Source organism: Herpailurus yagouaroundi, unplaced genomic scaffold, assembly GCF_014898765.1.
Source record: "Herpailurus yagouaroundi ecotype Mexico unplaced genomic scaffold, PumYag 142, whole genome shotgun sequence".
In the NCBI taxonomy this organism is placed as follows: Eukaryota; Metazoa; Chordata; class Mammalia; order Carnivora; family Felidae; genus Herpailurus; species Herpailurus yagouaroundi.
Genome location: NW_024412397.1, coordinates 4,788,011 through 4,847,942, shown reverse-complemented (window position 1 = coordinate 4,847,942; position 59,932 = coordinate 4,788,011). Strand labels below are relative to the sequence as shown.

Genomic DNA, 59,932 nt, shown 5'->3' with positions numbered 1-59,932 from the left:
GTCTCCCTCTCTCTGACCCTCCCCCATTCATGTTCTGTCTCTCTCTGTCTCAAAAATAAATAAACATTAAAAAAAAATTTAAAAAAAAGATCACGAATTAAGGAGTGCCTGGGTGGCTCAGTCGGTTAAGCATCTGACTCCGCCTCAGGTCATGATCTCGCGGTTCATGGGTTCCAGCCCTGCACTGGGCTCTGTGCTGACGGCTCGGAGCCTGGAGCCTGCTCCGGATTCCGTGTCTCCCTCTCTCTCTCTCTGCCCCTCCCCCCCGCTCCTGCTCTGTCTCTGTCTCTCAAAACTGAATAAATGTTTAAAAAAAATTTAAGTTAATTAAAAAATGGGTCCTGGGCCACATTTGCCCTAAAATTCTGCTCCAGTATGAGGTTTCCTGACTATTAGGGGTTGAATTTTTCCTCCCAAATTCATATGTGGGAAGTCCTGAACCCCAGCGCCTCAGAGCAGAGCTTTATTTGGAAACAGGGTCATTGCAGATGTAATGCGTCAAGAGGAAGTCACACTGGAGTGGGGTGGACCCTAATCCAATATGACCGGGGTCCTTACAAAATGTGAAGACAGAGACACAGAAGGGGAACAAAGGCAAAGATTGGTGGCACAGAGCAGCAGCCAAGGGACACCACAGATGGCCAGCAAAGCACCAGAAGCCAGGAGACAGGCCTGAAGCACGTTCTTCCTCCCAGCCTCAGGCGAAGCCAGTCCTGCTGACTCCTTGACCTTGGCCTTCCAGCTCCAGAACGGAGACAAATTCCTACCTAAGCTGCCCACCTGTGGTATTTTGTTAAGGCAGCCCTAGCACACGAACACGTTTATTGACATTGGTTTTTGAATGTAAATACTGGCCATCTAACAAATTAGAACCAATTATTCGTATGTAACATGTAAAATCCATAAGGAGAGTCATTTCTCATCACCATAGTTAACTGTTTTTACTTAAAAGGACTAGAAATGCTTGGTCTCTCAGAAACTGCACCTATGGGCCCGGCTCATCCAAACCGGACTCTTTCTCAGGAATATCCCTGGCATTCCCAGTGGGCCCATCTGGTGTGTTTTGAGCAGAAATGATGAAGACGTGGCCAGTAGAAGTCGTACTGGAAGTCACACGGACCTCCAGCTCTGAACCAGTCAAACCAATGGAACAGAATATTTGCCAACTAACTGGTGTCCAAATCAAACAGGTACAATGTCAGGGGCTTCCCTCCCACTCCTCCTCATTTCTTGGCCTCTTCCATAAAAGTTGACTATAAGGTGGGTCAGCCTTGAATCTGCCCCAGAATAACCTGCCTCTGAACTTCTGGTTTGTAGCAGAGGTTTTGTTATCTACTAGTTGTTGGATTATTGTATGTTTTATTGTACTAGTGACTCATGGTGATTAGGAAATTCGCTTCCACTTTGCCCTTCTCGCTTGCATGATCTTAGAAAAGGTTTCCAGAAAGACCTTCCTGGCCTGTTTCCTCAAAGGAGAGCGCAATTATTTCCTGAAAAGTAAAAGCTGAAAGGTTTATGTCTCCTGAAATTATATAATTATAATTCAATGGTATCATATGCAAAACTGTAATATAAATCCTATTTATCAGTTAATTGTTTGCCTATACTTAAGACCCACTCTTAATGGCAGGCATACATACAAGATATGAAACATTATCTTCGTTCTTTTCTCCTGCCCACACAAGAGTTAAAGGCAGCTAGAGCAGTGCAAGGCAGGGCACTGATTCAGACTTTAGCCTCTAAGGGGAAGTGGTTACAATGACAATACTTTCCTCATCCAAATATCGAACACTGCCACAATTCTGGGGACTCAAATCCCCATATCAGAAGGGCAAATGACAAGAGATGCTTGGAATCTGATTCTCACTATTCAAATCTCATGCATGGGGCACCTAGGTGGCTCAGTCAGTTGAGCATCTGACTTGATTCGGCTCAGGTCATGATCCCAGGGTCATGGGATCAAGCCCCGCATCAGGTTCCATGCTGAGTGTGGAGTCTGCTTGAGATTCTCTCCCTTCCTTCCTCCCTCCCTCTACCCTTCTCCCCTGCTCATGCTCTCTCTCTAAAATAGAACAAACTAATGAATTAATTAAAATAAAATCTCATGCAATTCTTCATTTCAACCCCTTAGAAAGAAGGTGTATGGATTGTAATAGCTGCTTGAACTTCAGCCCTGGCAGTGGACGTGATGACCTCACTGGGTGTACCAACGGTTGAGCTGTCCTGCATACACTTGGGCTCAATAAGGAGCGTGTCCTCCTCTCTCTGGGGACAGGGTTTGAAAATGACAAATCGGGGGGACCGTGTTTCACGAATAAACAAAGCTCAGTTAAATCTCCCTGCCTTAAGAGAAGAACTGGGCCTTTGATTTGACAGGTTTGGGCAATGTGTGCCTCCAGATCGCAGTGCTGAACTTCTCTGATGGCTGGGAAACCAGGACGTGCCGGACGCATTTCCTTTGGTGAGCTGGGAAAAGCCAGCTCTGCCTTCTTTGGCTTATGAAGCAAGTATTGTCCCTCCTGGGGACTAGCTCCTATCCCAGTAGGGGCCACCAGGGTGGCGGTGAGATGGGGGGGCAAAGGGCCCCTCCCCAAGCACATCCCCAAATGCCCAGGAGCTCCTGGGGCTCTGTCCCCCATTCCGCACAATAAAGGAGCAGTTAGACACATTTGGTAGAGGACAACTCACATACCATCTGACTTAGGGTTTGTCTTCTCCCAAATAAGGAAATGCCCATTACCTGATGAAACATAATGACTGTATGCTAATTAATTATGGCTTCTCATTAAGCCTGCAGTTCATCAGAGCAACATCAACATTAACAGGAAACTCTCTGGTCTACAGAGGACACAGTCTAACCTAGAAACTCTTCCTTCAGCTGCCAAAGGGGCTTGGGTTTGACTTAACCCCACCTCACACAAATCCCTCCAGCTATTCCCGGATATTCACTCAAAGTTAAAAAACTCAAGCATCTTTGTGCACCTTGAGAACCCCTTGTTTTGGGCCATGCTAATGTTTGAGGGACCATCCATGACAGAGACAGCAGATGCCCCCCAAAGAAATGTGTCCACCCCCCACCCCCTGAATGTGGATGGTCCCCACATGAAGGGGGATCCTGAGTGCTAACCTGAGCTGCGATTTGCTCTGAATGGTAACTCTTCCAGGCTGGGACTGACAGATGTGAGGTTCAGAGAAGCCAAGAGCGCCCACACCTGTCTCCTGTGGGCTCACCACCACAGGTGCAAACCTTTGCATCAGTGGCACCACCCAGGCACCAGCAGCAGCAGCAGCACAGAGAGGGTTTTGAGCAATCAGCTTAGTGGGGAGCCTCCTCTTCCTTAGGCCACAGTTCTAAGCTCCATACATGTCTTTTGAGTAGCAAGTGATAAAAAACTCAGCTAAAACTTAGAAAATCAAGGGGATTTATGAATTTCAACTCTCAGGTTGACTCGAAAGAAACTGCCATTCTTGTAGGTCAACATTTGTCAAATTACCAACAGTATTATATGCTTCCAAGCTTTATAAAAAGCCCCATGATCAATCATGGTAGCTTCAGGAAAGGCATGATCCAGCAGCTTAGCAAGAGCCTTCAAGGGCACAGATTTCCCATTCTTTCCAGTCTGCCTTCTACAGGGATAGGCTTGTCTCAGACCTCATGAGTCCTCACCCCAGCAGGACCCAAGGTACCTCACGGTGTCAAAAGAGCTGCAACACTCCAAACACACAACATCTTTACACCCTATCATCCAGGAGGGGAGAAATGGTCTCTTTGGAAGCACACACAGAAGGAAGGAGTCCACCTTCCCACAAACACCTTCCCACTTGATTCTCACAGAGTGAAATATTTTTTCGCTACGGCCAGGAGACAGGAATTTTTTTTTTAGCTCAAGCTAATCAGGGCTCATCCTGGGGTTAGGAGTAAGGTCAATCCCACCCATATCACAGAGCTGAGAGTAAGGGAGGCTGGTCTCCTGCCAGTCAAATCTGGGTGCTGTGACCAGATGGGAATGGACGCTTGGTGGCAGAGGACATGTCCAGGGCAGGTGGCTAGCACTTTGGTGAGCGTGACCAGGACAGGCCCTTATGCTGAGTAAGCACCCCAGGGCGTCAGCAGCCGCCTCAGGGGAGAAAGGCTGTGGGGTCAGACGAACTTCCTTCCTGCCAATGGAGGCATGCGGGGCCTCAAGCAGACGTCTGAGCGGACCCTGGACAGTGGCTTTTGTTCCTCGCTGGGGACACCAAGCCCCCCACATGCGTGGTCCAGCAGGCATCTTGCCACTGCCCAGGCACCTCTCCTCCCCTACCTTCCCCTCACACAAGACTCGTGGATTCCACTTTCCCTTTCTCCTCTTTCCGGCTCTTCGGGAACATTCTGGCTTCCTCGGTCCTTTCAGCCCAGGGACCTGTGGTCCCCAGTCAGCCCCTTCTGCCAAGCCCTCCAGCCCCTGCCCACCGCTAACCTAGGGCAAGTTTCCAGTCTCAACCCGAGCACGTGAGTTCGGAGCACAGACTTCACAGCCGGCCCGATGGGAGTCGAGCCCCAGCTGTCATTGTTGGTGACCTTGGATGGGTTCTCTGTGCCTCTCTCTGCGTCTGTTGTTTCATCTTTAACACGGAGATTATAGCACGTTCCTACCTCCTGTCTGTGAGGAGGATTAGATGAGGTCATAAATGTAACACCCATCAAAGCGTGCCTGGTGCCCGCAAACCCCACCAGTGCTCCTGAGGCAGCACCTGCTGCTATCCGTGACCGCCCCCCCCCCCCACCCAGGGACACTGCTCCCTGTGGCTCAGAGCCCTGCACGCCCCTGGCCTCGCCCCTACCTCAATGCTCAGCCTCCCTCCCAGGTGTCCTCGTCCAGGGGGCTGATGCCTCCACACCTGTGTCTCCAACCCGGATGGCAGGGCATCGCCACCTCCCAGATGCCCAAGCCAGCCTCCCGGAACTTATCCCACTTGCTCTATGCCTTGACTGGCTTTTCCTCCAGGGCTTTCTACAAAAACTGACCTATGGAAGCTTCTCGGTAGGCTGAATGGATGGATGAAAGGTCTCTGGTTAAGGGAGTCAGACTGAGAATATGGAGTCACAAGGTGATGCCTGAGGTCGTAACAACTGACTTCCTCCAAGTGGCATCAGTAGGGGAGAGCAGATGGCACAGGACGGAGCCTGAGGGACAAGCGCGGGGGGCTGCTCTTCCAAGGGCCCCTGAGGGACACTGCCGAGGCCAGGGCTTCAAAATCTTCGGGGTGGGGCCTGAGACCCTTCACCGTGTAATAAACTCTCGGACACTGCTGGTCTGAGGACACACGCTGAGTAGCCAGGGTGCAGGCCTCGCCAGTTTCCTTTGAAAGTGATTTCGCAAATATTTTACTACAATAAAAACAGAAAGCGTTCCTAATGGATTACATTCAGCAGTGACGCAGCCTTGTGTTTTTTGATAGAGACAGATCTCTGCTATTTATTGTGACGTGAAAACCAATCTCTCCATGTGATTGCACTTTTCTAAAGGAATACGAGACTTCTGGGAGGATATATATTGAAATGCTAATTGTAGTTATTTTTAAGTGGCCACCACTGTAAATTTTCTTTTCATAGATTACTGATTTTATATGTCGTATTTCCTTTTTTCTATAAATATGTGTAAAATAAGAACTCTATAGTAATTTAAAAATTGCCACTTTGAAAAGTCTTAATATAGAAAAACATATTTATAAATACATGTATTATTTCTAGGCCTAGGCACCTGCTCTTGGTCACCCATAGTCTATAATCTGCAAATAGATCCCTCAAAATGCAAATCAGATCACGGCTGCGAGGCCAGGCTGGCCTCCTGGTTCTTCTTCAGATATGCCAGGCACACGGCTGCCGGAGGGCCTTTGCACTTGCTGTCCTGCTCGGAAAATGCTTTCTAACAGACACCTGTATGACTCATTCCCTCACTTCACGCACATCCGCACCCAGATGTCTCCAACTCACAGCAGATTTCCCGATCCCCTTAGAATCACACCCCTCTTCCCTCCACCCTGCCTACCCCACTTGATCCTTTTCAGAACACTGTTCACTGACTGGTGCCCCACACAGGTCTCTTATTTTCCCGTGGGTGCAGCTTCCTGAGCGTGGAGACTGTGGCTTCGTGTTCAGGGCTGTGTCTCCAGGCCAAGAGGGCTCCTGGCTCAAAGCAGGCACTCAATGCACAATCGGAGGATAAATTCTAGGGACAGTTGTGACCTGAAAAGGGATGACTTTTCCTTCATTCTTACACTTACAGCTACACTTGATCTTCAGGGAAGAACAGGCCCCCTAAGAATTTAAGGACAGTTACTAATACCTTTCTGAGAAAAATATGCATATGAGCCAAACGTTTCATGTAATTCTAATGACCTCCTGGAGCTACTTTCTAATCTGGGATCTGCTGCCCAAGCTATAGATGTCACTCATTTAAGCCCAATTTGCTACTCAGCTGTAGTGAAAGTTACCAGAAAGATCTTTCTTTGGGGTTTCTCCTACTGGGAGAGAGGTCACGACTGCTGTCAGAGAGAGCCCAAACACCAGCACGAATTGTAGGTTTCCATTTACAATCTGAAAAGCTTGAGACGGGTGAGAACAAATCAGTCGAGTCAGCAGAATAAATTATAGCAGCTCTACGGTCCATCTCCACCTGGTCTAATCACCGGATTAGCTGTCTCTCTCCATGTCCCCTGAAATATATCACACCCAATGCCCACGACACACTGATATGCTCAATTAAGAGCCGGCCTTCCTGAGTGCCTACACGCCTCCCTCTAACTAGCAGGGTGTTTCTCGGCTGTATCTGTTTCTAGTCTATTTATATTAGTGTATCTGTATCTGCAATCACACTATGTAATTCAATACAAAGTAACTTGAAAAAAAATACAGTACAAAAGAAGAGATGTTCCTATAAAGACTGCAAAGACTAAGTTGAATGCATTGGAAAGCTTTTTTTTTTTTTAATGTTTATTTATTTTTGAGGGGGGAGGGGCAGAGAGAGAGGGAGACACAGAATCCGAGGCAGGCTCCAGGTTCTGAACTGTCAGCACAGAGCCCTATGAGGGTCTCGAACTCACCAACTGCAAGGTCATGACCTGAGCCAAAGTCGGAGGCTTAACCAACTCAGCCACCCACGTGCCCCTTTGACTGAGGGATTGTTAAAAGGGCTGGTTAGGGGTGGACAAGACACTATAAAGACCAGGTAGAAAATTCTAAAACTCTAAGGAATGCTATGGTACCACAAGAGTGATGGAAGCTGCCTTGGCAAGGTAAGGGAAATTTAAATGATGCATTATTGATACAATTAGTAGACCCACACTCAAAGAAAAGCTCTTGACAAATAAATAAACCACTTGAATAAACTTAAAATAAGTTAAAATAAAATGATTTTCCACTTTACCTGACTTTGAGTAATCAACCACCCAAATGTAGTTAAAGGGGCTTCAACTATGTTCTAATAGGGAGGTGGCCAACCTGAAATCCTTCAGAAACCCTATAAGCATAATGGAATTAATTTCTATAAAGATGCAATGCATCGGAACAGTTTTGTTCTTCCCCTGGCCTGACTCCACAAACTGACAAAGAATAGGTCTTCAGGAACACTTGAGGAGAGCGAGTATGACACTGAAGAGGGCCCTAGATGAGAGCCACGGGCTAAGCATTTGCTCTGGTGACAAGAGCTTCCAGAGGACGCGGAGGAAAGGGCTGTGGAATCCAGTTTGAACTTGAAAAATGCAGGAACCAGGCAAGAATGGGCATAGTGCTCAGCAGGGATGATTCTGGAAAATAATTAACAGTGACAAGCAGTGGAGACAAGAGCAAAGATCTACTCCGTGATTTCCCTGAAAGGATTTTGTTGTCTCTAATTTATGAAGACTTCAACCAAAAACACAGAGTTGCTTTAAATCCTATCCACTGAATTATTCAGTATCTCCTTCGAGTTATTCAGTGTCTGGGGATAAACCAGTGACCAGGCTCACACCCAGAGGAAAGAGAAACAGTAGTAAGTCTTGAATGCTGGAATAATCAGTTCTCCGAGGAGGAGAGCGTCACTCAAAGCCCTGCCAACCAACAGGTTCTAGTTAAAAGGAAGGCTTTTAGGTACTGGGTTTGCCATCAAGTAAACTTTACCAGCCTGGAAGAGTCCACAGACTCAGGTCTGGGGCAGGTTTGCTGAAGTCATGAGATACTGCAGCTGGCAGCGATAAGTGTACTTTAGCATAAGCTAATCAAATTCAGGTCCCGGAGCACTGAACTTCCCTGACCCTTGGGTACACAGGCAGCCTTGCCCTCGCTCCTGTTTGCGACTGATAACCTTCCGCCCTCCCTCGTCCTCCATCTTTTGGACAGGCTCCAAGATCTAGGCCATCTGTTGGGTTTCACCAGCCAACAGGATCCGTCCAGCAAGTTAAGGATATCAGAGCTTTGTCGGCTGACATCTTCCTCTGCCCCGTGCCATGCTGAGAAACTACTGGAGTCTAAATGCACCTGTGCTCCAATAGACAACATTCAGCCTTCTGGCTGCAGTTCTGAAAAATCACTACCTTTAAAGGCTGAGGAGGAGTTGGTCAAGTGCCTTCTGCACTGCCTTGGACTTGGTGACATTGCCAAGGCTTTGGGGCAAGAGTGGTTATCAAAGTAGTGACTTTGTAAGAATCATCTGATGGGGACGGGGACAAGAAATGAGAAAGAGAGAGGGGGATGGGGTAGCAGCCAAGGGACTTCACTCATTAACTCAGTCATTCAGTCAACACCTCCTTTGTTCCAGGAATTGGAAGAGGCTCTAAGGACACAGCATGGAACAAAATAATAGCATGTGATAGCAGGGCCAGAGCCATGTGGGAGAAGCCAGGGAGCACTTACAGCAACAAATCGGAAGAGCTGAAGGCTGAAACTAAGGTGGTGACATGTGAGGTAGAGAAGGGAAATGCGTTATTCGAACAGATCAATCATGGCAGCTATTTCTTACTATCAATTGCAAAAGTCAAGCATTTTCTTATTTATTTATTTATTTTGAAAGAGAGAGAGAGCACATGCACATCAGTGGAGGGGCAGAGAGGCAGAGAGAGAGAATCCTAAGCGGGCTCTGTGCAGAGCCCAATGCAGGGCTTGAACTCAGAAACCGTGAGATCATGACCCGAGCCAAAACCAAGAGTCGGTCGCTTAACTGACTGAGCTACGCAGGTGCCCCCCAAAGTCAAACATTTTCATTCAAACTGTGTAACAGGACAACATATAATGAGCCCCTCCTGTAGGTTCACATCCCATAGGTCACAGGAGGCCACTTTTAACAGATGGCTGGTTTTAGGAAGCAACACTGAGGGGGAGCAGGATGTGACTTCCCATTTAGGACATGACCTGGATAGATGCTTCTGAGATAACAAACAAGAGGACAACTACTTCTTAAGAGAATGAGTCTACTGGGACCATGGTGAATTTCTTACATAACAGCTTTACTGAAATGTAATTCCCATACCATACAGTTCACCCATTTAAACTGGATTACAACTCCACGGTTTTTTAGGGCATTCATGGATACATACCATCACCGCAATCAACTTTAGGACATTTTCATCGCCCCAAAGAGAAACGCTGCACAAAGTGGCTGCCTCTCCCCATTTCCCTCTAACCCTCTTCCCCAGACCTAGGCAACCACGTTCTGTCTCTATAGATTTGTAACACTGCCTATAAATGGGATTGTACAACATGTGGTCTTTTGTGACTGGCTTCTCTCACTCACCATCCTGTTTTCAAGGGTCAGCCATGTTGTAATGTATGTCACACTTTTGGGGGTTAAACAATATTCCATCGCATGGATACAACACACCTTGTTTATCCATTCATTTGGTAATGGATGTCTGGGTTTTTTCCACTTTTTGGCTATTATAAATACTGCTAGGAACATTCATGCACCAGTTTTTGAGCGCCTGTTTTCAATTTTCTTAAGCACGTATCTATCCATGGAATTGTTGGGTCAAGTGTAATTCCATGTTTAACTTTTTAAGGACCCGCCATGCTGTTTTCCATAGTAGCTACACCATCTTGCACTCCCACCAGGAGTGCAGCTTCTCTACGTCTTTGTAAACAATTATCATCTGACTTTTTGACCACAGCCTTCCTAGTGGATGTGAACTGGTCTTTTACTGTGATTTTGATTTGCATTTCCCTGACCACCAGTAATACTGAACATCAACTCATGTGCTCGATGGACATTTGTATACCTTCTTTGGAGAATGTATATAATCACATTTTTTACCCATTTTTCAATTGAGTTATACTCTATTGAGCTGTAAGAGTTCTTTAAGGATCCCTTATTGAATTTATCATTTGCAAGTATTTTCTCCCATTCTGTGTCACCGCTCACTTACTCGATGGTGTCCTTTGAAGTACAAAAGTGGTTAATTTTGGTGAAGATCAATTTACCTATCCTTTTGTAGCTTGGGTTTTTGGAAACCACTGCCTAATCCAAAATGAAACATTTAGGTCTATGTTTTCTTCCATTATGGATCTCGGACTGTGTTCTTGAACTGGTGAACTAAGAAATGAATGGGAAGGTAATGCTACTTCCCTTTGAAACAATATTAATTTTTTCTGACAATTCTCACCTGAGATCTTCCTAAAGAGCTACTGACATGACAGGCACTATCATGAACCGAAACTCGGTTCAGAGAAGTATTAGGATGATGAAACAAGAGCTTTCAAAATTACTGAGTGTTCACCACAGGACAAACATCACTCAAAATTAGGTGAATGTCATATTCTTTCTCCTAGAACTTCTAACTGTTCAGTTATTTCCAGAATTCTCCATGGATCCAAGAACATGAAAATAAACCAGATTTCCTCACCTAAAAGCGACAGTGTATGATTCCCATGGTTCCTTACGTTACTTGGTCTGGAGGGAAAACATTTGCAATCACATGCTTTGGTTTCTCTTGGGGGGGCCTCAGCTGTGGGCACAAGCACACTTGTTTCACTTGCTTCTTTAAGGAGAACAGTGCTGATGGGGTGCGCAGCACCCTCACCCCAGGATGTACGAGTGCTTCTAGCAAACTTCAGCCTGGTCCTAGAGACTCCCAATACCACCAGATGCAGAAGCCACCTATGGAATTGGAAAGACCAACTGCCCTCGATTGTCAGTTCTACTTCTAAACCTTATGTAGACTTGGGTTCATTCCAAATTTCATGACTGAGCAGGTTCTTTGGGTCATCAGCCTCAGCAGGAAAAAGGACGTGGCCAAGAAGACACCTGGCCAAGGCAAGAGTAGAGAGAAGCAGGGAAAGAAGCAGTGCCTGGTTCTCCATTTGTAGACTTTCCCGGCCAGATGCATCATCCCCCACGAGCAGGGATCTGTTTTTGATCTCGATGGAAATATTCACATTTGACAAAACATAAGACTCACTTATGTTTCAGAATTTATGTAATGATTTCATCGCTCTCAAATTCTTAAACATTTGTCCATTGCAGAATATGCCTCCTGATAGAACCCTCTCCTCTTCATCCATCACGATGGAAATACCCAGTATCCCTGCCTACAGTTCCGGGGACTGACATCCATGTTTCCTGTGTGAGACGCCATCCTCGCTTGTTGCCCCTCCCCCAGGGTGTCCCTGCTAAACACTGAGGGACTGAACACAGCTGATACAGAAGCCTAGCCTTGTCTGCCCCCATGTCTTCACTCCTCCCAGGAAGACCGCAGGGCTTGCTGAGGGCAAGGACCATCTCGCTGCCCCTTCAGCTTATAGGAAAGTTTGTGTTGCAAATGTTGATGGCACAGGAGTGGACCCTGATCACTCTAGGGGGGCCCTGTGCTATCCCAAGTCCCAGAGCTCCCCACGCTGACGTGGGGCCAGAGCAAACTGTACCTCCAGATAAGGTAACAGTGAACACAGTGTCGTCAGAGAGGAGCAGAAAGAGAAGTTTAGAGCCTGGGTCGGTCGGCCCAGCCTCACAGATTCTGTACATGGACACGATGTGGCTGTTGGCCGTGAACATCACAATTACGATTTGTTTCGCTCAGGTTTCATACAGCAAATGCCTCATCCTAATTTAAAGTGATCATTTCTCTAAAAGATCCAGACGGGGGAAGTGCAAACATTCACAGTGCGCATGCACCAGGGAGAGGAGTGCAAACGTGGTCATTTCATCGCGATCCTCACAATATCAGAGGGTCTGCTCACATCCGTGGGGCAGGGGAAGTAGGTCTGAGTGTTTTCATGTTACAAATTCTAACATCTGCCAATGGCCTAAAAGGCTAGGTTTGAATTTAGGATTTTCAGAGTCCTCAAAGTTCTATGGCAGAAGGTGGCAGCCCCAGGAGAACCAGATCCAGCCCTGGTTATGCGCCTGCCACATCCACATTCACAGGCCCAAGGAGAATGATGGTCACCCAGAGATAAATCCAGTTGGGGCACAAGCCATTAACCACAAAGGTGGCACCGATAATGGATTCAGTCACAAAGATCGTCACATTTGCCCATTCAAACCAGGGGGCATTTCAGCACAGCTGCAAAGCATATCTCCTAACCTGAAATGAAGAGTCGTTCTAAATTCCTTGCAAAGATGGACACTGCTGGTGAGATCTTTTCCTGACTGGAGGCAGATCAGATGAGATAATCATAAGAATGTGGGATGCATGGGTATTTGGCGAGTAGAGTTACAACTGGAGAAAGGCAAAAACAAGGCACTGGATGCTCTGGCCATAAAAGTCAGAGTCTGTGACTTCTAAGGCAGCGGGGGTGGGGGTGGGGGTGGGAGGGGGGCGACTGTAGTTTATGGAGGCATTGGGAACAGAAGAGAGACTGGTCCAGGGAAGACCAGGGGTCTCCAGCATCACGACAGATCAGAGTTTTAGATGACAAATCCAGCAGTCTGAAAGGTCACCTTCCCCATTCCCACCCCCGCCGTGGCAACGGCCTGAGGGACACAGATGGTGGGTATTACCTTTCCAAGCCAATGCCAGAGTGAAGGAAAGAAAGGGGAGAGGCCTTCATGTTTAGGTGAAGTATGAAGTCTCGATCTGGCATCTGGTGTGGAAGCAGCCCACGTCAATGTCGACTATTTCTTCTATCAATTTGACTTTGCAGTCTCTGGATTCACATAGGACCAGGGGTCTGGTGGAGCCTTCTTCAGCTGTGACATACTCACCCAAGTATCACACTCGGTCGTTTGGCAGCAGTGACAGTGACCAAAGAGTCCTTAGGGGGTCCTCTCCATCCGTCTCATTTTTGTAAAAGCAACAGAACAAAACAGTAACTGTGCATACATGACAAGACTGTAAGATCCCCATTGTTAAATCTGATGAGAGTTCACTTAAAAGGGAAATGTAGTTATTCTGTGATATACAACGTTTTAAGATAATAACTGAAATGATGACTGAGAACATAGCAGGACATACCAGATTTCTAGGAATCTTACACAATTTTCTAGAATACGTACAACATACGCCTACATAACACAACGAACACCCAGTATTACTTTTTGACAGAACTACTTCCTATGTAACTAACATATCAAATAAGACTAATTCGTGTAACACCTCTCTAAGAGGTGTATGGAGAAAGAAAAAATCTTCAGAGATGCTACAGGGACTCTAGAAAATCCCAAAGTTGGGGCGCCTGGGTGGCGCAGTCGGTTGAGCGTCCGACTTCAGCCAGGTCATGATCTCGCGGTCCATGAGTTCGAGCCCCGCGTCAGGCTCTGGGCTGATGGCTCAGAGCCTGGAGCCTGTTTCCGATTCTGTGTCTCCCTCTCTCTCTGCCCCTCCCCCGTTCATGCTCTGTCTCTCTCTGTCCCAAAAATAAATAAACGTTGAAAAAAAAAAAATTAAAAAAAAAAAAAAAGAAAATCCCAAAGTTATCTCCAGGTCAAAAAGACATCAATTACAATTTGGCTTGGGGGAAGGTTGTCAAAAGTATCAAAAGGCCTTAAAACACTTGGTCAAAAAGGTTCACAGGTCACCGTGAAACGCTTAGTTACCCATTTAATCATAATGACAAAGACTGCAGGCAAATACGGAAAGTTAAACATTTGTGTACAAAAACCTTAGCTCTTTGAACAGACAAGATTCAGTTCTCTTTAGTAAACAAAGACCTGATAAACACATCAAGAAACACAGGAAATTATTTTGATAAAATATAATCTTTTGTTTTCTAGGCAGATTACTTAAAAAGATAAAAAAAACTCTTTTACACCTCTTACCAAGAGTAGACCAAAAGTCTAAGCAAACTTTGTCCTTTTAACAGAAAGAACACCAAACATTAATTTTGCAGATTAATTTTGATATTAAATGCATTTATTTATAAACTTGAATCTATTCGAATCTTAGCCAGCTTGACCACACATAAAATTGTTCTGCAAAGATTCCTTTTCCACAAGCTTCTACAACTTTTTAAACACCCCTTCAGATGTTGTCCTGTTTTTCCTCTCCCATTCCGAAATAACCAACCTCACTTTAGGAAAAAATCATGCTCTTTTGCCTCAAAAAAATAATTCATCTTTATTCCTTGTACCTTCTCTTACCAAAAACACACATCTTACTTTCCTTGCATACAGAAATGTGTCCCTTATTACTTCTAGTACCTTACATATGTTAAAAATTTTAATGCTTAATATATTTTAATTTCTAAATGATTTTTTACAAGTTTATTATTGGAGAGAGTACATGTGTGAGCATGGGGGAGAGGCAGAAAGAGTGCAAGAGAGAGAGAGACAGAGAGAGAGAGGGACAGAGAGAGAGAGAGAGAGAGAGAGAGAGAGAGAGAGAGAGAATTCCAAGCAGGCTCCACCCTGTCAACGCAGAGCCCGATGAGGGGCTTGATCTCACGAACTGTTGAGATCATGACCTGAGCGAAGATCAAGAGTCAGACGCTTATGCGACTGAGCCACCCAGGCGTCCCTAAAATGCCTTAATTTCTGATGAAAATAAGAAGTTGACAATTGTGAGCTGTTTTTTACTTTAGTATTCTACAGCTTGGCAAATGTATAAATACATTTTATATTTTCTAGAAACACATGCTTTCTCCATGTGGCACAAAACACGTTCACTCATAGCCTCAAATAGCTTTAACTGCTCTGTACAAATAAGTCAGAAAGTAGATAAACCTATCCATCTTCAGTAATTAACGTTTTGGTATTTTATTTAGAGAAGATCTAGACAGTCAAGTACTAATTTAACTTAATAAAACTTTAAGTGTTCAGGTTACCAAAAAGATTTGGGGTAACTATTTAAAAAGCTCACCGAGGGGCGACTGGGTGGCTCAGTCGGTTAAGCATCCGACTTCGGCTCAGGTCATGATATTGCAGTTTGTGGGTTTGAGCCCGTTGGGCTCTGTGCTGACAGCTCAGAGCCTGGAGCCTGCTTCAGATTTTGTGTCTCCCCCTCTCTCTGCCTCTCCCCTGTTCATGCTCTATCTCACACTGTCTCTCAATAATAAATAAACATTTTTTTTTAATTTTTTAAAGTTCACCGAAAAATTTCTGTCCCCACTTACATGTATTCAGTTCACTTGTTCCCAGCATGAGGGATGAAAATTTCATCAAACCAAGTTATTTTCTGTGCTGACAAATTTTGTAACAGTGATAACATGAATTTATTTGATTAATAAATCCAGGTAGAATAAAAGACGTATGTGTGCATTATATTTAATGTTGATAATTCTATAGACATGTCTGTCTTGACTAAACCAACGAACTTTCATCAGCTTTAATATGAATATTTTCCCAGATCACGTGAACCTGAAAAGCATTTAGGTCTCTATTACATTTTTGAGAATTTTATGAACACTTTATTCATAGAAGTGCTTTTCTTTAAGCCAACTGAATAGAGCTTTTTAAAAAAATTAATTTTGGCAACACAATCTGGAGGTGGAAAATACCACACATGTACAATACACATATATAAACATACATATAGACAGAAGTAAACAAAGACCTTACAGCTTTTGTTTCAAAATTTTAGCGATGCGACGGTAGGATAATGCAAAACTCACTGGTTTATGAAAGATGCTGGATCCAAATCATGTGTCTGGAAGATGAAATAAGTAAAGGTCACCTGCTCAGGTGACTAAAGCTTTTTACTAATATTTGTTTATTTGCCTAAGTTTCAAATAACCTTTTCCCCTTTTGTTTTCCTTCTGATAAGGATTACCTCCCTGAAGTTTTTATTTCAAAGACATGGCCTAGCTAAGTCTTGGGAGACCAGGTAGAACATTTACATGCCAAAGGCACAGGGGAAAAAATGCAAGTTCCTCCCAGAAGAAACTTCATGTTCTTCTAAGGTCAGAAGTTTTACAATACTGGGGCATCTGGGTGGCTCAGTTGGTTAAGCATCCAACTTTGGCTCAGGTCATGATCTTGTGGTCCATGAGTTCGAGCCCCGTATCCAGCTCTGTGCTGACAGCTCAGAGCCTGGAGCCTGCTTTGGATTCTGTGTCTCCCTCTCCCTCTTTGCCCCTTTCCGCTCACACTCTGCCTCTCTCTCTCAAAAATAAATAAACATTGAAAAAAGAATAATTTTTACAATACTTACACGTTTTGAGATAAATAGAGGTGGTTTTAGGATTGCTAACTATAGGTGAACTGTGACTTGTGACTTGTTCCTAGAGCCACATTTCTAGTTTTGCTAAGATGTGTAAGATAAAAACAGTTGTTTTTAATTCCTCAAAGAATTAGATTACAGCCTAATGATACCAAGGGGCTGATCTGTCCATCTAACCAAATTACCTTCAATTTACATCAGGGAGTGGATTTCCAACTAAGATGAAAATCCAAGATTTCTATGTTCTGGATTTAGACCTGTTTGTCTTTGGGATGTTTTACAAAATCCTTTCACAGACATCAGAAGGTTGTTCTTTCCTTCTGGATGTGTGGTTTTATTTTAGCTTAGGGAAAAATGTCTATGTCAGGCACTGAATATCAGCTTCCAATTTCACCAACTTTTGACCACCGAGCTACTTTACAAAAATCCTTTAAATATTTTGCCCGTTTTCAGCTGAGATGAACAATAAATTATTTTTGGTGGTATTGAACAACCCTTGTTGCGTTTAAGAGGAGGCAAAGAATACTACTTTCTCAAGATTCAGAGTCACTCTGAAATATGGCCAAAAGGAAGAACTGACAACTTTTGTGTTCAAGGCAGGCAGAAACCCAAGCCAAGTTCTTAGGACACAAAACAAGACAAGCAAGAAGTCAAGAACTCTCCCTGGAGGAGACAGAAAGAGTCGAGAATCAGTGGGTTGGGTTTGGAAAGGAAGAGACAACTCAAGAAATTTTATTTTCTCCTCTTGACTGGGCATGCAGAGATCCAGGAGAGCTGACTCTGGTAGGAACCCTCACCTTTCACCGACTTCTGTCAGTCTTCCCCAAACCCCATCTGTAGGTTCCAAGAGGGCTTAAAGAGTGTAGCTTCAGTATCTACCAGAATCTGGCAAAGTGTTTCATTCATTTGTAGTTTCCCTTGTTTGTTTAAGGGAGTGACAGCCATTTACCAGAAAATTCCTCAGAGTCCCAACAACTCTAGGAGGGGCCCATATGGGAGCTCTCCTTTAAGGGTAGACATGGAGGCATCTATAAGGCCACTCAGTTGGCAAATTTTGTTTTCAGTCTTATTCCAAAGTCCTTTCAAAGTACTTGGCTGCAGTCATGAGTTCCATCAGACTGATGGGGGCTCAGTTCCAACCTGTTTTTGTTGTTGTGTTTGTTGGTGTTGTTGTTGTTGAATTTTTAATCAGTCTACTAATCTCAGGGACTGATCCATTTACAAACAGCGCAGCTAGAGCAGGTTGGGTGACCTCATTTTTTGCATGGAACCTGAATGCCACAGGAAGAGTGCTTCCACACAGGCTTTAACGTCTGCCACAGATTCATCTTTTTTGTTTGCATGTTTCAGTAATAAACCAAATGGTGCATGCAGGGAAAACTCCTCCAAAGGATGTCTTTTAAGAGATCGATCACTATTTTATGAACTTTTTCTGGTCCACGAGGGAAGTGTGTTTCAGATCGAGGATCCTGAGCATCTTTGGGTTTACACTGATCTGTTTCCTGACTCCATGTTTGGGCTTCCTCAGGGCCAACCTGCATGTGCATAAGCTCATAGAGATCTGGAAGCCTGTGGTCCTTGGCCCTGGTAATGATGAAATTCTTCAGGAAACTTCTGGGGATCCTCCCTAGGTTTAGGAAATTCTGTTACTATGGTAGTTCACTCTTTGACCAAGGAGTTTAAGATATCTTTAAAAAATTTTTTTCATGTTTATTTTTGAGAGAGAGAGCGAGCACAAGCAGGGGAGGGGCAGAGAGAGGGGGGGGGGACACCAAATCCGAAGCAGGCTCCAGGCTCTGAGCTGTCAGCACAGAACCCAACGCGGGGCTTGAACTCACGAACCATGCGATCATGACGTGAGCCAAAGTTGGACACTTAACTGACCTACCCCGGCGCCTCAGGAGTTTAAGGCATCTGAGGAGGATCTCCTGCAACCTGGGGTGACCCATTCTGTTTGTTTGGTGTGGGAGCCCTTGCTTTCAAAATCTTGTCTAACAGGAATGTTTCTCATAATGGCCATTGTAATTCTAGGTTGTTTTTAGTAAGACTTGGTCATTGTAAATATCTACAGCTTCTGGGACCACAGTTCTTAGACACCAGATAAGTAGTTGTGCCGAAAGGTGGTATGTTCAACTCTCTGAGCTAAGGCTTTGGGTCTTTTGGAGCCGAACTAACACCTAAGGGGACGTGTGGCTGGGCTGGGGATCGTGTGATGTTTGGACCTCACCACACGGAGACTTTCTTGAGGTTGGCAGGTGATCTAGCATCAGTGTAACCTGTTCTGTGACCAACTTATGGATGAAGTTAGGTGGCAAGCATTCTAACAGTTTTTCAGTGCTCAACGCATGCAAGTCAATTATGCAGCTTTTGGCTTCCAAGATTTCCACTGCCTTTACCTCCACAAAACACACTGGTTCCAGGCCAGCTTAAGCCACACCTAGCTTGACTCCAGTTGGCAACTGCCAGCAATGGGACTGGGGACAGGACTAAGCCAGCAGACCCCAAACAAATGGAGAACTCTGGAATGAGCCACCACCAACATGGAATCTGAGATTCAAGCAAGGGTAAGGATTCTGACCAGACGGGGAACTGCAGTCCCGACTCCCAGCACTTCTCAACATGGAATCAGGGACCGGAAGCAAACGACAGCTTAGAGAGCCAACAAGGTCAGGAGCTTGACACAGAGAGAGCAGAGCTCGGAACCAAGAGGAACTTACCCACGGCCCTCCGAAAGGGCTAGAAAGACAAGAGGGTTTGTGGGTACCCTGCCTGTGTTTCTCGCCCCCAAAGCCGTGAGAGGCCTCCTTCAGATCCCATCCTTGCCACCAAATCTGTTAAAAGCCAAAATTCATCTCAATAAAATTTAAAGATCTTATGAGTTTTATTCAACAATTCACGAATGGGGTGGTACCCCACCTGGCACACAGAAAGAAGTGCCCAGGAGCTGCAGAAAACGTTCGAGTTACAGGCAGAAAGAGGTGGGACAGGGAAGTTATTTTAGCAGAGCCATCTTCCTTTGAGGGGACCGCAGCGGGGAAGAGGGATCCATCTCGGATTATCCCATTAGTGCTGGCCAGGTAATTCCAGACTGCCCAGCTTAAGATTCTACTCCTGGGAGAGGCTGAAACTGCAATCCATTTAGGTATTAAGCCTTTGTTTGGTGATGTGGGCTTAGCACAATTTGGGGCCTGTTGCCTCTATGTAAATAATACTCTGTAATTTACAAAGTCCTTTCCAATGTGTTTTAGTTATTTCTGAAGAACTCCATTGCTTTTCAGTTGACCAGCATGCCAATGGAAACTTGCAGTCACACATAACTACAAAGCACTTAGAATCTAATTCGTCCTTCCAGTTTCCACATTCGGAAGAAAAATAGCATGGGGCCGAGGATAATAAACAAAGACGACAGAATTAATCTCCTGGAACTCCAATGAGAAAATGAACAGAGCCATACCAGAATTCCTCATGGCTCATCAGCACCAGCTAACTTTCTTCAAAACTCAGGTTCCAAATGTCCCATATCTCTTTCAAATCTCGTTTTTGCAAAGGAGGGAATGAACATTTTCTTACGTGAGCACATTAACATTTTTGGCCTCTGAATGAGTAGTTTTTTTAAACTTTAGAACCTATACGACTGTGAACCTCTTCGGAATATTTTCAGTCTGTGAGAAGGGAGGGCTAAAATGTCCTCTCATGGTTCACAGGTTTTATTCTTTATAGTTCACAGGTTTCTTTCTTTTAATCAAAGACGAGATGGTCTCTTTTTTATAGGTCCTATAGGCTACCTTCTCTTTATCATCTGTTTCAAGTAGAATAATTAGAAATCTTACATTTTGGGAGTGCCTGGGTGGTTCAGTCGCTCAGTTAGGCGTCTGGCTTCAGCTCAGGTCACGATCTCACAGTCCCTGAGTTCAAGCCCCGCATGGGGCTCTGTGCTGAGAGCTCAGAGGTTAGAGCCTGCTTTGAATTCTATGTCTCCCTCTGTCTGCCCCTCCCCCGCTTGCACTCTCTCCTCTCTCTCTCTCTCTCAAAAATAAACATTAAAAAAATTAAAAGAAAAAAGAAATCTTTCATTTTTTAGACCTTCCTAATTCCCTCGAAAGGGAAACTCTGCTGGAAGAGGCAGAACTGGTTGTTCAGTGAGATAAGGAGGAGTACAAGGAGAGAGCCAAGGACATTCCCTTCCTCACACCATAGGGACAACTTGGGTCTGAATGATCAGTGCATTAAATGACTCTGCTGAATAATCAGATTCTAAACATTAAAGACAATTATGTACCAAATAGACAGACAAACATGGTGGTATATTTTAAAAGCCAGATATATTTTAAACGATCATGCCTACAATAAGTAAATTATGTAGTGATGGAACATCAAAAAAAAGTTGATGAACAAAAAGGCACATTCTAAGAGTTCAAGAGTAGAAAGAACAGAAGAGTTCCTTTTGGTTTGGTTCTAGGGTAAGAGAAAAGAGAAACAGGTGTACTAAAATTATATCTCGGGTGAAGGTTTCTGTCAGCTGAAGCAGTTAACATTGGCGTCTTTCTCCCTGGTCCAAAGCAGTCTTTTCTTTCATTGACTTCTGAGAGTGTGTTTAATCTTCCTTTGTGTAGAGATGATACATCAGGGCTACCACCAGTGCTGAGATGGCGGGGATCACCCAGTTGGTCCACCAGCTGGAAAGAAATGGCAATGATGCTTGTATGGTGCTCGATACACAGGACTCAAAACCTCTGCTCTTCCGATTACCATGAAAACCACTGTGGCATGTTTTTATTACGTCTCTAACGTACCTGGATGAAAAGCCAACTAACTCGTTAAAAGTGACATGAGCACATCACATGCCCTAATATACCAGCACCTGCTCGGCTTTATAAGAAAATGAACGGCCCCACCCCTGTTCCACTTAAATCTATTTCTATAAACTTATACAAAGAGCTATGAACCACTCACTCCCCCAATAGATGCTACCGATAACCAGTGACTTATCTAAGGACACGAACTCTGAGTTACGGATCACAAGTTCATAAAAGCAAATATTCCTTACAGGTTTTATTCCACTCACATACACTAAGAATTTAAAATAGTACTAAACCGAGAACCAGAAAATCAAGTTTCTCATTTTGGCAGAGGCATCAACAGGTCTATAACCGGGAGAACAGCACATCTCCTCGACTGTGAAGTTAAGGACTTTGAACCACAGGATGATTAAGGTTGCTATGTCCACCACAACTTTACATTCTCCGACTCTGTTCTGAAAATCTAATCTGTACAAATGCACAATAGATTTATCGCGGGAAGAAACAGCATGCCCAAACGACTTCATCTGTGGTCCACAGGTGTAAACCCAGAAAACTCCCTAACTTACACACTGTTTCAGTCCTGGTGCAAAGAACTTCTGATCTACTATAAATGGCAGATGACAGATCAAATCAGGGACAAAGCTAGGATGATCTTCAATTTAGATATGAACCTTTAATTACTTAGAAAACAAAATATACAGCTTGTAGAATGTGAATTAAGCCAGACAATCACCTATGAAGACATATATTTTCTGGCATAAACTTTCTACCCTGTAAAACTTCATACATCAACCCATACAAAGATGGAATTCATTAACAAGATTTAACCTGCACAAGGGTTACAAATGCAATTTTCATCTTGGTGGGCTTTTCAGTTTTCATTTAGAAGGAAATGAAACATAGGATGAAGTGAGTACTAACCACTGCGTGAAGGCAGGTAATGTACTAGAACACCGACAGAGACTGGGGCGGTTACATTTGACAGGGTGAAAGAATAAATAAGCATAAATGTGTGGCTTTGAGCTTGGGGCCAAATATCTCTAGCTACCAGATACACAGATACATATAGTCCCAATTACACAAGTCAATATGCTAGAACTGCCAAAAATGTCAATACAACGTTGGACTATACCACAGAAATCCAGTCCCTAGAACAAGGGACTCATGTTACACTTGGAAGAACACTGAACCATGCCTAGAGAGACCTAATCACTACAATGCTAAAACCGGATCATATACTGAATGAGAAAGGAAAGAGATGTTTGCCTGGATAGTAAAAGATTGTGCTGGCCACAGGACCACCGTGGAGAAAAGGAGACCCATTTGTTCAGTCTGTCCTATAGGGTAGATATGGCCAGAGGGTGAGATTCGGGGTTGTTCTGAAGAGGGTCCCGAGTCTGAGCTGACAGCTGAGGAGTGTCCTGAGTCATGGGGGTGCCAAGTGGGGACAATCCTGGGATGTCCACTGACGGGGGGGGGGGGGGGCACAGTGGATGCCTGCACCTCAAATGGGGGAGGGTCCCATAATCCCACTCTGACTCTATGAGCCTTCTGATCACAATTACTTTAAAAGAAAACTACTACGTATCACGTACCTGGAATTAGAATCAACAGTAGTAATGAGAGTCTCCTGAAACACGAGAGAAAAAGTAAACGTAAAGGGAACATCTAAACATTTATTCAATTGACTAAGAACTTCTTTTATAAGTAGGTCACAGTATTTTACTCAGTACATTCTTCCAAACACATTGAAAGGGAAAATTAACATCATAAACTTTTCACTAAAATGCCCAATTTCACCATTTTTTTCAGAAGGAAAAAAATTTTAAGACTCATCTGTATGTAAATTACTTACAAACCTAACCTAGATAATTTGAAAGAAAATGTTAAAAATAGCCTATATAGAAAATACCCTGTACACAGTACACATCTGAATACTTTAATGGAGAAACTGAAAACAGATTATCATGTACACATACACATAACCCCGCCACTACCTTCAGGAAGAGCAGTTTAATTTTTTAAAAGCACTGATGAAACATTCAATAAAAAACATTAGTTATTCAAATTTTATATGAAGTAAAGTCACCCAAACTGTATTAAAAGACATGTCAAGCAAAAAGAGAGAAGTAAAAACAGTCATTTAAATTACAACACTCTGGGGGCACCTGGCTGGCGCAGTTAAGTGTCTGGCTTGATTCCAGCTCAAGTCAAGATCTCAGGGTCATGAGATCAAGCCCCCAGTCAGGCTCTGCGCTGACAGTACAGAGCCTGCTTGGGATTTTCTGTCTCTCCCTCTCTCTCTGCCCCTCCCCAACTTGTGTGTGCACACTCTCTCTCAAAATAAATAAGTAAACTTCAGAAAATAATTAAATTAATTAATTGTAACACTGTGGACCACCACCTTTCCTGGACTCCAACTCTGACAAGACGGCTCTAAAAAGATACCGGAGGCCTTAGGGACTGGTCTCTCACACCGTCACTAGCCAAGAGCCCTCTGAAAATAAGGACGCCCTGTGCGTGTGCTGGGGTCTTTCACAGTTGCAGCCTAATTTACCTTCCAGAACTTTCTGAGAGAAGTTCTTCTTGTCGGTACCATGAAAGTGAACTAATTTTGGCTCTGGAACAATACATACTTCCCCAAACAGCTGAATAACTAAGGCCTAAGAAAAAATAAACTGTTCTGGGCTTGAAAACTTAAGAAGCATTCTTTTGAAATTTCACACCAGCAGAAGTATTAGTGCCTCAAAGGAAGGTAAGTAAGGCAGCTTCCTCAGAGAGTTCATCTCCGCAGTTTCCCAAAGCACAAGACAAGCCAGTAGCAAAACAATCAGCAGTCTGCAGTGAGGCAAAGCGACACACAGCAGGGCACATTAGAGAAACCCCATGAAAAGGCAGAAAACTTTTAGGGAAGGGCAAGCAAAACAGTTAGGAGACCCACAAACCTGGAAACATGGCCTTTAAGATTCCTGACACAATAGGAGGGAAAAAAATAAGTCATTTAAAAAGGAAACGTCACACATCTATTATCTCTTTAAGCAATGTTAAATCTTAGCGACTACACAAAGTATTCATAACGACGGCAAGGCTTTTGAAATTTTGTATATATGAATAAAATTAACAAGCATTACCAGAAGTCAGTGGACTATGCGAAATTATTATTCAGCGATTAGAAGACACAATGAGTCGTGAAAACCAGAGTGCAACGGTTCATTAAAGGTAAAATATTATTGTCACAATAGAAAGTTAAGCCCGGAAGAGTAAAACAGAACGCGAACACAGATCTGTTATTTGCTTATACCAAGTACACGCATTTTACCAAACATGCTGACAACCCTATGGAAACTAGGCTGGCCTGTCCTCACTCTCCAAACACTACCCTGAGCGCTCATGCTAAAACAAAAACTCTTAGGGTGTTTGATCCTCTAAAGAGCTGTACTTTGGGGCACCTGGGTGGCTCAGTCGGTTGAGCGTCCGACTTGGACTCAGGTCATGATCTCACGGTCCGTGAGTTCGAGCCCCGTGTCGGGCTCTGTGCTGACGGCTCAGAGCCTGGAGCCTGTTTCAGATTCTGTGTCTCCCTCTTTCTCTGACCCTCCCCTGTTCATGCTCTCTCTCTCTCTCTGTCTCAAAAATAAATAAATGTTAAAAAAAAAAAATTTTTTTTTTAAAAAAGATCTGTACTTTAAGAGATTATATATATTTCCAAGTGTTTATTTTCTGTTAGGCTCTTAACCCAGAGGTGCCTGGGAGTTACAGCAAAAGTCTGAATTATCACTTACCACAGTGCTGAAAAAGGAAACTGAAACAGTCTTGTCGATCCAGTGGTCTGAGGGGCCTAAGCTGGGTTTCTATGTGTAACTAACAAATACATCAAGACCAACAGGCAGAAAAGACTATGGCTTTTATTATAGGCTCTGCCACCTGCTCACTCCATGACCTTGAGGAGTTCAACTTCACATAGAAAGGTCAATAATTCAACCAGTGCAAGAGAAGCTCTATATAAAATAATGCAAAGCGCCTCGGGTCTTTGCAAATCAAAATCCTCTCATTTATACATTCATCTTTCTTAGCCTAGTCCCTAACTGGAAGGCTTTCCTAACCCATGCCTTTCCCGTGCAGAGCCCACACAAGAAGCTTCAAGAAACCGCACCTGCCAAGCTGGAGATGGGTGCTAGCCATGGTTCTGCAGCGTGTGACCTTAGACAAGGCCAACGCTCGGAACAAGGTCTGAGCTTCACTGTTCTCACCCTCCCTGGAAGGTCTCTGGATCCCACAGGGTCATCACAAGAACCAAATAAGGTCATTTAAACAGCAATGATTTGAAAACCACAACCAAGAAAAGGTATTGACACTCCTGACATCCTCCGTGTAAGCAAATGTGATAGGTACAAATTTGTTCAGAAACATGTCATTTCTGTCTACCAATATCTTACTTTGGCAACTAAACACCACGTTTTCTTCTGGGCGGGTTCAAACTAGTCAACTTTGTTGCATCTTATTTTACAATTCAACTAGATATTTTAAACAGGCAACGCTGAAAAAATTCAGAGCACAGCTTACATTGATCAGCCTGCAGAGACAGACAGATGGTTACACAGAGACACAACAACAGAAATATCTAAGGACTCTCGCCTGGCAAACTAGAAGCCCCAGAAAGAAAAATCCAGAAATGTGGTCACAAATTTTCCTTTACTGTATCTGCCTGTGGCCTCTAAGGAAGATGGCAAGTTCTCAGCCGCTTTCTCCACTTCTGCTGATAGAAGCAATGTCATGTGTGTTCTCAGAGAGGAAAGAGTCTGTCTTCCAGAAATGCAGCAGCGCGGTAGGGGACCCACTGACCACCTCAGCCCTAATTTCTGTCTCTGGGCATCATGGTTTGGGATACGGCTGGATCTACGTTAAATCTAACTTGATATAATGAGCCTCATCAAACCTTTGTTTTATTGTAGCTGAATGATTTGCCCTGAAATTATTAACATACTGAACACCTAACAGGAAAAAAAAATGTATTTGTTCCCTGAGAGACTGTGGAGAAAAAGCAAAAACCACATGCATCACAGGATTTCACCTGCCCCAAACAAAAGTAGCCCCCCAAAAGCTGCTAATGTCGTATGAATGAACAGCAGGGACTGTTACAGAGGCAGCAACTGTTACAGAGGCAATTCAAATTCTGAAGTCCATTTCTTATCTTCCCAAGGTATTCGAATCACCAACATTGAACTTAAGCCTTTGGAATAGGGAAAGAAGAGAATATAAATGAAGGTGCTGTGCAGGAAGCAGCACGATGCAAGACTTTTATTGTACTACCGGGGGTATAAAGGTAAGCATGGCCTTCATGCTCTATTGGATTCACTGCTTGGATTTTGCTATAGATTAAAGACAACGTCTTGTCAACAGCAGCTGGTTCTTCATACAAGCCCCATGGAGTCCCACTGTTGTCCTCTAGTAAAAGCAAGAGCAGAAACCAAAATGGAAAAACTATCCTTTGTTTCTGTGGCTTAAGCAAAACTTTCCTCCAGATCCTTTAATTACAGGCCAGCAACCATCCTGTCTGCTCGTACTTGTCAGGGATTCTGGTTGTTGGCATCAGTTCTTACTATGGGTTTACCTTCAGAGGTGTGAGATCATCAGCTCAGAGAGAAGGGCTAGTGAACCAGGACGTAAAACTAGTGTCCCTAGAACTGTTTTCCTTTCCTAAGGAAAAATGCCCCCAAAAGTTATTATTTAATTTGACTAACATTAAATCCATGCAACCAATGTTTCTTTTACACCTACTATGTGCCCCGGGGACACAGAGATGACGACGACACGGGTATGTTCTGCAAGGTTCAAGTACTAAGATCTGTCCTCAATCAGACTTTATGCTCTCTGAAAATCAGGTTTGCGTCAAATCTTTCAGATTAGAAGCACAGTGCTACTTATAAAAAGAAGCTCTTGAAGAGGTAGCTACTGACATTCATGAGGAAAAAATTACGTATTGAGGGTCTTACGAAGTGAACACATAAGCTGTTCTAATGAAACACAATGGCTGATCCACACATGAAGTATTTTCCTGAGCCAACACGTTACATATTCATCTAACCTAGAGAGACTTATGCTGGCCTCCAATATGTAAAAGACCTCTGTCCTCCAGTTTGACAGACATTAAATACAGTGGAGACACATACGGTCCTGAGACGCTGAGATGATGCACTTACCGAAGGTTTGATTATCTTTGATCTGTCATCCTGCAAAGGAAAAAAAAAGCACATCATGGAATGAAAGTTTACGAAAGCACCATGTCCAAAGCACTCGCTTTTACTGAGATGTTTTAAAAAACCTTACTCTTCAGTAATTATTAGCAATTTACATTCATCTACCTAGGTTGTTATTCACATAGTTTGATCCATCTGAGTTGACTGCTAAAATTAACAACTGATTGATTAATTTTCAATCTAGAGTTCCAAGGTTTAGAATATCATCCATGATAATCCTATTTCTATGTTGATGCGCATATATATTAGACTTGGATTTTGATCTTCAATTCAGAGAGCAGCTGGGATCTAATTAGATTCTTCTCTTCTATCCTCGGAAATGAGTCTGTGTGTGTGTGTGTGTGTGTGTGTGTAATTCTGTGTGATATCCTTACTGAATTCCTGCAATCTCCCAGTTGCAGGGCCGTAATTTTCTTAAACCTCTGGTTGAGGGAGTCCAAATTAAGGGGCATCTAAAGGTGACCACAGAGGAGCCCAGTAGGCAGGTGAGGCAGAAATGCTGTAGTCACAGCCTGAAAACCCACCTGCTCTAAACCCACAAGTTTTGGAAAGGAAAGAATCAAACATTTTAGGGGAAGTCCTCTCCAGTTACCAGGAAAGTACCGCACTTTGATGAAGTGTGAAGATGAAGATGATAAAAACAGGTGGATGAATAAACTCCCCGGATAAGTGAGGGACACTTTCAGGGCACCACCTCCTGCCACCAAACAGCAAACAAAAAAACCCCACCTCTCCCTTCAACTGAAATTGCTCTACAGCACATTTCTGATCTTCAGGCTTTCCATAAAAAGCCTACTTTAAGCTTTCCTTCATCCCTGATCGTCGTAAGAAACGTCAATCAACAAAACTTTTCATATGGGTTTTCATCTGTCAGGGGTCTCTCAGAGTGCCTGCTTGGGCTAGGGCCACACGCCCATGCTGCTTCTTGTTAGCCTGCTTCTCACAGCGCCTCAGCCCCCTCTGGATGGCTCCTGGTGAGGCAGCATGAGCTGAGAAGCAGACTGGGGACCGTGCTGAGAGACCCCAGTGCTCTCCAGAGGTGAGAACAGCTGAACGCAGCGTGTAGGATCCGCTGCCTGCTTGGAGAACGACACTGCTTCTTCCCAAGTGTTCAGCCGCATTCAGATTAGCCGAGTTTCACATGCTCATTTGAAACTGCCACAGAAGGGCCTAAACTCATATTACCCCTCTAGGTTTATATAAAAGCTGAAGTAGGCCAACATTTTGCCAAAGTCAGTCCATGGACTGACACCAAAGGTAACATTCTCAAAGTTCTGGGGTAAAGTGAGAAAAAAAGAGGAGAACATGTTGGTTTTATACAAGGTAGAGTGCACTCATTTAACAGAGGTGGGTTAAAATTTTTTTTTAATTTTTTTAGAATTAAAATATCCTCAGACTAATGAAAGTAGAGGGAGTTTAAGTAAAATATTTTACTCAAAAAAACAAAAACTAAAACAAAAAAACCCATGGTGGATCAATGACCCCCACTTTCTAAAATCTGCTGCTCCAAGGGGCGCCTGGGTGGCTCAGTCGGTTGGGCATCCGACTACGGGTCAGGTCATGATCTCACAGTTCGTGAGTTCGAGCCCCGCGTCAGGCTCTGTGCTGACAGCTCGGAAGCTGGAGCCTGCTTCAGATTCTGTGTCTCCCTTACTCTCTGCCCCTGACCTACTAACGCTCTGTCTCTGCCTCTCAAAAACGAATAGACGTTAAATAAATAAATAGATAGATAGTAGATAGGTAGGTGGGTGGGTAGGTAGGTAGGTAGGTAGGTAAATCAATCAATCAATCAATCCGCTGCTCTGAGAGACACTTCATAGTCTGAGAGGCGCCATGGCCTTGGGGTAGAGAGTCCTGACTCCAAGTGCCAGTGAGAACTAAGCCAGGGAAATACAAAGAAATTTCCAGCTGATTTACGACAAGAATGGTGTTCTAAAATCAGGAGGAACTGTTTTTTGCTTTACTCCTTCAATTTCATAGTACGCAAGTCTACCGTTTTAAGCAAGGTCAACTCACAACCTTAAAGAAAAGGAAAGGCCCCCAAGAAGGTACTTACCGGATGAAGCTCTCCAATGATGTACGTTTTGGACAATTCTCTAGCATCTGTAGAGTGCCCGACATCCTCAAAGTTTTCAGTAGCATCCCCTCCAGCTTGTTCCCTTAGCACTTCTTCTCCACCAGGATGCTGTTTGAAGGAGATAAAAAAAAAAAAAAAATGCGTTTTTTCCAAGCAAATGAGTTAAAAGGAAGTGGTCAGTTTATTTAACCAAATAGGCTACTTTAGAAGTCATAGATGACAATGTGTGAGTACAACTCATCCATAATGTGGGTGAGAACAGTATATTCTTTTGTATTCAATTTCCTTCTTGGAAATACAGAAAAACCTTTCTCCAATAGTCAAGATGCCCATTTCCCCAGGTATTCATATGGCAATACACACATTAGACACATATTTTTAATCCTTTGGGAATGTCTTCTTTGCTTTTCCAGAAAGCTCTCAAAATTGTTCTTCTTAATCTTTACCCAACCTAATTTTAATTCAGTCCTATATCCTGACCTTTGATTTCTTCGGTCTAAGTGTAGACTTATGCTAGCTACTACTCCTTAGATGATTAACTGTGTGATAATTCATCTTCAAAAAGCACCCCGTCTGCCCACCAAGCACAGGCAGAGGATAGCCTGTTGGACAGGCAAGCACATCCCCTGCCTCTCGCAGAACTTTCTAGGAGAAAGTTAAAGGAAAGCAAGCAGGTGCGCCAGTGACTTGCTCAAGCTGCTGCCAGAGGGACAGATTACTTTTGGGGACTGCGGAGACAAGGAAGAAAGAGTAGCACTCTACGTGGGGTCAGGAAGAAGACCTCTGTGGAACGGAAGCATTTCAGTGCTCTTAGTTAGGTGCTTCAAATGGTAAAACAAAGAAAGGATGGTCACAAAGCAGCAAGGGGACTGACAAGAGCAGCCAAGGCACAAACACAGATGAAGTCCAGAGATCTTCAGGCAAGGAAAGGAGTTCTCATTCAAATCAAAAGAAAGAGCTTGGTTATTAGCATCCTAAATACTTTCATTGGGAAAAAAGTCTTCTTAAATTGAGCCTCAGTATTACCTTAGTTCAAATTTACCCCACCCTTAAGCAAATCATCTATAAGTACGTGTCCAATGACTAAACAACTCTTCTTTGCATAACTGACTGCACTCTGTTCTTAATTTCTCCCAGTGATGGAAAACATAGAGGTACATGACAAAGAAGGGTAGATAATTACTCTGTTTTCAAATCCATCTCTCCTCCTACTTTGTTTAAATATATCTACTGCTATAGAAATCTACCAGTTTTCTTTTCCTCTCCTATTATAAAAGTTATCCATCTACATTATAGAAAAAATCACCCAATCACGTATGGTCTTGCCATCTCAATAGGGCTGGATATACATATAAGTATATGTGTGAATAATTTTTACAAGAAAACTGTGATCATTACCTTATGCATACTGTTTTGTTAGGTAAAAAGCAGATTACAATACATGGTACTAAGAGCATTGCCTAGTGGTTACTTACTACTACTATGTAAACTTAGGAAAATAATGGTATTTATCTCATAGTTTTTGAAGATTAAACATGTTGATATATGTGCCTAGCATGTAACATACAACCAATGAGCATTACCCAGCATTTTTATGAAATATTTTCCCAATGTCATCAAGCATCTTTCCTCAACATGACTTTTCCAACAGCTATGTAATACTACATACCGCAGGAATTTCCAAACTTATTTAAATGTCTTCTACTGGGGGCACAGATCAGAAGTCCACTTTAAACAAACATGAGGGGCGCCTGGGTGGCTCAGTCAGTTAAGCTTCCGACTTCGGCTCAGGTCATGATCTCGCGGTCTGTGAGTTCGAGCCCCGCGTCGGGCTCTGTGCTGACTGCTCAGAGCCTGGAGCCTGTTTCGGATTCTGTGTCTCCCTCTCTCTCTGACCCTCCCCCATTCATGCTCTGTCTCTCTCTGTCTCAAAAATAAACAAATGTTAAAAATAATAATAATAAAAAAAATAAACAAACATGAGAAGCCACACCAGGGTACAGGCAGCTGACTGGCTCACTCTGAGAGCCAATCCAAAGCTTCCTGATGTACCTCCAAGGCTGTGGCAATGGAAACCATGGTCTGTAACATTAAACATTAAACAGATTCTGTAACAATCTGTTTAATACTGGACATGGACTGAGGAGTACAGAAGCAAAACACGAGAGATATAAAATGACTAATTTAACTCAGCACCCACAAATTGTGTAAGTTCACATAATATTCTTTCCATGTGGGCAGCCGAACTCATGAGTTCCTTAACTTTTGGTTCCTGTTAAGGATATGTGAATATAGACAAATCTCCCAGAGCAAACCACTACTTTCCAGTTAATAACCTATTATCTTCAAAGGAAATTTGCAAATGAGATTAAAAACACAGACTGGCCTTTAATAAAGCATCATAAAACTAAACAAGTTTTTAAAATAGAGAATTCTGGGGCATCTGGGTGGCTCAGCTGGTTGAGCGTCTGACTCTTGATTTCACCTCAGGTCATGATCCCGAGGTCGTGGGATCGAGCCCCACGTCAGATTCCACGCTGAGCACTGGAGCCTGCTTAAGATATTCTCTCTCTCTCTCTCTCTCTCTCTCACTCTCTCTTCGCACCCTCACCCCTCCCCGGCTCACTCACACAAACTCTTAGAGCAACACAACAGTCCTCAACCAAAAAAAAAGGGCAAGTTCTCAACTTAATTTCTGACCAAGCAAGGAAACAGGAGAGTATGTCTCTACATGTACATAAGCGTGCATCTAGCTATGATTTAAGCTCTGCCTAAACCATCTCTGTGAGGTAGTTTTTTCAGGGGGAAAAAAAAGTAAAACATCTTGGGTTCCACTGGTTCCACTGACCACTATTTAAGAAAAATTATAGCACCAACAAACTGACACTAAAATACCTTTGACCTTACTCTTAAGGATTTTTTAAACAGTAAACAAAAACAAAACAAAAAAAACTGACTGGGTGACTCAGTCAGTTAAGCATCCACCTCTTGGTTTCAGCTCAGGTCGTAAGCTCAGGGTTCATGAGTTCGAGCCCCACATCAGGCTCTGCACTGAAAGCATGAAGTCTGCTTGGGATTCTGTCTCCCTCTCTCTGTCCCTCCCCTACTTGCTCTCTCTCTCTCTCTCTCTCTCTCAAAATAAATAAACCTTAAAAAAAGTTTCAAAGTTGATTTTTTTTAATGTTTATTTTTGAGAGAGAAACAGAGCACAAGCAGGGGAGGGAGAGAGAGAGAAGAGGGAGACAAACAATCTGAAACAGGCTCCAGACTCCCAGCTGTCAGCACAGAGCCCGACCCCGGGCTCAAACCCACAAACCTATGGGATCATGACCTGAGCCAAAGTCAGAGGCTTAACCGACTGAGCCACCCAGATGCCCCAAAAGTTGATTTTTTTTTAAACAAAATAACTCAAGTCTTGATAAGACAGCAAAAGATACAGGACTGGCTGATTATAATATCAAATATTTTCCTTGAAACATATTTATGATGTGGGGAAGAGACACAGAGACACACACTTTGTAAAGTAAATCAAGTCTAATCACGACGGTTTGAAACTTGGTGATTCACCGTGTCACTCTCTTCACTCGTGAACAGATTCACGCTGCAGTCTTTTTTTTTTTTTAATTGTTTTTTAATGTTTATTTATTTCTGAGACTGAGAGAAACGGAACATGAGTGGGGGAGGGGCAGAGAGAGAGGGAAATACAGAATCCGAAGCAGGCTCCAGGCTCTGAGCCATCAGCACAGAGCCTGATACGGGGCTCGAACTCACAGACTGTGAGATCATGACCTGAGCCGAAGTCGGACGCTCAACCGACTGAGCCACCCAGGTGCCCCCACACTGCAGTCTTAATACACACACATCTCACTGCACACATCTCATTTTAAGACTGTCAGCATTCTTAAGAGACAGACCTGGGGACACTGGCATTGGTGCCATCTTGGTTACTCCCAGGGATGGTGTACAACTATAGTTTCTACCCAGAAACCCTGAGAAAACTTACTGCTATCTGTTAGGCAGCTTCTAGAACTGGAGAGTGACTCAAAGAAAAGGCAAGGCTTCAAAAGAGGTAAACAGTAGAATTAACAGGTGATGAAAATTATCTGAAGATTTTCTGAAAGATTTACGGAAAAGACCGAAGTACCTAGTCATAGACACAGGCAAGATTAGAGGTAACAAAAGAGGTGAGGCTCTCCTGAAGACTGAGCCAAGCACTGGTGAATTCTGTAACAAAAGTCTGTCCTCAGAAAGCAGCACTCACTGGGGCTCCCACTCATCCCACCATGTGGTGGCAGTCAGCAGCCCAAAGAGAGAGCGATGGGAGGGAACACCAGGGGTGACAGTAAGGAGGACACAGGAAGGACAGAACTGGGTGCAGCTATGGAAAAGTCAGCCGTTTCCACCGTAGCTGTGTCCTTCTGACATAAAGTCTCCCATTTTTCCAGATGAAGATTTCTTTTTCCACTTGCAATATTACGTGCCAAAGTCAATTCACTCAACAAACACACAACAAATGTCTCTATGCGACAGACACCAGACATGGGGAGCAGAGAAGGTCCCAGCTCCTGCCTGGGGAATTTATAAACTAATAGGGACCTCACAGGAATAATCTGCAACTGTACCACTGCAGGTGAAAATCAATGTTCTGAAACAAAAGAGCACACCGCCATGAAGAATACAGCAGGGACTCAGGAGTGGCTCCGCTGAGCTAAGATACAAAGCAGGAGTCAGGGTCAAGGAGGGGCAGAGACAGAGGGGTGAAGTGTCCCATGGGGGAGGGAACATAGTGAGCTCTGCGGCAGGGAGAGGCTGGCTCCGGGGAGGGCAGGCCACACAGGGCTCTAGATCTTTCTCCTGCAAGTGATGAGAAGCCATTGAGAAGATCTAAGAAGGGAAGGTGACAAAAGCAGAATTTAAAAAAAAAAAAAATAACCATAGTTTTAAAAATATAACCTAGTCTTCAGAGTGAACAACAGGTAGAAGGGCAGGAGAGGATTCAGGAAGGCAATTCGCCAAGGCCAATACAGTAATCTAGCGAGAGACAGCCTACAGAAGGCTGGTAGCAGCCAGGGACACGAACAGGTGTAGAAGACACAGAACGCGAGAGAGGAAGGACGTCTCCGTGGAATGACGACGGTGGATGAGAGACAAGATGCAACGCGAGGACACAGATTTGGGGCTTGCAAAATCGAACGAATGGACGTTGATGCCAACCACCGGGAACGGGAATCCTGGAGGCAGACCAGCTTCGGTGGGCAGGCTGGTTCCATCAGGGCCTCTGCGCACTCACCGTGTCCACATGCCTGGTGAGCCAGTCACCCCCTTGTCTGCCTCTGCAAAATCTCCACCACACAAGTTATCCACATACACATTGCTCTCACGGCATATGAAACCCCAGGTACCAACCAGGGAATACCCATAAAATAACTGGAACTAGCTTTTGCTCTTGGCATCCATAGTTGAAGGGTTATTTATAGGAAAATAGATTTGAAAAGATAAAAGACTGGCACAGCCATAATTCAGAAGACATTAACGGCCAGAGTCCCACCCCACTCCCAAGGACACTTTCCAGGAAGTCAAGGTGAACTTCGGCTCACGGCATAAAAGGCCTCAGCAAACGTGGCACGGTGGATCTCTTCATGAAATGCTGGCTTCTCGTGGCTGCTGGGACAGCAGGACCCCTGGCTTCACCCCCACTGGCCACTACTTTCTAATCTCTTCATCTCCAAGTCTCAACGAGGGAGCACTCCAGGGCTCAAGGCCGTGGTCCCCACCCACTCTCTACCTGTACCAGCCCTCCCAGTGATTTCATCTGGTCTCCAACCCAGAAAATCACCGTTCCCTAGTGAGTGCAGTGGAATAACACCCGACTTCCCGAGCTCCGGAGTCCTCCCCGCTGCAGTCGCCCCCACCTCACACGTGCACTCAGCATCTGATGCACGTCCCAAACACAACGTAAAAACCAATGCGCTGCTTTACAGAATTTCCGTTCTCAGGAAACAGTGCCACCATGCACCCAATTGCTACAGTCAAACTTTATTCCTCTTTCGTTCCCACTCCAATCCACCAGCAAATCCAGGTGACTCTCTTCAAAACAGACTCAGGATCCAACCACACCAACACCAAGTGTGGATATCTACAACGGTCTCCTAACTGGTCTGCTTCCTTTTGCACCTTCTACAATCAGCTCTCTCACACTGTCACACCATGAGGGCTTTTAGAAGAAGATTAAGAGAGTCCAGGGTGGTTAGTCATGGCAGAAGTGAGGAGAGTTAAGAGGGAAGTAGAAAACAGACACGCTTCAGTGACACACTGAAGGCAGTGGATTCTGCCCACACTTGCAAATATCCCAAGTCCTTCCATCTTCCTACAGAGAGGGTGAGGGTAAAGTGAGTCCTCCCTCACTCAGTTCCAGCCAGTCTTGGGGCAGGTCCTCAGACTTGCCAAACTCGTTCTCCATGTCAGATCCCTCCCAACTGCCTCTGCTTGGAATGTTCCTCTCCCAACTTCTATGTGATTCCATCTACCCTCATTCATACTCAAGTCGGCTCTTCAGATCCTTCTAGGATTTCCCTATCTAAAGAGCCCCCCCCCCACACCCTGTTCTCTACCCGCCTCCTGTTTTGCCTTCACACCATTTATTACTATCTATATTTCTATCAATTTCCTCGTAAGATTCAACAAGTACAGAGACTTTAATTGATCTTGCTCACCCCTACTGCCCCAAACCCTTGTCCAGTGCCTGGCACGTGGCAGACACAAAGAAATATTTATAAGTAATTGTTGGATAACTAGAGGAGATGAACACAGGTCATTACACACAGACACACTAGTTTTGGAACCGTTAATATAACCGGTTATGTGGTTGATGACAACTTTTCATTTCAACTATTCTCTCTCCTTTTCCTGAACTATACTAGCTCTTCCCATTCAGAAAGTTCATATTTAATTGCTTTCTAATTTCCTTGATCAAAATATTTACTGTCTACTCTGAGCAACACATTGTGTGGGACACCAAAAGTACAAGAAAAATCAATGTGACTTGATCCTGAAGAATCATGCACTTAAGTTGAGGTTAAAGAAATAAAATAACAGAGAAAAAAACCCTTGGCCTCCATTGATACAGCCTCATGGTTCTGACTAATCATGAATGATCCACCAGGTCCTAAACATGCAGTAATATGCAACACTGCTAACCATGGACTTGAGTCACTCTCCTTGAGGGTCAGGAGCAAATGAGGCACTTAGCTACTGCCCAGCATCCATAGCACAGTGATTCTGCAGCTCAGTGATTCTCAACTTCTTTTCAAGGTCTGTGATTTGTGTCACACGTTATGAAAGCCTTCTTCATAACAAGTAGCTCTGAAAAAAAGTCACCGGTTAATAATGGCGATGGAAGTGAAGAGAACATCAAGAGGAGTATAATAAAGCAATGGTTTTGTTGCCAGATTTCACAAACAGCTACTGAACACTTGAAATGGGGGTGAGAAACTGAAGGGAAATTTCATTTATTTAAGTGTAAATAGCCACATATGCCCAGTAACTACCACACTGGACGCTGTAGCTACAGACAACACGAACCTTTTCCAAGACATAAAGACAACCTGGGTGAAAACTGCAAAGGCGTTTCATTTGCAGCGAAGGATATGTTTTTATTATATATGTGCGTGATAGTACACCTCCTCTCAAGGTGAGAAGGCTCACAGGCAAGAGCCTCTGGACAAGAACAAGGGCTCAGCACAAACCAAACTGCTTTGGAAGAAAAAGCTTTTGTCAACTGATTCATCCAAGAAGGAGAGGCCAAGATAAAAGCTGATAATGACCAAGGACCCAACAACTCTTCTCTGTGGTTTTGGCAGGTTGTAGGATCAAGCCTGACTTGTTTTACCAACCCCAGGGCACCACAGGGTAAGGATACTGAAGTTCTTGTCTGTATAATGACAATGCAATAAAGACTAGGCTCACACAGACTACTTTATTGATTTATGTTAATTTCACACAAATTACTAGTTTATTGGCTTTAGTCCTTTTACAATCACTAAGGGTCTCGGTCCTTTCAGTCACATTCTATTTAACATGAGAAATACAGTTGTAATTATACTTGTGAATTTGAGGATTTATAAGGGACTCACAAATATATACAAAAATGAGAGGAATAAGGCAGAAAACAGTGTTAAATAAGTATCAAAATGCAAGGAAAGGGTAGGTCATTCCAGAGGGAGGACAGGCAACAACAGAACCTTCCACGTGCCGAATGGGGATGGTGAGGTCACCCCTCCCTCATTAATGGCATTTGCTGAGCAGGTATGGTACTCAGTGATCTAATAGGTATATTACCTGTTTTCTTAAAAATTTAAGAGCTCAAAAAGGGAGAAAATATTACAAACTTGATCAATATTTCTTCCCTGGGCACCAAGTATCAATAATAAGTTAATGAGTATTTACAGTCCTTTGGACAATACTAATAAATAGAAATAAACTCAGATTTTCGTTTCATCTTAAATGAATAGTACCATGCTAGTATTATTATCAGGTAAACACTGCTGAGTCACGTGCAGTAAAAAATCCACACACTTTGGGGCACCTGGCTGGCTCAGTCCACAGAGCATGTAACTCTTGATCTTGGGATTCTTGTGTTCGAGACCCATGTTGGGGGTAGAGTTTATTTTAAAAAAGAGGGGGCAGGGGCACCTGGGTGATTCAGTCCAATGAGCATCCGACTCTTGATTTTGGCTCAGGTAATGATCTTATGGTAGTACTATCAGATAAACACTGTTGAGTCATGTGCTGTGAAAAATCCACATACTTTGGGGCACCTGGCTGGCTCAGTCCATACAGCATGTGACTCTTGATCTCGGGATTTTTGTGTTGGAGCCTCATGTTGTGACTAGAGTTTATTTAAAAACAGAGGGGGTGGGGGTGCCTGGGTGGTTCAGTCTGACGAGCATCTGACTCTTGATTTTGGCCCAGATCATGATCTCATGGTTCTTGAGATCAAGCCTTGCATCAGGTTCCACACCTGCTTGGGATTCTTTCTCTCTCAAAATAAACAGAAAGAAGAAAAAAAAGAAAGAAAGAAAGGGTAGATCCACATACTTAAAACCAATGACCAACTTGTCACTCTTCACCTACAGAGCCAACCTAGCCATGACCCCACCCACCCACTCCTCTTTCCAAATATCTCCTACTGGTAAGAATTTGCTCTAATCTGAAAAACACTCAGGGCGGGCGGAGCTCAAGTACTCTTTCGACTGCTTTGCTCAGGAGGGACACCAAGGTTATCAGGGCTAACCCCACACTCACAGCCTCCCTTCAGAAAATGTGATAAGCTTCATTCATAACCAAAGTCTAAATAATCTCACTGAGAAGACATGTAGGTCTATTTAACACTAAGCAGCTCAATGGTCTCCACCCCAGGTCATTACAAAAAAGAACATGACCCAAACCTGATGGCAAGACTCCCATGGTCCACTGATGTCACAGCAGGACTGTTCAAGGGGTGAAGGCTGGTCCTAGGACGGCTTCTTTCTTGCACCTCATCCCCTAACCCCTGGATCTTCTACACTTCAGTAACAACTTCAGTCACTTCAGTCACTAGAGATACCACATACAACGTGTAACTTCGTTCAAATGAGAATAAGTCTAATTTCCCCACACACAGGGGGAAAAAAAAAGTATCAGAGCAAACTGCAAGGTGCTTCCCCAGAGCCCAACAGGACACACATATCCGTGGTCAGGTACAGAATAAGTGCAGTCAATGAAGGCCAAGTCTCAGATTATTTGTGTTAAGAGGCCAAGAATTCTAGTATTGACATAATGAGAGTGAGGCCTCAAATCCTTTTTAGAATGAGGCCAAAGAGAAATGCTAAACAAAGGAATACATGCATAATTAGAGGATTTTTTAAATTGCAGTAAAATTCTATTTCCTATTTAGTAATACACTAAATAATAATAATAGTAATACTATGCTAAGAAAAGGACCTATAAAAAATGGCAAGAGAAAAAAGATAAACTTAGGTGCCTCTCCTGATGCAGATGTTTTCAATAAGTAATAAATTCTTATTGGGAAGGCAATAATCTTTTTTTTAAGGAATTCTTTTTCTACTTTTTTTCTCAAGAGTACTTTTTTAAAATTTGAATTTCCACTTTTATCACATGCAATAGCAACACTTTAGAAATAGCTTAATATTCTTCAAATGATTATTGTCATTAGTTTTTCTTTTGTTGTTATTTAAACTCCATTAAGGTGCAAAGATCTGTTATATCCTTACTATGCCATAGTGTGATTTGCAAATTTTTTTTAGTTTTTATTTAAATTTTACTTAGTTAACATACGGTGTAATATTACTTTCAGGAGCACAGTACAGTGATTCAACATTTTCATACAACATCACAAGTGCGCTCATCACAAGTGCCCTCCTTAATCCCCACCACCTATTTAACTCATGCCCCCCATCCATCTCCCCTGGGAAGGCAATAATGTGAATGAGAAAGAAAACATAAAACCAAAATCATTCTAGATTCAAATATGCAGCCTGCGACTACTATTAATTCTTAAACTAATTACTGGTGAAAATACTCTCCAGGTCCATTTTACGTGCCTACTATTTGTTTCTGCAGCCGTTTTTACAGTTCCTTGGATTCTCCTCCCAGAAAATTAAGATGGGTACAAATTATATTTTTGGGATTATTTTTGCTAGTGCTATCCCCTCCTTAATAAAAACAATTTCATAAATGAGACAGTCTTAGGCTTGACACAAAATAACATTTTTGCTTAGTCTTTGACCTTAACTCCTAGAATTCCCACATGTTAGTCAGTCTGGAAAAAGAAACTGTAAAATTTTGTACTCAAAAGTTAGGTCTTGTTCACGGGACAGGAAAACCTTGCATTCTTGTAAATAAAACCAGGGATGGCTTCTCATCAAGTTCATGGCTCCAGCCACCAAACTGGTCCTCCTCTCCCCAACCCCTCCCCATTCTTACCCATCTTCTGTACCACTGCTAGAATGTTCATCCTCAAATACCAACCGCTTCATGTATCCCGCTCCAAAGTCTACAGTGGTGAATTTCTGCAGGCAAATCAAATGCCTTTTGAATATCTCAACAAAGAAAGCCTCAACACCTGCCCAGCACAGGGGTGTCCTCAGCTACACGAGCACACGTGGGGCCAAAGCTGCTCACTGTGTCCCTCTCTTCCCCCCACAACATTTAAACTTTTCACTGGGAGACAGCCACCCAGAATGGAGATTTCGCCCAGCCTCCCCTGCAGCTGTGTTATGCCATGTGATTAAATTCTGGCTGATGGAGTAGAAGTGGAAGTGTCAGAACCACCTTCTAGAGGTCTTCTCTTTAGAATAGCGTGTCGCTTTGCCCTTTCTCTTCATCCTGCTGTCTGGAATGGGAATGCTACCTTTGAACTGGCAGATGAGAACCAGACCCCTACGGACGGCCCAGAAATACACTAGAGGTATAGTGCTGAGGGCTTGATGGAACACAGCCAGCCCACTAGGCCTGGACTGCAAAGCTTGCTTCTTTATGACAGATGAATAAATTTCTTATTTAAGCACAGTTATTTGGAGGTTTTTTTTAACTTTTTTTAATGTTTATTATTTTGAGAGAGAGAGAGAGAGAGAGAGAGACAGATGTGAGTGGGGGAGGGACAGAGAGAGAGGGAGACACAGAATCTGAAGCAGGCTCCAGCCACTGAGCCATCAGCACAGAGCCCGATGCAGGGCTCGAACTCATGGACTGCGAGATCATGACCCGAGCAGAAGTCCGATGCTTAACTGACTGAGTCACCCAGGGGCCCCTGGAGTTCATCTGAGATTAATTCTAACCACTACATCCATCGTTTTGTCAATACTATGTGCCAGGCACTAAAGTCCTAAAGCATATAAAAGATGTGAATAAACATTATTCCCAGTGTCTAGAAACGTAAAACCAAGTTAGGACAATGATCTTCACATACGGTAAACAATTAGAGCAATATTAGGAGATTAACAATATTAACCGTTGACTGAACAAAGAAGTCTGGAAAAGCAGGGGTTGTTAAAAAATAATATAGGCAATGTTTCCAATTCTGTGTCTCCCTCTCTCTCTGCCCCTCCCCCGTTCATGCTCTGTCTCTCTCTGTCCCCAAAATAAATAAAAAACGTTGAAAAAAAAATTAAAAAAAAAAATAATCTAGGCAAGAGTTAGAATTTGGATAAACGGTGGATAAAGATGAATAAGTTTAACAAGAGTATAATTCCCAATGAACGCTTACTGGCTGAAATGTGCATGGCAGGCTTGGGTTTGTGAAGAGATCATTCTGAATAAAGCAAAACGTGTAAGGCTGTGCGATGGCTCATTTTGTGTGTCAGCCTGACTCGGTCAAGGGATGCCCGGAGTAAACGGTATTTCTGGGTGTGTCTGAGAGGGTGTTTCTGGATGAGATGAGCATTCGTATCAGCGGACTAGAGTAGGCTGCCCTCCTAATATGGGGGTGGATCATCCATCCACGGAGGGCTTGAACAAAACAAAAAATGGGAAGGAGGAATCTGCCCCTTTCTTCCACCTCACGGATTGGGCTGAGCCAGGTCATCTCATCTTGGGCCGTCAGACGTGGGCCTTTCCAGCCTCCCGCTCCCCTCAATCCGTTACAGCTCCGGCGTTCATAATAAAGCTCCCTCAGCTCCCTGAAAGTCCTGCCATCCTCCACCCTATCGGTGAGCCTGGCATCAAAAGCATAAAACTGAGCTGAAGATCTGGACTCAAAAAAGTAGACTGAAGGTTAAAATCTCAGAAGTGCAAGTCGGAAAGAACCTTCAGAGACTCCACATCTTGAGATTCACAGATGAGGACACCAGAACCCAGAGAAAGGAAGCCCAGCATTACACTGACAGATCGTGGAGGAGGCGGGACCAAGACGCTGGTGTCTGACTTGTAGTTCAGTCTTCCCCCGCTCTTTTTTGAACATGCCAATTAAATGACCGTCTTTATGTTTCTGATCAGAGTGACCTTAGGTAAGATACCCTTAAAAATAAAGTTTCTCCATAAATTTCTGTTTGGGGAAGTTGGGGGAAAATCTCTCTCACTTTTTCTAGACCCCAAGAGATTCTGTTACCTGCTCCGACTTCTTTTATTTTTTTTAATTTTTTTTTTCAACGTTTATTTATTTTTGGGACAGAGAGAGACAGAGCATGAACGGGGGAGGGGCAGAGAGAGAGGGAGACACAGTATCGGAAACAGGCTCCAGGCTCTGAGCCATCAGCCCAGAGCCTGACGTGGGGCTCGAACTCCCGGACCGCGAGATCGTGACCTGGCTGAAGTCGGTCGCTTAACCGACTGCGCCACCCAGGCGCCCCTACCTGCTCCGACTTCTTGGGTTACCAACTAAGAAAGATTCACCAGACACAAACACACTTCTATCGCGGGGTTCTACCCGGTGTGAGGTTATCCCCTATAAAAAAAACTCAGGAGGGTACACGGATCTGCACTACCGAACCACAACGTGTCAGGTCAAAGTCATTCCCTCTGAGAGCTTGCTTAAACAAGTAAAACAAGGGCCATCAACAAAAAAACCCTTTCCACTTAAATGTAATGTTATGTGGCCCCAAAGTCCACCAGCTCTAAAGTTTCAAATAGGATCTTCCAATGAAAACACTTAACACTGCCAAAAAAAAAAAAAGGTCAAATAAACATATTGTCCATAAACAATGACTAGGCAAAAATATTTATTTAAAGAGATTATCTTTAATAATCTTAAAGCTCTTAATAGTTAAGTCAAAAATGAAAACAATTCAAAGGAGTTTGGAACATAAACAATTTATACAAGATTTAGAAAAAAGAGCCCAACCATATGTTTTCTATAACTTCTGGACAGTTTTTCTGCACCGCCTAGGGGCTCTCACTGAATCCTCAAAGCCCAGGGACCAGAGGCTTACAGCATCATCTGAATTATTTCTCCTTGTTTCCCTCGAAGATCATGGGATGGAACTTAAAACCAGGCCTATCCCTGTGTTCTCCCACTAACCTGAGACCCATCCTACTCACTCAAACATCTGCCAAGTGTCATGCCAAGTTCTGTCGCTTCCAAGATGGGTAAACGATGGCCCCCATCCTCAGGGAGCTACAGTCTAAGTGAGCAAACAGACATGTCAACAAATAGTAGCTAAGCACAGTAAGCACCTGCTACCGTTGCTAATGGCACAGCAGGTGGTGGGATCCCCTCCCAGGAGCTGGAGGCCAACAAGGGTGCTAGGTAAGGAGGGATGCGGGAAGTAGGCCTGCGAAGAAGGTTCAGGAGCTGTTCCGCAGGGGCCCCACGGAGGGACGCTCTATGCAAAGGAAACACAAGGGCATCCTGGAGGGACTGCAGGCACTAAAATAACCTGATTTCACCTGTACAAAGATGCCCCGTTTGATAGTTTTTTCACTTGTTTTTGTTATTGGATTGGGGGAGGCAATTAGAAGAATTAAGCACATATCACCTCCCATCGACTTTATAAATAATCCCTTCCCATATCACTTATCAAAATGCAAAATGAGACCCCCTCTTCAGTCCCTGCAAGCCCCTTAACCTTCGTGACACCTCCCTGACCACCTCCGTGGGCTCCAACATCCACCTTCTTACACTCCTCAGGTCCCCATGTCATGGTCAGTATTCTAGAAGTTGTGATTTGTACCCCAGCTTTCACAGTTTCTGTGTCTGGGCAGTATTGTCACCCGCACAAGGTCCAGCTTTGCCACATCTTAGTGACGTGACCCAGGAAGGTGCCAGATCCTTCTGAGCTTCCATTTCCACATCACACATACCTTCCCAGGAGAGCAAACAATACAAGGAGAAGAACGCCCGGCATGTAACAGGTGGACACAGAGAAGCTTGTCCAGAACCTAGCATGGTACCCGGCCCCCGTAAACTGCTGAAGGCCAGTTTACAAACCCAGAAGACCCCCAGCTCTTTCTACCGAGCCCTTCACCTTCAAGAGATTTCTGCGGATTAAATCACAGATGTGCTAAGCCTCACTGTCCGAAGCCATACAACCAAATGACAAGAGTTAACAGAAGCCACATGTTGCAAGGACAATGAACATTGCCTACATGAAAGCATTCTAAAGGTCATGAAGATGAGGACAGATAGGTGGTGCAGCTGTGAGCCTGCGATTATCCCACAGAATGCTGGGAAAACTTCCTCTCCTTGAAGAAAGAGAATGCCCTGTGGCCAATACTTTTCATTCTACCGTCACTAAACTCTCAGCAGTAGAATAAAGCAAGTATGTTAACTACAGACAGAGCTAATCCTTGGATCTCTGAAAGGATCCTAAGTCCCTGATTCCGAGGTGAGGACCTCGGGGTAGAGGGAAGGGAAAGGACATGGAGCAAGGGAAAAGAGCAGGGGACACTGAGGCCAGGAGAGGAGTTGGAACAGCTCCCATATGGCCCTCATGAGAATAAGCACAGTATGAACCTCGCGCCCCATATGGCCCTCATGAGAATAAGTAGTCACCAAACTTGAGGGCCCAGGGGCAGGCGGGCTGTGATCTAAGAGGCCGTTACTCAGTCTACGGTCTGTGATCCACCTCGGGTTAGAAGAGCCCAATGATGAGATGACAGGACAGCCTGCATCGAGAATGGGGGGGAGGAGAGGAGAGGAGAGCTGATGGAGGCACCAGTTAGATCTGTGTTTTCTCATTTTCTCCCTCAAATCCTTGGCCTAGTTTTCCTTTCATAGCTAGTGTTAAGAATGAATTTGGCTCAAAGCGGTATCTGAGGGCAAGACAGAAATAAAGCAAGCTGCCAGGACAGTATCCAAGCCAGCCCCATAGCCACTCTGCTGTATTTTCTAGTATTTTACACTTACAAACTTTTAATTATTCATCCAATAAATACTTGTTGAGTCCTTTCTATTGTTGTCAGCATTGTTCTGATTGCTGGGAAACATCAGAGAATAAGGCAGAAAAATACATGCTGGAAAAACGTGTGCTACTGGACTCGCGGAGCCCACATCCTAGCAGAGGGAGGCAGCACAGTGAGGAAATTATACAGCTTGTCAGCAGGTGACGCAGCACGATGGGGTTGGGGGGGCAGGGGGTGGAGGCGGACTTCCACTTTTAAATGGGGGGCAGGTCAAGACAAGCCTTATTGAGAAGGCAAACGGGTGAGCCGCGCAGGTATTTGCGGGAGTAAATTCCAGCACAAGGTACTTAAGGTGAGAGGGGTCGCGGCATGTCCACGGAAGAACAGGGGCATCAGTACACCCGGTGTGGGACAGGACGGGAAGAAGACAGCAGCACGGAAGAGCAGAGACAGAACTTGGCACCGAGTGACGTGGGACCTTGTAGCCATCAAGCAGACTCTGCCTTCACCCATGAAAGAGACTGCGAGCCACCGAAGGTATTTTCTAACCGTATCGAAATACTCGTCCACAAGCAGCCGCGAAAACAGCACAGAGAGGTGCCACGAACCCATTCCCCGGACTTCCCCGGCGATGACACCTTACAGGCCTACAGAGCACTGTCCAAACCTAGGCTTCCTGGCAGAACACGGTCCACCAGACCAACTCCCAGGGAGCTGCTGCGGGCACTCGTGTGGTCCCACGGTGCGCCGGCATCCGGCCTGCAGCCCTGGGCCACGTGTCCCTTCACGTAAGGCAGAATGGCTCTATCATCACAAAGGGTCCCCCCTGCCCGTCTGGTCACCCCCATAACTTATCGGTTCCTCGCTCTGTAATCAGGTCATTTTGAGAAGGTCCCGTAAATGGAACTGCCCCGTAGGCAATCTTCTGAGACGGTCTTTTTCCACTTAGCGCACTGCCCTTGAGACCTGCTCAGGTTGCTCCGTTCCCTCTCCAGTGCGGGGTCATGTTCTACTCCATGCGTGGAGCCTAGCCACTAGCTCACCAAAGAACACTGCAGTTGCTTCCAGTTGGGCGCTATTTCACATAAAGCTACTAGTCAATAGCCATTTTGTATCAATTTTCCAATAGTTGACCGTTGTGAACTACGAATTCTTCACCTCATGAACGCCGAGTCCTCCTACACACCAGCATTGTTCTAGTTGCTGAGACTTGTACACAGGCTTTCATGCGGACACAGTTTTCATCTCTTTAGGACAAATGCCTAGGAGTGTGATCTCTGGGTCACATGATAAGTGTACGTTTAACTATTTGTTTTTTATTATTTTATTATTGAGAGACAGAGAGAGCGAGCGGGGGAAGGGCAGAGAGAGAGGGAGAGAGAGAATCCCAAGCAGGCTCTGCACCGTCAGCACAAAGCCCCACGTGGGGCTCAAACTCACAAACCGTGAGATCGCGACCTGAGCCGAAACCAAGAAACGGCACTTAACCGACTGAGCCACCCAGGCGCCCCTACGTTCAACTTCTTGAAAACAAGTTGAGCTCCAGAGTGTGCCAGTGTGCATTTGCCGAAGCAATTCCCACTGGAGTCAGTACTGCCCCATCCTCGCCGGCATTTAGGTCACCAGTATGTTTTTTATCGCAGCCCTTCTAACAGGCTTCTGGTGGTATCTCACCGTGGTTTTAACTCGCATTTTCCTAAGGGCTAATGACGATGGACGACTGTTCGTGTGTTTATTTGCTATCCATCTATCTGTCTTTTTGGAAGAAACGTCTATTCAAGCCTTTTGCCTTGGATTGCTTCCTTATTGTTGAATTTAGAGAATTCTTTATACATTCTGGATCTAAGTCCCTTGTCAGATATGAAATTAGAAAAAATTTTCTGCCAGTCAGTGGCTTGTCATTTCATTCACTTAACAAGGTCTTTTAAAGAACAAATATTCTTCATTTTCATCAAGTCCCATTTATCCATTTGTTCCTGTTTGGACCACACTTGCACCGTCATGTCTAAGAACCGTGCCTAAGTCTCTTCAAAATCTTTTACACTTTACATTTAGATCTATGATCTATATTTGGGTTATTTTTTTTTTAATCAAGTGTGAGATTTAAGGCAGGATTTATTTTTCAACTACTGACGTCCAATTGTTCCAAAACCATTTCTTGAAAAGGCTGTCCTTCCCCCATCAAATTGCTTTTGAATCTTTGTCAAACCTCACTTGAAAGTATGTGCATGGGTCCCTCTCTGGGTTCTCTACTCTGTTCCACTGATCTACTTACGTATATCTCTTTGCCAGGACCGCACCTTGATGGCTGTAGCCATAACTTCAGTCTTAAATAGGGTGGTGTTATTAGCCATGGAAGGGTTTACACAGGAAAGTGACGTGCTCTGACTTAACATTTTAAAAGGTCACTCTAGCAGCACCTGGGTGGCTCGGTCAGTTGAGCACCCGACTTGGGCTCAGGTCATCATCTCTCGGTTCACGAGTTTGAGCCCCGTGTCGGGCTCTGTGCTGACAGCTTGGAGCCTGGAGCCTGCTTCGGATTCTGCGTCTCCCTCTCTCTCTGCCCCTCCCCCACTCACATACTGTTTTTCTCTCTCTCTGTCTCAAAATAATAAAAACATAATCAAATTAATTAATAAACAGTCACTCTACTATCGTGAGAGTAAGTTGTCCCAGCAAGGGACACCAGGCAAGGGGCAGTGGAGACAGACCAGGGAGATAGCAGAAGAGGTGGGAAAAATCGGTCAAAACCGAACTACATCATAAAAGTGGAGCCCACAGAATGTCCTGCTGGACTCACGCAGGGTGTGACATGAGAGAAGGGTCAGACGTGACCTCCAGGCTCTTGACCTGAGCCAATGGACAGAATGCTCATGGAACGAAGTGGCTAAGAGTGACAACGGAGCCAGTTTTAGGAGGGAAGGTCAGCTCAGTTTTCTTTACGTCAGGTGTCAGGAGCCTAGTGGGCATCTAAGTGGAGATGTGAAGCAGGCCGGGAGTAGGAGAATCCCCACGTCTAGGTGAGAGGTCTTTTTGCCCTGGAGGTAAAAATTCACAAGCTGCCAGCACGTTTCATGTCAGGACACTGAATGAGGAGGCTCAGTTCAACACTGGGCCTGCGGGCACTCCCACCCTGAGGTCAGAGGGGACACAGAGAGCGGGGCGAGGCAGGTGGGAGGAAAACCAGGAGACAAGGGGCACCGGAGCCACGTGCAAAAAGCGTCTCCAAGAGAGGGGGACATCTGGTCACGGGGTGCAGGTGAATCGAGCAGAGGAGAGTTGCAAACGGACATCACTGGAGCCCTTAGCAAGAACAGTTCTGGAAAACTGTTTAAAAGAGAAGAGCGAAGACGAACTGGGGACAGCAGGCCTAACAACCCTTTCAGAAGGTTCTACTAAGCAAGGGGGCGAAAACAAGCAGGGCCAGGAGGGGAGCAGAGTCAAGACAGGCTGTGGGAATGTGTCTTAGGACAGCGGCAGTATCAGCATGCGTGACGGCCCAGGAGAACCACCCAGTGGGCCGGGGGGTGAGGAGAGGGCTTGTTAAGGCAGAAGAAAGAGCAGCAGGCAGCTGAAGAGGGAAGTGAGGTCATTAGCTCTGGGCAGGACCATGCCGCGAACCCCCGGCTTTGACTCTCCGCTTTCTTCTCCTTACTTCCCAGGCGTGGTGCTCAGGGCCATTCTTACACTCCACGCTCTGAGGCTATGTCATAATCTGAAAGGTCTTAATAAAAACTCACCAGTTCCTAAATGTTAAGCTTCCAGGACAGAATTGCAGGCAAACATCTGTGGACCAAGAAAGGTCCACAGCATAATAAAACTAGTATGTACCATTTGTATGGAAAGAGAAAAAAGAAAAAAGAAGATAGTAGAGAGAATGGGTCTGTGTTCCTCCATCAGGCTCTCCTCCTCCACCCGCTTAAGGAATATTTACTGAGCACTTACTATGTGCCAGGATGAGATGGACAGGGGCCCTGCTGTCTGCTGGGAAGGGCTGCAAACAAGCAAACAAGAAAAACAGCAGATACCGACTGAAGTATCCACAGAGAAGCACAGCCAGGTGAGAGGACAGAAGATTCCCCATCCTGGGAAAAGATACTGAGCTGCGATCTCAAGAGGGTAGTGATCAAGGGAATACACAGCACGCAGAGGGGAAGCCGTACACAAGTTTATAGCAGAAACAAGCCTGACTTTCCTGAGACACAGAGAGAGCCTGAGCGAGGGGTGGAGGGCAGGGGGATAGTGTTACCAGCTGAGGTGGGGGCCAGATCATGCAGACCTTATTAAACCAGGACACAGAGATGCAATTTTATTGTAAAGGCCACAGAAAGCCATTGAAGAGAATTCAACACAGAAACGGCAATCTATTTACACAACACGAAGCTTTTGATTTTCTTGTAGAAATGACATCCTCTAATATAACAACAACATACGTTCCTCAAACGGAAAACTCAAAGCAACCACCAATTTGGTGAAAGCAGTAAAATCCCGGGGGCTACATGAGGATGTGCTCTGAGACTCCGGCCAATTCTGCAGCCGCATGGCAGCTGCAACCGTAAAGGCCTAAGACCGAAGGGAAGCGGCAAGAAAGAGGGAGACCTTCCCAGGGCGGGGGGCCTCCTGTGGCTGAGACACTAAGTGGAAGGGTGACGCAGGCAGACAAGGCAAGGCAGGGTGTCACCTACAGCTCCAAGGACAAGGACCCACGATCAGCCAGGGGGTCGGAAGGGGCAAGGGGGGATTAGCTGAACCCATGCAGGGATTTTATCAGAGTAGTAACTTCATCAGATTTCCATTCAGAACAACCCCTCCCAGGGCACTTACTTAAGAGGCCTTTCCAAAACGACCTTTAACCTCTTCACATTCCTAACATAATGTAAACAGCAGTCTCTTCCTTAAACACAAGGACACGGTGGGGGGGGGGGGGGGCACAGGTTTTTAAAACACCACCCAGATGACATCTGTGTTAGGAACAGAGTCACCTCCTGCAAGAAACCGGACCGGCTGCCTGTTTCCTTCACCTTCTGGAAGGCAACACAGTAAAATGCCAAAAGACGGAAAGAAAGGCACATTTTTGCCCTTTGACCTTCCAAGAGTTTTCCTTTTTTGTTCAATATTTCCATTCCCAACTACCCTCTACTTTCTCCCTGGTTCCCACAGATCTCCAGACACCGGGTGGAAATCTCAAAGCAAATACAGCAACTGGGTCCCAAATGGATGCCTCTAGTCTTCTAAAGCTCTCCCAGTTACCTTAGGCCCCACGCCCTGGTCAGGGAGTTAGCTGAAGAACGTGGGCTGGGAAGTCCTGCAACCTGGACTTAAATCCTAGCTTCGTCCTCACTGGCCTTGTGACTGGACCAAGACACTGACTCCGCCAGCCACATTTCTCTAATCTTTAAAAGGAGAGGGGTGTCTGGGTGGCTCAGTGGGTCGAGAGTCTGACCTCGGCTCAGGTCATGATCTCGCAGTTCATCAGTTCGAGCCCCGCGTCAGGCTCTGTGCTGACAACTCAGAGCCTGGAGCCTGCTTCGGATTCTGTGGCTCCGTCTCTTTCTGCCACTCCCTCGCTTGCACTCTATCTCTTTCTCAAAAATAAATAAACATTAAAAAAATTAAGAAGGAGAATACCACCACCAACCCGGGAGGATCATCTTGAGCACTGTAAGTGCAAATGCAAAGGAGGGCTCTGTGCACAAAAAGCATTCAGGAGACTCTCTAGCACATGCTCCATGCTAATCAACATTCAGTAAGTGTCCACGGCTGTCCCTTTTACCTTAGCCCACTGGGATTTCTACCAGGGGAGGGAGTAGGAAAGACATTTAGGAAACACTTTCTGAAGAAGGAAAGAGAGGAAAGCGCGCTGGGTATATTTTGTGTCCAATTTTCGGCAGAGCTGTGCAAGACTCAGTGAACAGCCTGTTCATGATAAGCAACAGCAGGCACCGCGAAAAGAACACTCCCTCGGCCTCTACTGTCAAAGTGCAACAGGTGGCCACCCCTAGAAAGTCAGTACAGAAGACCCCGGACGGAGCCCAAAGCCATTAATACCGCCCTCCTCCTCCTCCTCCTCCCCCGGCACGCACTGGGCATCCCGCCCCTCCCCATCAGCAGGGCCAGCTCAGCGCCATCCTGGACACAGCTCTGGGCATGCAAGAAAGTGACTTCTTGCTGTCACCCGTGAGATGTCAGCTGCCACTAACCAGAGGTCGCTTACCAACAGGCTGAGACCGAATTCTACTCACCCTGAGGGAGCAGAGTCCCACATCTTGAACTCACTCTCCTGGTCCCCACACAGGGCTTAGTAAAAGACACAAGCAGCCAGTTAAGAAATACACACGCCAAGTTCAAAGGTAACAGGGAATGGGGCGCCTGGGTGGCTCAGTCGCTTGAGCGTCCGACTTCGGCTCAGGTCATGATCTCGCGGTTTGTGAGTTCGAGCCCCACGTCGGGCTCTGTGCCGACAGCTCGGAGCCTGGAGCCTGCTTCGGATTCTGTGTCTCCCTCTCTCTACCCCTCTTCCGCTTGTGCTCTGTCTCTGTCCCTCAAAGATGAATGAATGTAAAAAAAAAAAAAATTTTTAAATCAAAGGTATCGGAAAAGCAGCGCACTTCATAAAGACACAGAGAAGGGCGGTGAGCCACTGCTACTGAAATCCTCCTTTAGCCCGCTGCTACCTCCGGCCACTTTCCTCGGGGCTTCAACATGCACTAGTGCTGGAAACACCAGGAGAAACGAGGTGTTACTCGGAACAGCTGCATTTCTAAGAAAATGTATACGCGAAAGGGGAAAAAAGCATTTCCAGACATGACCCCTTCTGAGAAAAATACACACCCAAATCATACAGGAAAGGAGGAGGGGAATCTTCCCGGGGAAGGAGCAAAGTCTCCCGGGTGTGTAAGCCCTGGTTGTGGCCACGAGGGTGATCACCACAGGCACCTCGGGAAGATGCAACCAGACGTGGAAAGCGTGCAACTCTTCACCCAGCAATCCCACTTATAAACACTTATGTGGACAACAAGATGTACGAGGAGAGAGGATTGCTTACGTGTGTTCTAGGACACATTTCGGTACGACAGAAACAACCAGAAAGTAGGATTTGCTGAAGTAGAATGGTGCCCTCCACACACAGGGGGAGGGGGACAGATTACAAAACAGCCTACAGAGTATTCTATCATTCGTGTGAAACAAATCCACGTACAAGGGTGGGTGTGCACACAGCTCGCAGGGACAACGTTCACCAAGACGTTCACAGGGGTCACCTCGGGGACTGGGACTCTGGGCAGTTTTGATTTTTCCCTTGCTCTTTTCCACACTGTCCAATTCCTTTAGTAATCATGTGTTCTTTTCCCCCAAAAGCAATAAAGTCATACTTTTAACAGCTCCAGAAAAGAGATGATATCCCATCAGGCCTAGCACATATTTCTAAAAGAATTATAGTTCAAGTGCATTATTTGTACTTTGGCCCATTTTTGCTTTTCACATTATACTTTGATATATGTGCCTACTCCAGAAATATTGGACCTTCCACACAACAAAAAATAATTATAATGCTTAACTTATAAGAAAACTTTATCCTAGTCAAAATACTTACTTTTCCAAGTGTTTTCGCACATACTCTAATGTTCACAAACCTGATGCAGAAGACAGAATGTTCCCCATTTAAGAATAAAGAAATGATGTAGGGAATTTACCTGACTCATCCCAAATCAGGTCTAGTTTTCTTAACCCCCATCCAACACTTCCTATGGATGTCTAGTGGGACCTGGGTTGTTCAGACCCCATTATATTAAAAGGTCTTCACCGGTGGTCTTCTATGGTTTGGGAGGACTTTTGGAATACCAGACAGCTGCGCTAAGTAGAAAGGAGCGTGATTTGCCCCTTGATTTAGCCAAACTGGCCTGCATAATCTAGTCTCCCTTCCTTTGGAATTTCCATCCACCTTAAAGATAAATAAAAAACAAGAATTAACAAGTGTTGTTCTGTTGTTGTTCTGACTGTTCCAAAATAAAGTAACTCACAGGCACTCTTGAAACCTCTTCTCAAAAGCAGCAAAAAGTCATCACAAAAAAATAGAAAACAACAAATGTAGAAATATAAGAGGCTCTGCGCCCAGACTCACATTCCCCAAGTAGCCTTGTGAGATGTGGCTCTCCACCTGTTTCCCCAAGACGCCAGAGCCACCTTCACCCCTAAGGATCCCCTTACGTTTTCCTCCTAAAGACTTCATATTTTCTAAGTTTTATTTACCAAACTATGTATGTGAAATAATAACATTCCCATTTTATATTCATCCAAGACGTATTTGCAACCACAGTACCAAAGTTAGAATATTATCAAAGTCCCTTGAAAAAAGGAAAGGTACTTAGGATTTTAGCCCTCAATATATATCACCCCATATCAAGGGTATATCTTCTGTGTTTCTCAGAATTTCAAGTACTTACACTCTCTTCCTGGGTCCAGGAGAACTGAGGTCCCCCGGGCTCAGAACCACTGATTTCTGCAAAGTAGGTAGCCATGTTCAAAGAAAATAACAAAAAGTAAATCCCTACAACAAAACACAAGTCTCTGAGCAAAAATGAGCCGACAGCTCTGTGAAGCAGAATGCTATTAAGGAACATCCGTGGCACAGACACAGAGCATCAGCATCCAGGATGACCAGAAAATGGTCTGTAGAAACAAGTCTCCATTTTGATCCCGTCAAAAAGGGGACAACGTGACACAAAGACATTATTCTCTACCACATTTTTCAGGAAGAGATGGATTTCACAAATTAAACATCTATTGACTGGAACCAAAAGCAAGTTAACAGAACTTCATCGATCATCAGATACTTTCTTCTTGCCTCCCACAGCCCCTTCAAAAAAGGAACGCATACTGCTGCCCAAATCACAGAAAGGGAAAAGCAAACCATTTTCTTTGCCTGGCACCAAATGCCTACGTTTTCATTGCAAATCACTGCCCCTCAAAGTTCTATAATCGTTAGTCCTGCGACTGATGTAATCAGATGACAAAACCCAACTTCACAAATATAAATTCAAAAACTAGAACTCAGGGCTGAGAAACAAACAAAAAAAAACTTCGTTCAAATGGAGGCAACAAAGCTCATAATTCTGTAGGTCAGCATCAGACAGTAACCAAACACCTCTGCTGTTTAACTTGCCTTTAATAATGAGCCCGTCTTCCCTCTCAGGTGTCTACCCTCCTCTTGAACAACAAACCAGTTTTTTAAGGCCATTATTTCAAGAGATAAAGCTTGTTACACAACTTAGAAACTTCACCTGTGCCCTCGAGACTGGAAGGCTAGAATTTGGATAATCCTCTCTCATTTCAACATCACCTGCCAGATTCACACCTTTACCTAAAATCTCCTATTGACACTCAGCGACACAGGATACTACAGAAGGAAAGCCACCAGCCCACCCTGCCCCAAACTAGTACAGGAGTCTGCGTTTACCCGGGCATGGCCCATACGTCAGCTACTGTGTTTTGTGTTTAACCAGAATCGCTGTTTAATTCCTACAATAACCCTGTGAAGTAGACACTATCATCATTCTCCCATTTCACCTTAAAATAAGGCATCTGAGGCAGGGGGTGGATAGTAGAGCAGTACCCCCTTCCACCCATCACACTACCATTTTCTCAACATGAATGGAGCTATGCATATAAACGTAGGATATTCTGAAAGGAGAAAATACTCAGTCATGAAAAGTCTTGCTATCCACATGGATGTGTAAATTCATAGTACAGGGAGATCTCACCCATAATGATGGAAAGTTCCCTTTAGAGGTAGGAAGCCCCCTCCCCTTCCAAAATAGTGAAATACCTTTCATACTTAATACGTAAATTAGGGAAAGCAGAACATTCTTTAATTAGCAAACAAAGGCTTCCTGAAATCCTGGAACTTTTTAAATGATGGAAGAAAGGGGGCAGGGCAAGGAAGGAAGAGACAGATATCCTGGTCTCCTTTCTATGTCAAAAGAAGGTAGGAGAGGGGCGCCTGGGTGGCTCAGTCAGCTGAGGGTGTCCGACTTTGGCTCAGGTCATGATCCCACAGCTCGTGGGTTCGAGCCCCACGTCGGGCTCTGGGCTGACAGCTCAGAGCCTGGAGCCTGCTTCAGATTCTGTGACTCTCCCTCTCTCCGCCCCTCCCATGCTCATGCTCTGTTTCTCTGTCTCTTAGTAATAAATAAACGTTAAAAAAAAAAATTAAAAAAAAAAAAAAAAGAAGGTAGGAGATCAACAGCACTGGCCTAATAAAATGATGGAAACAGGAGGGATCTAGGAAGAATTACACGTGGCAAAGTGTCCTGCGGAAGCTCTCTGAATGAGAGGAATTGTGTTCAAGATGCAGGAAGCTGGGGCGCCTGGGTGGCTCAGTCGGTTGAGAGACTGACTTCGGCTCAGGTCATGATCTCAAGGTTTGTGAGTTCGAGCCCCACGTCGGGCTCTGTGCTGGCAGCTCAGAGCCTGGAGCTTGCTTCTGATTCTGTGTCTCCCTCTCTCTCTGCCCCTCCCTCACTCATGCTGTCTCTCTCTGTCTCAGAAATAAATAAACATTAAAAAAAAAAAAAAATTAAAAAAAAAAAAAAAAAAAAGACAAAGGAAAAAACAGGCAGGGATCCCAGAATGGGGTATCACCCCAGAGAGGCCCACCATCCTGCCACTGTGTCCAACTTCAAACTGTGAGCCACCTTCCTTGGCTACCTTGATCCAGACCCCGCTCTGTGGGCCCATCTCGACCTTTCCAGCCTGCCACTGTGGACTTCAGGCCCTGTTACAGAGCCCAAGGCCCCCCCGGGGTCTACTCCTTGCTGAACTAGACGCAAGTGACCCCAGCTTTTTGCTGTGCTATTCCTGTTTCTGCCAACGGAAGCTTCTGGAAACAAAATGATGTCTCTTCTTCTCAGGTTGTAGTCTTCTGAGAGAGATGTACCTCTAAGAGTCCAGAAGATACTGAACTTACTGGTCAAAAGCAAGAGCATAACTACCAGAGAGCAGCGGGGCTCCAAACTCAGGTCACAGGCTACAATGGGGAGCATTTTACCAGGTGTCAATTGAGAAAAGAAACCAGAACCACCATATACTCGTTTTCATTTACTGCACTGTAAGTAACTTTTACTTATCTCACTGTGTTAGTTATCCAGTAATAGTGATAAACAGACATTCTCAGGCTACTTCGAGAGAGCGTACTGAAAGCAGAGAAATCATGGAATTGGCCGCCGGCTAACTTACCCACCCAACAGCTTGTGCACATCTCTTACAAGTTAGAAAATTTTGTGCAATGTCCTCTTTCCTGCCTCACCAGAATGAAATGTAAGTGGTTTAAAGTTTAATACTCTTCACCTTCTTATGATCTCCCAAGAAATTTACCCTTAATGTTATCCAGAATACATTTTATGACAGTGATTCTCCACTGGGACGGATTTGGGGGCATTTGGCAACAATACCGGAGACATTTTGGTGGTCACAACTGGGGCAGGGAGTGCTGACAAGGGGGCGGTGGGGAGGAGTGGGCAGGCCATGGAAGCCACCTGTACAACACAATGTACAGGACCGAACCGCCCAAAATAGGAAAAAGAAAAAATCCTTCAAAAAATATCCCATTACTCTTTCCGAAATGTTCTTTTTTTTACAGACAGAAACAAAGAAAGCACACGCTGAATCGTAAACTCTTGAATTACACACATACCATGGGAGAGGAACAAGGAACAGTTGCAAGCAGACCTTTGGCATCAATTAGCCCTGACTTTATGCTGCAGCAAACATGCCCGGGGCTCAGTGGAAGGGGCAGATCAGATCTGCCTCCCCACTCTAAACCACTCCTAAATCGGGGCGCAATTTTATCTTCTGGCACGGCACCAAATGGCGATTTAGGAGTAAAATGTCTTATTAATAAATATCAGCTTCAACTCTTTTCAAAAGTTTAAAATATCTTTTCTGCAAAAGTCCTCTGATGTAAATTGTGATCCAGCTAAGACCAGGCCTCTATTTTCATTTTCCCCTCCAACTATATAAAAATGCCCGGCACTAAACATTCTCTGGGCAGGGGGAGATAAAGGAGGGGGAGTGTTGCGTTCAGATTTATGATTCAAACTCCGGCACAGTGACAAAAACAAATCCAGAGGTAGCCAAGAAAAGCGTCTTAGAATTTGCTGCAAAACTTATAACCTAATGCAAAGAATCTTATCAAAGGAATATTTTCTTTTACGTTACGCAAACTTATTTTATAACTTCCAAAGCTAAGGATCAAGTCCCACTGGCAGTTTTCACTACCCTATCCTTCTTCCTTCCTTCTTCACCAAAGCCTCCCACAGGCCGCGGGTTGACTTCCTAGTTCCCGGAGTCCAGCACTACCTCGCTGTAAAGTCCTCTCTGGATGCGGTTAACAATCACCGCGCTCCCTCCTGGGAAACAGGGTGGGCATGGACCGTGGGGAAGGGGGGGCCCGGGGACAGCGGTGCGGACCACACCCCGACCTCTGAATTCAGGGTCCTCTCTTGTGGGATCCCACTGTTCTCAGGATGGGTGCTATCCAACCGGCCTCTCTCTACTGGAAATCCACTCCCGGAATAACAGAAATAGGACGATCCCTGTCTGCGATGGAGACCCCGTTTATGCAAACTCATAAAAGGGTCCCTTCAAAATCCTTCCGCAGCTGCGCCCTCTCCTAGGGAAACAGCTCCAGACCGATTTCGCTCCCGCTAAGTGCTAAGTGGTGCTCTCCTCCGCACCCGCGAAGGGAGGCAGTTTCTGCCCGAAGTGGGCACGCCGCGGGCTGCTACAATGGCTCGCCGGCGGCGACGCTGTCCGAAGCGCCGCGGAACGCTCCCGAGTGTGCGCGCACAGGTGCGCAGACTCCGGGGGCGCGCTCCCAGGTGTGGACGCACAGGTATGCACACGCAGATGTGCAGAAGCGAGGAACGCTCAGGTGTGCAGAGCCGGGTGCACACACGGGCGAGCACACTCCACACTGCCGCCCGCGTCAACCCCGCCGCGCCGCGAACGACAGACCGGTCGCCGCACGGAAACCCCAAACCCCAGGCGGCGTCACGCCTCACCAACTCACCTCCTCCAAAAACTTGGTCAAATCGTACACCTTGTGGTGCAGGATCAACCAGGTGCTCTTGCTGTGGTTGTGCTTCTGGATCTCTTCCAGGGTGTAGTACTTGACGGTCTGGTCCGACTGCTCGGCCATTTCGGAACGCGGTGGGCCTCAGGCCGTGCAGACACCAGCCGAGCCGGGCGAAGTGGGGCGCGCGTCTCAGCTAGCTGGGCCCGGGACATTCCCGGAGCCCCGGCCCAGCGCCCAGAGCGGGGCGGCCCGCGCCGCGGAGGGGGCGGTGGCGCACGGCCTCCGATGACTGGACAGAATTCCCGTCACTCAATGGGCCCGCCCTCGGCCGACAACCTCCGCCAACCCGAGAGCGCCCCCGCCCAGCGCGCGGGTGTTGACTGGCTGCAGAAGGTTCCCTTCCCAAACCCTGTAGCTGGAGCGCGCTGAGGGCGTGGCCAGCGAGGCGGGCCGCGCGGCGGGGTGGGGCGGGGCTTCCCGTGCGTTTGCGCAGAAGGCAGCGGGACGAGGGGCGGACAGCGCGGGAGAGAGAGAGTAGGAGGCGCCCGGCGGGAGCGGGGACGGGGGCAGCAGTGCGCGGGAAGAACCGGCCCCGCTGGGTCGCCGTCGGAGGAGGGTCAGCCAGGACCAGCGCACTGCGCATCACTGCGACTTCGCACTCGGATCAGATCAGCCAGTCCTGGCTGTCACTGTGTAACAAAGGCTGTCCGCAGCGAGTCCGTTAACTATTAAACTGTTAACTAGCCTCGGGGACTTAAAAACACACAGTGCCATCACTCCGCCTCAGCAAACAGTGTGCTGGCCAGAACCGTCGCTCTGTAATTTTACTTGACACTCTCCGCTCCCCAGGCTTGCCCATTTCTCACAGGGGGAAAAAAAACGGAAATTATTTGTTCTATACAAAGCAAAAAGTCCTAATTATTCCTAAAGTTCTGAAGCACTTCTCCGCTTCAGGTAGGCGAGTACCTGCATGAATGCCCTGTCTTGTCTCAACAGTGTATTGGTTACATAAATCCTAAAGGATCCATAGCACTTGGAATGGACTCTGGAATACCAACTCCCTAGCTGAGCACTCCTAGTAAGATTTACAAACGTTTGATTAAAAAAAGGGGGGGGGGCGCCTGGGTGGCGCAGTCGGTTAAGCGACCGACTTCAGCCAGGTCACGATCTCGCGGTCCGTGAGTTCGAGCCCCGCGTCAGGCTCTGGGCTGATGGCTCAGAGCCTGGAGCCTGTTTCCGATTCTGTGTCTCCCTCTCTCTCTGCCCCTCCCCCGTTCATGCTCTGTCTCTCTCTGTCCCAAAAATAAATAAACGTTGAAAAAAAAAATTTAAAAAAAAAGGG

General features: G+C 45.2%; 1 protein-coding gene across 1 annotated transcript; it reads right to left on the bottom strand.

Moving 5' to 3' along the window:
• Positions 1-20,848: 20,848 nt before the first annotated feature.
• On the bottom strand, positions 20,849-58,841 carry CYB5A (cytochrome b5 type A). Its single transcript, XM_040478566.1, has 5 exons — positions 58,585-58,841; positions 29,661-29,789; positions 27,548-27,577; positions 22,943-22,977; positions 20,849-21,221 (listed from the first exon to the last, which is right to left on the bottom strand). The coding sequence occupies exons 1-5, from the start codon at positions 58,711-58,713 to the stop codon at positions 21,140-21,142; spliced, it is 405 nt and encodes a 134-aa protein (XP_040334500.1). The 5' UTR covers positions 58,714-58,841; the 3' UTR covers positions 20,849-21,139.
• Between the last annotated feature and the right edge of the window lie 1,091 nt (positions 58,842-59,932).

What these genes read in the sequence shown, in the direction of transcription:
- CYB5A (XM_040478566.1), bottom strand. Translation starts at nt 58,713, where the DNA reads ATGGCCGAGCAGTCGGACCAGACCGTCAAGTACTACACCCTGGAAGAG. An exon ending in TCATTGGAGAGCTTCATCCG is followed by an intron (nt 27,578 to 29,660) that starts GTAAGTACCTTC and finishes TTTCCTTTGCAG; the next exon opens with GATGACAGATCAAAGATAAT. An exon ending in ACTGTTGATTCTAATTCCAG is followed by an intron (nt 21,222 to 22,942) that starts GTACGTGATACG and finishes ATTTCTTTCCAG; the next exon opens with CTGGTGGACCAACTGGGTGA.